Source organism: Convolutriloba macropyga, chromosome 11 (genome assembly GCF_964194025.1).
Source record: "Convolutriloba macropyga chromosome 11, txConMacr16.3, whole genome shotgun sequence".
Taxonomy (NCBI): Eukaryota; Metazoa; Xenacoelomorpha; order Acoela; family Convolutidae; genus Convolutriloba; species Convolutriloba macropyga.
The window spans coordinates 29,092,600-29,164,688 of record NC_134478.1 but is presented as its reverse complement, the minus strand read 5'-3'; the positions used below and the strand labels follow the sequence as shown (position 1 = coordinate 29,164,688).

At 33.7% G+C, this 72,089-nt stretch overlaps 1 long non-coding RNA gene across 1 annotated transcript; it reads left to right on the top strand.

Moving 5' to 3' along the window:
* Nucleotides 1-39,969: 39,969 nt before the first annotated feature.
* On the top strand, nucleotides 39,970-69,977 carry LOC142349432 (uncharacterized). The gene is made up of 3 exons (XR_012760827.1): nucleotides 39,970-40,392; nucleotides 66,079-66,678; nucleotides 69,829-69,977. It is a non-coding gene; the product is annotated as an uncharacterized LOC142349432 (long non-coding RNA).
* The last annotated feature ends 2,112 nt before the right edge of the window (nucleotides 69,978-72,089 follow it).

Genomic DNA, 72,089 nt, shown 5'->3' with positions numbered 1-72,089 from the left:
TCAAATGTCGTAGAAACTGCTCGCATCCAAACTTTTTGGACTGATTTCAAATTGAGACGCAATGTTCTATAAAGTAATTCAACGGCCACCTTGTCATTTGAAATATAGGTAATGGAAACTGTCCAATCTTCTATCTTATCCCAATTAACGTGATTTTTCTGGATGTGCTCGCTCTTTTTTTCATGAACAGGTCTTGTCAAATCTTGATACGACTCTGATTGTCTTGAACAATCGTTTTTGGGTGTTGCTTGCAAATGCCAGAAATCTCTGGAAAAAGTTTTTAAAGTAAACGACTTTTTGAGCAATGTATTCTGCTTCTGACGAAGATAGAGCAACACTGCCCTGCTTTTTGAAACCTGAGCTGAAGATTTTGGCAGGCCGTTTGAGGTCGAATTCGTAGCCTGGTGTTTAATTTTTGTCGTTTACATATCCCAACTATTCTGCGTCACACCCCCGCCCCTCCCACTGAATTCTTGCTTGCGCATTCATAGTACAGGGAAATTTCAATTCTTGATTTTTCGGTGCATTCATTTTGTCTCTACAAAATATTAGCTGTGAACATGATATCTAAGCTGGTATGTTTCGACAGACAAAAAATGATCCCACTAGGCTTCTGTATATTTTCTAATCCGTTTTCTAGTCTTCAGCCTATGCTGATTGAAGCTTTAACTTCAACTCCGCAGAATTTTTCACGCAATTGCAATCATTCAATTGAAACGGCTCAAACCTTGTCTCTACTAAATTTTCCTGGTCAACTGTGACTTTGGCGTCTTCTCCTCCTATTCGTAGACCCAGAAACAGTAAGATTTTCTTTATTACGTAGCAAGTAGCTTCGCATTCTCTCTTCGCTTTGGATATCATCGTCTGATTATCAATGCAACTATACTATGTTATTGTCAACCCAAACAAAAACACAAGTGTGATTCAAACAAACAATGATCTTTTCTTCTTCTGGTGAAAAGAGCTCTCAGTAGAATGTCCGGTAAAAATTTTCCAATTCTTCAGGTCTTCTCAGATCTTTTATCCACATGATCCTGTGCACCATCACCGGAGCCAACCGTCTCAGTACTTGAGAAGATATCTGTATCACTTTGTGCACGTGATCTTGAGTGCCATTGATTCCTCATAGCAAACAGTTCCTATTTACTTTTTTCGCTTTGGATATCACTGTCTGATTATCGATGCAACTATGTTATCATCAACCCAAATCAAAATACAAGTGTGAGTCAAACAAAGAATCATCGTTTCTGCTTCTGATAAAAAGCGCTCTCAATATAAAACACGCAATAGCTTTTTGCATCATAATATTGTTATGTACGTACTGTAGTGCACTTTTGATTTAATTTATTCATGCCATAAGACATCTGAGATATCGAAGACAAAAACGGCATCTGCTGAGTTGTTTTCTCATTAATTATTATTTTTTGATTCCTGGATTTCCTCAGGTGGAATAAAAGTTTTTTCAACTACGTAATAAAAAGTTTTATCAAGAAGTAATCAATAACATTATTCATTTTGCAAATGAATTTAGTTATTTCAACGAGAGAATTGACAAGAAGTGATGAATATCGTTAATTGAATTAGTTAGACGGGATACTTTCAAAACTGCCCGCATATATATATATATATATATATATATATATATATATATAAATATATATATAAATTTATATATATATTTATATATATATATATATATATATATATATATATATACCCATTATCCGTTAGAAGAATCAAAACAGGAAATTATTCTTAGCGCAAGTGTTTATTATGAGAGTCCTAGATGTGAAAAAATATACTAAAATTATCAGAAGTTCCTAAAACAGATCTGTTACAGGACAATTTGTATATAGAAGCGCCCAAAATGGGAGTACAAAAGTCTAACATTGGATTGATTACTAATATCAATATTTATCAATCTAGTGCATGAACAACGTATTGTATTTCTCGGCAAAACTTAGCAGGTTTCATTTCAAAAAACACGCCTGGTATTTTCTTTGTGCGCTTATTTTTATAGTTCTTTTGGCTTCAAATTTGAGACTCGGTTTCCAACACGACCACTCAGACAATATCAAATCGCGTAGAAACTGCTCGTATCCGAACTTTTTGGACTAATTCCAAATTGAGATGTGTAATGTTCAATTAAGATATTCAACTGCCATTTTTTCATTTGAATTGAATGATAAATAATGAAAACTGTCCCATCTTGTGTTTTAACCCAAATAAAATGAATTTTTTTCCGGGTGTGCTTGCTCTTTTGTGCATGAACTTTTTGACACTCGATACCACCCTTGATAAAATTCTGATTGTCATGAACAATTGAAATTGGGTGTTGCTTGCGAGTGCCAAAATTCTCTAGAAATTTTTTTTAAGTAAAGTGATTTTTGAACTGATGCAGCAATGTATTCTGCTTCTGACAAAGATAGATCAACAATGCCTTGCTTCTTAAAACTCAGCGGAGGGTTTCGTCAAGCCGCTTGAGCTTGTAGTAGTGGCCTTGTGTTCGTTAACATCTCGAAATTAGTCTGCGTCACATTTCCCACAATTAAATTCTTGCTTGGTACATGGAATTTTCATTTGTTGATTTTTGGGGTCTTTAATGTTGTCTATACAAAATAACGGCTGTGAAAATGATATCTAAGCTGGTCTGTTTCAACAGCAGACAAAAAATGATCCCACTAGGCTCCTGTATATTTTCTAATTCGTTTTCTAGTCTTCAGACTTTGCCGATTGAAGCTTTAACTTCAGATCCACAGCTTTTGTCACGGGATTGCAATCATTCAATTGAAACAGCTCAAGCCTTGTCTCTACTAAATTTTCCTGGTCAACTGTGACTTTGGCGTCCTCTCCTATTCGTAGATCCAGAAACAGTAAGATTTTCTTTTTAACGTAGAAAGCAGCTTCGCATACTTTCTTCGCTTTGGATATCACCGTCTGATTATCGATGCAACTATGTTATCATCAACCCAAAACAAAACACAAGTGTGATTCAAACAAACAATGATCTTTTCTGCTTCTGGTGAAAAGAGCTCTCAGTAGAATGTTCGGTAATAAATTTCCAATCCTTCCGGTTTTTTCAGATCTTTTATCCACATGATCCTGTGCACCATCACTGGAGCCAACCGTCTCAGTACGTGAGAAGTTATCTGTATCACTTTGTGCACGTGATCTTGAGTGCCATCGATTCCTCATAGCAAACAGTTCCTCTTTAATTGCTACCTGCTCATCATCTAATTTCTCTCCTCATTGTTGTTTGGTGATAAATGCTGACGCTATCTGAGTCATGCCCTTGTTTTTATCACTAGATGTGTCCTATCTCTATTTGCTGCCATAAGTGTGATTATTATAATCTGTTTGTCACTTTGCCAGGTGACAAACATTTCTTCGCCTTCATGTGGGTTCGACTCACTGTTATCATGAGTTGAGCCCACTTCATATTTTCTGAAGATCATATCTCGAACTTGCGTTCGCTGGGTGTAAGCATCAGGTATCCTCTGTCCCCACTTATGCAAACGCAAACAACATCTTTCATCTCCATGAGTTCAGGTTCGCTTACTTACTTATCTATTTATCCTTATGAAAACTGTGAAACAAAGCTAATCTGTTTTATCTGTTGAAATATTAGTGTCCGGAATGGGCATCATCTCTGTTGGGCATCTTTGTCCTTGTCCTCATACAGCCTAGTTTCTGGTCTTAATCTTCGTGTCATTGAGCAATCATGGTGCCGTGTACTGCGATATCACGCTGAACGAAGTTACTTGTAGAATACCTGCACCAGAACAATACGCCATGAGCTGTTCTATGGGATACTTCTTTGCATTGTTGTGTCTCAGCTTCTTGGTCATCCCCAGCGCGAACAATTTCCATACCTCCTTACCTACCCGAGTTCACATGTGAAATTTTGTGGATATTTCGTGCATCTTCAGACTGAGAGATGATTTGAATTTTATTTAGGCACATTCCTAACATTCTTACTTTCTTGACTACAAATTTGAAATTCCATCCGCTCGATGGTCCGCTAATCCTCACAAAAAGTGTTCCCAGCCCTTTGGAGGCTTCTTTGTTTTGGTTTCTGACCATCCATCGAATTGGTTTGAAGTCCAGGAACGCATCAAGATTTAAAACCATGCGGAGCCAGTCTTCACTAGCATGATTGTTGTCTAAAATGGTGAATCAGAGCCGCCATGTAGTCTTTGTCTGATGTCAATGTCAGACCCACTGCCATAGACTCACGTTTTGTTTTTCTCAGTGTTCAATGCTTGCCCTCTCTAGTTGTTGCTTCTCACAGAATTTGATGCGCTGTGCTCTCTCGTTCTTCCTGCTGCCCATTGAAAATTATATAGAACTTCTTCAAACCTAGCGGTATGCTTTATTAGTTCCCTTCCAGAAGTCAGGCTCCACTGCTAGTTCGACTGAACGCCTCTATCTCTTGTGTCTCTATTCTGTGTTTTCATGTACTCTCTGCAGACTCTTCATAAATTCCTTGGAATTCGTTGCTAATTCAAGGCTTTTAAATTTTGTTGGAAGACCATTGAGGATCAAGGCATTCAAGAGGGTCTCTGAGACTGTTTCTCCTGCTTCTTGTCAACATGGCTCCTCTCAATTATTTACTACTAATGATGTTTTTGTCGAAAGTGTTATGGACGCAGTGGAGTCGCCATGAACAAAAATCGGAAAACTATAACATTTTGGGATTGGTCAATTTTTGGACGAAGTTTTTTTTAAAACTTAATAGAAATTTTAAACGGATATCTTTTTTCCCAACTGACAATTAACAGGTTCTACATAAATGTTTTTGGGACACCCCTGTAGAGTGAGGAGTCGTTGTCATTAAGAGAGGAGTCCTGGTCAAATTAAGCTCAACCTCAGAAAATACGGTGAATGTAACTGATAGAGGCTGGATGCATAGTCTTCAAAATTACTTGCTTTTTTTGCTCTTTTTGAACTAGAAGTTACTTTGGTTGATGCTTGATAGTGATTCTTATAAGACGCATCTCGCAGGAGAGGAAAAAGTTATAAGATGAGATGTCATTTTAGATTTTGCATGAGAAGTATTTTATCAGAACTATCACCAAAGCCATCTGTGGTTTAGCTCTGCTCTCACTTCTTTTGGTTTGCTGCCAAAGTTCAATAGCTTTCTTAATTCGAGGACTGAAACATGTGGTATCAAAATCTTTGAGATATGGTCAAACTAATTTTTTCAAGCTATGATAATATCCCTGTTTTGCGTCAGATACGCTCTAAAGTAAATATAACAACAAAACGCCGCGCAATAAAATTTTTTGTTCGAAACTTTAAACAGGGTTTCCCTATTTGATTTTTATTTCCTAAATTAAATTTTTCTATTTTTTATTATCACTCACGATTGTGCGAACGCTTCCTTGTAGAAATTAAACAAGAAGTTAATCAGGTATACAGAATTAATTACCATAAATTCTAAGAAACTGTATTTAGAAATTGGATAAACTTTAAATTACAATAGCTTTTGTGTATGTCTGTATAAATAAATATTTCAAACCTTTTTATGTTTTATGTTCAGGTTCATGTTTTTTTGCACTTGATCTCCTTGCTTGTTGTCGTATTCCAGAAACATGAAATAAAAATCCTTCTGTGGAGTATGCTCTTGCAATTCCTTTCTTGATGCCCTAAAGGTGAATAGTACGATAGGTATCTCTGCCGTGTGATGACCAAATTTGTTTTTACAATTTTTGGTTTCTGTCCGCTTTTGCTCCCATGAGACTTTTTTTCCAAATTTAAAGAAGTTGATGCAGTAGAAGGGATTAAAACCTAAACGACTTGAGCAGAAACGACGTGATCAGGTAATTCACTTTCAAAGTGTTCATTAAAACTCATTTTTGAGATTTCAGATGAGAAACTGATTCTGACTAGAAAAATCAAACTGTCTGTTCTTCATAAAATGTTGTTCTGATATATGAAGAACCAAGATCAACGCCCGCTAAAGATTTCTGTTGTTGTAAACAACAAAGCATATGTGAACATGAACAAAAATTTATTTTGGTTGACAAAGCTGACTTTATTTTTTGTTTACAGAAACAGCGAGAAAAAGCCAGAGCAGGAAAACAAAAACTACGAATGAAAACCAATAGATTGAAAATCAGACCGAGACTTTAAACATAAACTGCGGAAGCCTCAAGTGGTTTTTTGTTTATCGAAACAAAATAGTTCAAATCCATTCGCATCTGTCCGTTCTACCGGCACGCCAGCCTCCTGAATTTCCAATTATCGGTTCAATGTTTTCTTTGTCTTTAGAACGTCTGGGTGGTTGTTTATCTTCTTTTGGTTTCAACTACCCGTTGAAATATTACTACAGCGTACTAACATACCTTTTATGTGTGCTTACTTTATAGAAGGCGTGATTTGTGTTTTTGTTCACTCCCTGTTAGGTTCTGTTCTCTCTTTGCTGTGCTAATTTTTGTTGATAATCTTTAGGTGACGCTAGCCCCAACCTCATAATTTCTCATCCCACTGCAAGTCAATGACATCATGTTGATAAAAGGTTAGATCTTTTCAAAAAAAAACTAACATTGAAATCCATTACTTTTCAATCAATATACTTGTTGCCGTTCATCATATTGACTTCCTATTTTCTGTTGAGATTATTGCAAAAACAGTTTGAAGCGGGATACTAGGAATAGCCATAGGCTTGCTTTTTTATGTAATTTTTTTTGCAACGAGTGGGTTAATTAATTTCTTTGAAACGACCCATTATGCGTTGTTGCTCAATCTTTGTAATTGTGGGTTTTAAACTTACAAGAAACAAAATTCGAAAAAAATAACGAACACTAAAACAAAAATATTTGAGTTTTAAGATAATAAATTAGATTTTTTGAGAATACGGCATTGTTGAACTAAAGATGTAGATCAGAATTTTAAGAGAAACAACATTTGATTGATCTCATATAGAAAAAACTCTTAATCTTTTGGATGGGAGTTTGATTTAAAAATATATTGAAGACTGCATAAAATAAAATGCATTCACAGTGCTGCTATTAGTCGTAGATACTGATCGACCAAACGAGAAGTTTTTGACAATGCAGAACTAACAATTGCTTCAATTGTAAGAAAGACAAATTACTTCATCAATTAATAGCGTTTTATTACGGTACTTGAAAAATGACCTTCGCTTTTGTCGGGAAAATTTTTATCAACATTCTTACAACATTATCTGCTCTACAAAAATTAATACAGATTTTTTGTGCACGATTTGTTATTTCTGAATAAATGAGTTAGTGCTTGTTTGTATTCCATTTCAGTAATAAGTATCACAAGAAGCAATCAACGTAATAGTGAACAGTCCTGTCACAGAAAATAATGTCTTCTTAGCTAGAGGTTTGTTTAATCCAAAGTTAGTACATGAATTAGAGTGCATGAAAAATATGTAGATGTTCTCAGCTTAACTTAGAATGGTTCATTTCAATAATTTTGTTACTTTGAATCCACTGCGCCTGATATCACTTTGAAAAGTTGAATATAACAAGTGTAAGTTTTGAGCTCATTTCCTAGCACTAATTGCGATTCGTTTTCGATCAGACTCATCAAAACTTTTCGCTGTTTAATAAAAAATTTCCTCATTTCTTTCTCGCCTTGAGATACCTACTTAAATAATAGTCTGATGCAACAACAATAAACCAAATGAAAATAGGGTAAAGAAATCTTGCACGAATTGCTTTTAATGCGGTTTATTACTTGTGATAGATACATAAGAAGATTTGCAAAAGCTCAAATATGCCATACGTAACCCTTCGTTCACAATTACCTAAGCTTTACGTTGCTGTATTTCCGAGTTCTGGTTGCTTAGCTGCGCTTTTTTTGTCATTTTTTATGACAAAAATTTTTATGAATGAATAGCAGTCATAAACAAAAATTGGAAAATTTTAAAGCTTTTGGTTTGCTCAATTTTTGAATCATTTTTTAAAATTTTAAACCGACTTCACCCGGATGTTTTTTTTCCGAGTTGACGAGTAATAGTTATTTCAAATTTGTTTTTGAGATACTTCTGTAGAATGCTGAAAAATGAGGAGCCGTAGTCAAATTGAGCTCAATTGGACGCACGGTATTTGAGAAGAAATAACTTTTAACCCATATGAAATAAAATTCCCATGGTTGATGCCTGATAGTCGTTTTAATAAGACCTATCTCGCAGGAAAACAAAAGGCTGAGAGATGAGAGGTCATATTGGATATTGCATGAGAAGGACTTTCTCAGACGTGCCACCCAAATCCACTTTGGTCTAACTCCGCTCTCACTTTTCCCTTTTTAGTCCACTCAGTTTCATTTGGTGCTGAGAAAGCAAAGTTAAATAGCAAATCCATTTTGCGGAATGAAACACGCGTGGTGGTATCAAAATCTTTGAGATATGATGAAACATTTTTAGTCTATTGTTTAAGATCCCCGATTTCCGTCAGATGCGCTCTAATGTATTAAAAATTATAACAACGAGCGACGCCCAATAAAATTTTTTGCTCAAAAATTTAAACAGATTTTACCTATTTAGGTTTTGTTTCTTTGAAAAAGTTGATCGGAACAATAGATTTTATGTTAATTTATTTAACTTGATTTATTTAACTGACTTTTATTTAACACTCACGATAGTAGTGGATAAAACAAGGAAATCAACCACCAGCAAAATTTGTCCCGTTCTCCAAACGCTAATCGCGCATGTCGAATAGAGCCAAATTTTACTACTTGTTGATTTCCTTGCTTTATCCACTACTATACATTCTCACTATATTCAATCAAAAATCAATCAGAAATCAATTAAAATCAAAAATAAAACAAAAAATCAAAAAAAATCAAAGCAAAATTTACATTTCACTCTTTAAGAGCGATTCACTCTTATTCGGGGTGATCCCCCAGTAGAAAGATCGCTCTTTTTCGCTCTTAAAGGGTGATTCCCTCTTTTTTTGATATTTTTTTTTATTTTTTATACTTTTATTTCAAATTATCTATACTCTTCAATAAAATTATATTTTCTTTTACTTTTTCTATATTTATTCCATTATTAATAAGAAATGATACAAAATTATAATATTTACACGAACATCTTTCCTCAGTTTGGCTAATAACTAAAGGACACACAGTCTTGCTTTGCCAACTATTATTAATTGTTTTCTCACTCAGATTTCTACAAAATCCTTTAGGTATATCTACATCTGGATGTTGTTTCTTTACATGAGCCAGTATCCCATCATATCTCACAACAGAAGCACAATATGGACAATTAACTTTAGCTGAAGTACAACTTGTACATATATACCTACTCTAACCAAAATCAGTTAGCGGTTTTACATAATTACTTTTATTACAACTTCTAATTAAGACTTCTGGGCTAAGGTTAAGGTTAGGGTTAGGGTTAGGGTTAGGGTTAGGGTAGGGTCTGAGTTAGAGTTAGAGTCATAGATAGAACTAGAACCAGAACCAGAACTAGAACTAGAGCTAGAAATAGAACTACAACTAGAACTAGATTCATTTTTTAAAGAACAACCCCATGGAGAAAAATTATTAGCACAAGTACCACTTAGTATTATATTACCACACATACATTTATCAATTTTATCTTTATGGCATGATTCAAACTGATATTTTAAAACAGCAATGTTTCCATATTTATAGTTACACTCTAAACATTTTAAAAGCATTTTTAATAGGGTAAACTTTAATATTTACCTAATCAATTCGCGGATAATATTTAGCCATGATTTCAATTAAATCTTTAGTATTATCTTTAGATGTGATACACTCTGCTAAATATATAATTCCTAATGTATTGAGTGTATTAGTTTTACATCTCTTATCTAAAATCAATTCAAGGTCTAATTCTTTTTTATCTCTAAAAAATTTTATAATCTCTTCTCTGAATTCTTCATTATTTCCATGTAGTCTGGTTAAAAACTTTCCTCCCTTTCTATTAAAAATCCCCATCTCTTCATTTATATATTCTTCTTGTATTGTATTTCGTAGATTAGCAAAGCTACTTCCTAGATCATTATCCAACTCTTCTCCATATCCAACGTTAACCAATGTATTTACACTACTCAACATTGTGCTTGCTCTCATTGCTACACTCCCAGCATTTCTTGATATCATATCGGGATAAATATAACTAAATATAATTAAACCTGAGCTTATAATTCCACCAGTAGTTGATAAACTTTTTATACCGTTTCCCATAATCATTTCTTTAGCTAAAACATCATTCTTTATTTTAATATTATTTAATTTAAGAAGTTTATTAAAATAGAACATATAGTTATCGTGATTAATAACATTATCATATATTATCATCATATATTATAGGACATTATCATCATAATCTGTTGCATTTATCATGAGTGGTTTCATATATGCTATAAGTTTATTTATGTCTTCTCTTTCTAATTCATCTTTTAAACTAAGAGCTTTTAAATCAAGGAAACCAACTCTTGAATCATATATCATTGTTCTATTACTATTAATAATAATAAAAGCATTTTCCTTTTTATTATATTTAATTATACCATAACGCATAACGAAGTTCATCTGACATTCCATCTGTACGATTATAATGGTTACTATTTAACTCACTAATTATTTTACTAAAGTCATGTTCACATTTATATATCTCATTAAAGTTTTTAAATAGATCAGGTCCATTATAAGTTGTTAAATAAATAGTATCACAACTCATTCTTGCTGTATTAATTATTTGAGCTGGTTTATGACACATTACAATCATTTGAATATTATAATGTCTACCTTCAGTAAAATAATAATCTATATCCTTATTTAACCTATCACCCATATCAACAAGTACTATTACACAATTTTGAAGTTTATGCATATTTTTTTTGTGATCATATTTATATCACATTTATTAAACCCAGTATAAAACTTATTAGACTCAGGATCTATCCAGACTCTGTCATCTTTACACACTATAACTATATTTTTTGCTTGGTCTTGGTTTTGGTTTTGGTTTTGGTCTTGGTTTTGGTTTTGGTCCCGGTTTTGGTTTTGGTTTTGGTTTTGATCTAATTATAACTTTAAATATTGTCTAATAATATATGTTTTGCCTGTACCAGTTTCACCATAAACAATAGTGTGTAATGGTGACGTTTCATATTCAAATCTAATTAGACTCCTATTCATAAATCCACCAAGGCTTTCCTCTAGTTTTGTATATTTTTTGGTATTGAATCATATATTAAAAAACAAAATCCAATTTTGATAAAAAAAAATTATAACTGCGCTACCTGTCTCCATTTTTATATATGAAATTATATATTAATTTAGACTTATAATTAGACTTATAATTAGACTTATAATTAAACTTAGACTCAGACCTATAATTAAACCTACAATTAAACATTACTAATTTTTATATAAAAATGCTTATCCTAACTTTGAGGAAGTCAATAACAAATTTAATGCTGAAAATAGTTCTATGAGCGATATCAGAATAAAAGATATAGGTAAAGATATAAGTCTAACACCAATTGAAATTGTAGTGAGAGATTATAAACTAGATAATACAAGTGAACCTAACTTCAACATTATTGTAAATCTGCATCCAACTGAAGGTACACATTGGGTTTTAGTTATATGAAGAGAAGGTGGTCCTGTGTATTACTTTGATAGTTTTGGTGTTGAAATCCCTCCATTATATAGAAGAATATGTTGATCTAGGCTCTAATGAAAGAATACAACAATATGATGAATCTTATTGTGTGGCTTATTAATTATATATGATCTATCTATTGATAGAGGATTTAGAAATAAAAGTGCTTAGAATATTCTAGTTAATCAAAATAAATATCCAGGAATATATAATGAGTGTTTTTGTTTAGGGTGTAATGTTAATGATAAATATAATGTTAATGTTAATGATAATGATATTGATAATGATAATGATAATGTTAATGATAATCAGGGAACCTGCTTCGCAGATGATAATGATAATAATAATGATAATGTTAATGATAATGATAATGATAATAAAAATGATAATGATAATGATAATGATAATGATAATGATAATGATAATGATAATGATAATGATAATGATAATGTTAATGATAATGATAATGTTAATGTTAATGATAATGTTAATGATAATGATAGTAATAATAATAATAATAATAATAATAATAATAATAATAATAATAATAATGATAATGATATTGATGATGATAATGATAGTGATAAAGATAATTTTATATATCAGGGAACCTGCTTGGCAGATCAATTTGATGAAAAACTTGGTGAAACATGGCAAGCCAAGCTCCATCAAAAGGGTAAACCTAATAACAATAGTCCTACTAACAGTATCTCTATAAACATAAAAGAAGATCTACAATCATGGCTAAATGATGATTATATAATTACTGAAGCCGCACTCCCAGATAACTTTAGATGTATAATATCTGGTCCTAGTGAATGTGGTAAGACATTCTTATTAAAACTAATCCTAGCTAGTATTTTGACTAGCTATACATCATTGGACCTACTTGTGATCAATACAATGGATTAGAAAGAATAAACGATAAAGCAATTATAGAATTTTTAAAGATATAAAAGATTTACCATCTCCTGATAAACTACCCAAAGATTTAAAGAAACTAATGATACTCGATGATGTTAGAGCCAAAGAACCAGTTATTAATGAATACTTTTGTAGAAGTAGACATAATAATTGCAATATGATATATCTTAATCAAAATCTGTTCTCTCTGGATAGGTAGAGTGTTAGAGAGAACTGTAATCTATTTATTTTATTTGAACAGAGAGGTAAAGTCCTAGCATCGATATATCAAGTTTTCTTTAAAAATGTTGAACTTAGTTATAATGATTTTGCTATTATATGTAATAGAGTATGGAAAGAGCCTTATAATTATATTGTCATTGATATAACTAAAAATAAAAATATTAATGGTAAACTAAGAATTAATTGGGTTTGGAGGGTTTTGGAAATTAATTATTATTATACAATTTGATGCCTCACTTGGTTTCCACGCCTCACTTGATTTCCATGCTTCACTTGGCTTCCATGCTTCACTTGGTTTCCATGTTTCACTTGGTTTTCATCTCCTAAATCTTTCTTTAGTACATAACCTACAATAGAAGTGTTTAAATCTAAACTGAGAGATATGTTTATTTAATTTACACTTTCTACATGTTAGATATTGATCAGGATTATTAAAATGTTCTAGTAAATGACCATGTTTATCTCTATTTGTTATAAACCTATTACATACAAAACATTCATATGGTTTACCCTGACACCAATTACAACTTTGAGCCTCGGACTTATTTTTTTATTCATCACATTTAATACTAAACATTTTTTATTATTTTTTAAGGGAAAATATTATTTCAAAATGTGCTATGATTATTAGGGAAAAAGGAACTGTTTATTCTAAGTCTAGGTCTAAGTCTAGGTCTAAGTCTAAGTTTAGCTGTTTACATAGATGGGGCTACGCCCAGCTGACTACGTCAGATCAACAAAGTTGCTAGTTACACTAGATCAGCGAAGTTGTTAACACAAACAGACCTTCGGTCTGCTAGCTATATTAGATGCAAAGTAAAACTTAATACACCGCCATTAAAGTCTATAGGTCTTCCATACTCATCTTTAATATGAAACTCTATATATTCTATTCTATCTTTAGTTACATTTTGATACAAGATATTAGTTGGTATAATATTTATCAAGTAACCCGGTGGTTCTGTTAGAGTAAAAATATATAGTATGTCTGTGTTATTCCCATTATCTTTAACACCAGATATCACAATACAATGAATGTTAATAGTACTAAAACCCATAAAATCAACAATTTTCTGAGATGTACATTTACCTTTCTTATAAACTATTTTTCTAATTCCTAGTAATGGGGCTATTGAATTTTCTATGTCAAAGTTAATTGCACCTTGTTTTATTTCCATTAAAGTTTTTATTGTATTCTTATCAGGTTCTATTATAACATTACCATTAGTTTCTTCTTTTATTAATTCTGCTACTTCGATTAATTCATATGCACCCGGTATAACAGCTAAAATACGGGTATCTGTCCATGTTTTACCTCGGGTATCATATAAGAATTGATTGTTCCTTCTATTCACATTAAACACCGAATTATAAACAGATAATCTAATCAAACTTAATTTTGACGACTTAAGTATAGGTTCACAAAAGTTAAACTTTTCTGTTGGCTTTGTCATTCTAAAGTTAAGTGTATGCTCTTCCTTAGTTTTAGTTAGAGTTTTATGTATCTTTTGTAGTTCATATAGAGTTAAGTTGTCTGTCATTTTTTATCTTATAAAAATGGATTTTAATTTGGATACAACTTATGTTTATAAAAATGATATACACAAAAGTAAGAATATAAAGTATAAACCAAATAAAGTAGCAACAATGAATACGGTTAATACTAACATTAATATCATACTCAATAGAGAAGAGAATCATTTAAATTTGCGTGATTCATATCTAGAGATAGAATTTGTTGTATCAGATGATGCTGGTGGTGTATTTGCTAATCATGCTAATATTAGATTAGTTAATTATGGTATGATGGCATTGTTTAGTTCAATTAAGCTTGAAACTAGTTGTGGTAGGACTATTGAATATATAGATCATTGTCATCCTAATCTATTGATGTATAAGTTATTAACTAGTACTGATGATGAATATGAGAGTAGTTTTGTTAGAAATCAAGGTAAGAGAGATAGTCAATTTAATTGTGACCATATTGCTGCAGAATGAGGTCATATGTATATGATGATTAAGATGAGAGATCTATTCGGTTTTGTAAATGATTTAGAAAAGATTATATATGGTTTAGGATTTAAACTAATATTAAATGAATAATAATGATAGAGCTCTATATAGAGTTATTGCTGGTGCTGGTGCAATTGGTCATGATGGTAATATAAAAATTAGAGATATATCATGGTGTGTGCCTGGTATTGATACTAGTAATGACAATAGAATTATTTTGCAAAGGGATTTAAGTAAAAAAGAATGATGTAGACTTTAGTTATTATGAAAGAAAAACAATTTATAAGAATGTACCCAATGCTACTAACTTCTTGTTTGATCTAGGTATGGAAAGTGGTATGGAAAGACCAGAATATTTAATAGTTGGTTTTGAAAATAATTATGTTAATGAACAAACTCATGATGCAAGTACATTTCATATAATGAATGTTACTGAATGTTATTGTAAGACTGGTAGCGAGTTTTATCCCGAGGATACAACGAATATTAATTACGGTACTAATAATTATAATGAGGCTCTTAAAGAGATTGTTAGCTTTAATAAAGATTATAATGGGGTACCGCATAATATAAAACCATATATAAATCATAGAACATTCAAAAGTAATTATAGAATATATGTATTTGATACTAGATATCAAAGTGATCAAATAGGTCCACAACCAATACAACTTAATTTTAAATTTAGTGCTGCAGTTAGGATGTTATATGTCATGCATTAGTTTTAACTAGAAAGGTTATTAGTGTGAATAGTGATGGAAATAAGATGGGTGATATTATATCATAATTATAATTATAACTATAGCCCTAGTCATCATAACTTTTTCTTACTTGTCTTAACAAGACCTGTAGCATAAATAATATCTAGTTTCTTTTTATTCTCTAGAGCTAAGCCTCCAGCTTCAAGTTTAATCTTAGCCTTGGGCCTAACACTGGGCTTAGGCTTAGGCTTAATAACACCAAAGGGATTATACTTTCTAACTTCCATTTTTTTATATATAGAAATGAGTCTTTTAAATAAGTTCAAAACTAATTCTTATTGTGTTTGTGGCAGACATTATAGTGGTACTAATAATACAAGTGGAGCTATTACTTCAAAAGGTACTAAAATGTTAATAGGATCCTGCACTAAATGTAGAAGGAATAAATCAATGACAGTATCTGATGCAACAATAGAGGCAGAGGGATTGAAAGATTTCCTTAAAAATGTTGGTAGAGTTACAGTTAACTTTGGAAAGAAAGTTGCTAATAATCCAGTAAGAGCATTAGAAACAGCAAGTAAAATAGGAAGTGCGGCTGCATCTAGAAACGCTAGAGCTGCTTTATCAGCCACACCTGATTTAATTAAATTTGCAACTATTGGAGGAGGTATAAATGTAGTACAAAAAGGAAGAGGTTTATACTTAGGTACTTAGAAGAGATATTTATTTGATTATGATTATGATTATATTATGATTATGATTATGTTTATGATTATGATTATATTATATTTATGATTATGATTATGATTATGTTTATATTTATATTATGTTTCTGATTATCGAAAAATATTAATACTAATATTATTATAACTAAACATACTATTAATACTAAACAATAATATCGTTAATCTAAAAAAATACTCAGCTTGTTTTTCTTGTTCTTCTTATATTCTTCATATACCTTGACTAATTTATTATATTCATCATTATCTATTTATTATCTTTCATTGATTTAGTATATAGTCTGTTAAACTTGTCTCTAAACTGTTTACTTCAAATATACATCTGTGAATACTTTATAATTTTATTTCTTATTTTAGTATTAATTGTTTTCGATAATGAACCACAAACAGTTGCTGTAGCAAAAGCTGTAGGTATAGAATAAGGTAATCCTATACCTGTTAATGCAACTGATGTTGTTGTTGCCGTTGGTGCTATTGATGATAATACTATTTCTGTTATCTCAGCTATGTTAATATAATTTTAAATCTACTGAACTTCTTATTATAGTTATTAGTTTCAGTTTCATAATAATTTCTAATATCTTTTATAATGTTAATATTGTTGTTAAATTTTTTATTGGCTTGAATCTTTTCATTTATGTATTGTTCATTAACGGTTGACAAGTTGAGATATAGTAATCTCTCACTCGGTGATGTTGGATTGGTCATGGACTCCGTCATAGCTTTGCTTATTTTCATTAGTAAAAAAACTTTCTTTTTCTTTCGTTATATCTTCTTGTTTAAAACCATAATGCTTCTCAAATCTTGCTTGCTCTTTATTATCAACTAACGTACTTCGTAAAAGTATAGCAATTATATATTGTACTATTGTCCTTTTATTCTTTATAAGTGCTTCATCAACGGCAGAATTAGTCTTTTTATTAATTTCTTCATATTCTTTCAGACCCGTAGTAAACATATCATCTAGTTGTATGGTAGTGATATTCTGATTAAACCTATTATTATCAAATTCTTGTTTTAATTGATTATATTTGGAGATAGTATCAGCAGCAACTTTATTACAAAGCTTAACAGTATTTGTGACTTCATTTGCTGATTTAATAAATTCTTTAATTAGTTCTTCATTAACTTGTGTTTCATTTAGTTGCAATGTTTTAGTTGTAACTTTATCAAAGTCACCCTTTCTTAGTTCAGTTATGTTTCTACCTAAAATATCGATTTTATTAGAAGAGGATAATAAGTTATTGTCACAATACTTTTTATTAACAACAGCTTTTTCATCTGTAGGAGGATGTACATTCTTAATTTTATAGTTATCCTTCATATCAATATTATCCTTATCTTCTAGGAATAACCCACGAGCCTTACTTAGTGTTATAATGTTTCCATTCCCCATATGATGTTTCGCTTGATTAAATCTATTTCTTGTCATTATTTATATTAAGAAATATATTTTGTGATTCTAAAACTTAATATTAGATTCAAAGTCAAACTCGGATTTTAATAGTTCCTGTTCATAGTATTTTCTCTTCTATTATCTCTCCATCAACATATTCTATTTTATAAGTTGGTGATTGTGTTTTTAGAACTTCATTAACTTTAAAAAATTCTCTATTCCAGTTAGAAATGTAACCTTTAGAGAAGATATTGCGTTTATCTACATTTCTAACATAATCACCAACTTTAAATTTTGGTGTTGCTTTGGTAGATTTAACTTGGTATTTAACTTTATCAGGATCATTAGAAGCATCAACTGGTGTCATATTAATTGTAGAAGGAATGTTATTGTTATATGTTATGACCGCATCATTTAGTATATTTACCAATTACCATCACCATTGATGAACATTGGTTTATTAACTATGTAATAATCTTCTATAAAATCTCTCTATGAATACAACCTTTAAATCATTATAAGTAGAATATAGTTTTGTTTCATATTCCTTAAGTAAAGATTTAAATGTTTTATTGTAAAACTCACTACCTCTATCTACCCATAACTTTTCTGGTTTTCTACTTTCTCCTAATACTATTTTAAAACCATTAGTTATAGATAAACCAGATTTATTCTTTAGAGGAATAGCCCATGCATATTTTGTGAATATATCTATAAGAGTTAAAATAAACTTATAATTATTATTGTATTTACTTAGAGATGACTTATCAATTAAATCAGCTGACCATGTTCCATCTTTATATAAAGGTATGATTCTTTCTCTTCTAAACATTGACATTTGAGGGCTAAATACTTCTTTGGCTAATAGTTGTTGTTGTTGTTGTTGTTGTTTTTCCACTTTTTTATGGATGTAGTCATGGTTTCACCTATCTACCATGGTTAAAAACAAAATTATCTAGTTGCTCTTGATTAATAATATTCATAGATAATAGTTGCTTAGATATATCTCGCATTTCATCATATAATCCATCATGACCAGCTTTTGTTTCTAGTTTTAATAATTCTAATCTTTCTATTAAACTATTTGGGTTGGCTTTGCTATTTAATCCGCTACCATATAAATCATTTTTTACCCCTACTATACGTTTTATTGCTCTATATCTAGCACTTTTCTTATCCCAATTTCTTAAATCATATTTAATATCAAATAAAAAATTTTTAATTTTGTTTTCATCTTCCTCGATTTCACCATATTTTATATTTGGGTTAGTAAGAAAGTTTATAAACACATCTGAAAATTCATATATATTATCCTTAACTATAAATGCATTTTGTTGGTAAATTAGTTTAACGCCGTTCATTTCAAATTCACCAATATCTAAATTTCCGAACTTTAACTTTAATTGAGGGTAAGATTGAGCTGACATTAATTTAATAATTTGAGCTGCGTCTTTATCTACTAAAAGTCCTGGTTTATGTCGAGCTTTCTCTACAGCTTTGTCGTTGGACTTCATTAATGCTTCATTAAACTGGGGGCGAGCTTGCTGGATCATCTTAGTTTGTTTATCTAACTCTTGATTTTGCCAATCTATTGCTCTTAATGTTTGTTCACTTAATGCTAGATTGTGTTCATTATGAGCTAGCCATGTTTCATTGTTTGCATTTAGTGTTTTAGTTAAAGGATCAAATAACTCTTCTATTTCACCATAATTTTCTTGTTGTTTTAATTTATCTTCTAGCCTATTTCTTCTGTTTTGTTTTTCTAGATTATTTAATTCTATAAGTGTTTCTAGTTTAGTCATTTTTTTATATAAAAATATTATACTAAGTATGAATTAGATCTATAATTATAATTAAAATAACTAATTATAATAACTCATTATATAATATAATAACTGCTTCTATTAACTTTCTATTGCTATCTATAGTTAATTCTTTAATATCATTAATCATGGATAGGACGAAGTCCTTGGTACCCCAACCTGCTGGGCTTGCCACAGATGAAGTCTGTTCGCAAATCAGTTTATCTACATCCTTATCCTTATCCTTATCCTTATCCTTATATAGTTTCTTAATCGGAGAAGCCGCTTGGCTTGCCACGGATAAAGTCCGTTCTCGGATCCTATTTAACAAATCCCTTTTAAATAAATATAGTTCCTTATCATGTGGATAACTTTTTATATTGTTTACATAAAACCTTTTATCATCAAATATAATTAAACTAATCTTACTTGTTTTTGTTGTTGTCATGCTATCCCCAACTTTTTGTATTCTGCTTTCATCTACTGTTCTCTGTGTATTATTCATTAATGAGTTATAATAATCTATGTGCCTAGCATTATTATGCTTCTTTATTCCTTTTTCTTTAGTGTTTTTAGGATAATTTTTGAAGCTATATGTTTTGGGGGACAATGCTATAAACTCCTCAATAATTCTACTCCCCAGCTCGTGCTTAAATTTGCCGGGGACTTTATTATTAGTTTGTTTTTATAGGTATGTCTAAATTACTTAAGTCCATATGCTCATCACTAACTTAACCTTCACTCTAATTTAATACGAAACTGTCCGTATTCATATAGTGAAGTGTTAGATATTGGAGGGATGGTTGTAGAATATTATAGAATACATCAAACATATGTACTTTCCTAAGTTTGAGTATTGTTACTCCTACATATACAGGTGAGCTATATTGTATTTTTTTTCTTTATATATTCTATTTGGCTGTAATCTCTATATCTAGTTGTAATCTTGAATGTTGGTTTACTTACACTTTTCGTTATCTTTTCTTCATCATGCAAGAGCTTGCTTTGAAAGAAGTGTAGAGATTCATGCACATTCTTCCATATAGGGAATTATTCATTAATTTCCTTACATTGTTTTCTGCTTCAGTTTTAGCTGTTGCTCTTTTATTTGTATTGTCTTGTATATAATTTCTGCAAATATAATCTTGTTTAAATTTAATAACTCTATGTATTTTTGTTACTTTTACTCCCATCTTAACATAGAACTTTAACGTCCTATAATGAACCATATATTCCGTTTTGTTGTTTTGGTCTAAGATTAATTTCTCTGATCTTGCCTTGCTTCCATCTCTTTCTCTGTAACCTAATTCATTATCATTTATCTTTCTCTTATTAGGCATTAGTGCTAACTGTTCTGTTCTCTCTTTACATTCATTAGTATAATCAATATCACAAACTATATAGTAACCATGATCACTATCATCTGGAGTGTTTATTATAGTATCGAGGAACCCGCTTCGAGGATCTAGAGTAGTAGTAATAAACTCAAAATCCTTATAAGGTAACTTTTGCATCATTGCATAACCTTATAGGTTGTTTGCGTCTATGTACCAGATATTATTACTTTAACATATCTATCACCCATTATTCCACATATACCACCTCTCTTTGATCCAACAAAATCATCTAGCATTTGTTTATCTTGCAATGTATCTAATGTAACACCGCTTGACATTAACCAACAACCAAAACTATAACCTGGTAGACTTACATAGTGTAGTGGGTTGAGTCCAAATTCTTGCATACTTAATTTGTCATGTACATTCATGCAGTAATTTAATATTTCCATATCATTCTGTAAATACTCAATAGTTAGATCTTTATCAGTTTTATGACTGTTTTCATTATTAAAGTTATCTACTTCTTCTTGTGTTGGTAAATTATTATGTAGTGAGGATTTGAATTCTTCTATTTTTAGATAACATATAAAAATGTCATAGGTAGCTTTGCTACCACTGGTAGTTCCACTACCATACGACTTCGTCGTGGTGCCCAACTCATCGAAAACAAAGTATTCATTTGTATATAATGTTTTAGTTTTACATCCGTATATCTTTGTCATTTGATCTGGAGGCATAGCTAAGAAGTTATAACTATCTAAGAATTTGAGACAACCAATGCTAAACATCTTAGACTTACCAGCAGCTAGTGGTATATTATCCACTTTTTTATCATTAATCTGTTTAAAGAGTTCACTGTATAGCAGGTTGAAGTCGTAGCCAGAGCCATTATTGAATATTACTGGAATGAAATTTTGTTGTTTGTATCTTAGATTATATATTTTACATGCTGGTCCTCTATATTTACCAATTTCATGACAATGATCTCTTACTTTATTAATACATGTTTTGCTGCAGATATGACAAGTGTTATTAGTTTCATGATATAATTTATCTTCCTCTGTGAATATCATATTTTCATTATGTTTGTTATTATTCTCTGTTTCTATTTCTAACAGATCTCTTGCAAATCTTTTGATGCAGCCTAGACCGAAGTAGTGCTTGAAGTTACCTTGCCAGGTGTAACCCACAGCTATTGCAATATGTTCGGCAATTACATATTTATGGGTCTCCGACCATCCGGGAACCGGTTTCACCGATGCTTCTCCATAACAATTAGTTGAGACTTCAACAATGCAACATTCTATTTCGGCAGTTATAATATTTTTTATTTTCTGACGCTTGTGTTCGTTTATAAAAGTATTATGTTTTTTCTTAGGACAAACAATCTCTGGTTTGAATGAGTTGTTGCATTCGTGATTATCATATTTAATTTTTGAGTTAAACCAATAGGTACACCTATCGCAATAATAATATTTAATGTTATTTTTAATTGGGCGAACTAACAGGGTTTCTATATTTTTTTAGGGCGCAGTGTTCTATTTGACCATTACTCCTAACTATTATTCTTACATCTTTTCTATCTTTATTAAAATAATCCACTTGTTTAAACAGTTCTACTTTACCTCCACCACAGGGGGTGTATAACCAAATATTAATATTGTATAATTTCTGTATTCTTAATATATAGCCGAAGTCATCTTCATGTTGTTGTCTTGGTTTAATTAGTTTATCTACATATTTACTTTTTCGAGTTGCATTACCTATGACTGGATGTAACCATGCGGTGATAGTTAGTTGCAAGCAGTTGTATTTATAACTTCGTATATTTAATGTCGATTTAGAGTTTTTGAGATCAGCTGGTAAATCTATATGGGTACCAATAGATGCTTTACTTGGTTCAATATTTAACTGAATACTTCTTATTCCAAGAAACTCGAAATCATAACCATAACCTTCATATATTTCCTTTTCATTATCTAGACAATACTTTAAGTCTCCACTTTAATATATTGCGTTATTAATAATATAGTCAGTATTGCAAAATAATTTAGTAGTTTTAACTTCTTCTTTGGTTCTCTTTTTATACTCACACTCGGCTGTGATCTTATATTTAAAACTCTTAACTTTTCTGAACTGGTAACAGTTTTTAATTTCTTCTAAAGAGTAATTAGTTGCTTCATCTATATCTTCAATGTAATTCCCACCTTTATCATTAATATAAAATTCTCTCATGTTCTGACTTGAGTTTATATCGAAGTCTTCTCTGTTTTCTAGATACATGCGATTATGACGATATGAGTGAGTAGTTAGATCTATTTTATTCCTAAAATCTTCATGGTATTCTTTTCATTCATATCCGTGAAAGGGCTCTGCCCTTGTTTCCCCAACGGCTGCGCCGATCTAATTTTAGATTAGATGTTGTTTTCGGTTTTGGCTTTAGTTTTAATAATATAATCATCTTCATCCGAATTATACACCCTCTCCGAGATTTCTTCTTCAGACTCAAACTTTTTCTCCAATAGTTCCTCATATTTGAGATCGTATGATTGATGTCTGTATAAACCATTCTTTGTTTCAAAGGATAAATTACAGAGATCGCAGAAGTTTAAGACACTAGTATTAGTTGATTGAGACATGATGTATTTTTTTAGGGAAATAATCAAAAAATAATTTTTCGAAAAATGAAAATGAAATTCAATAAGTGTACAAACAAACCTTGGAAAGAATGTTGTAATAATTGTAAAGAATTAGAATATTCTTGTTATGTATGTAAAAATATGGTTTAAGTGAAAGATTATATAGAACATTTGGGATATCATTATTCTGATCCTGATCAATATCTAGCATTTAGTATGTGTAATGTTTATAAACATATATCATTATGTAGATTTAGAAATAGATAATGTAGAGTATGTATTCATCTTCATAGATATCGATATGGTCAAACTAGAAATTAATTCAGAGAGCATGATTATAAGTATAATATTCAAATAAGCTGAATCTTCTTCTTTTAATTTATCTCTGATGTAGCTTTGGTTTTTTTGATTTTTTGATTGAATATAGAGCTAATATATAGTAGTGAATAAAATGGGGGTATAAGCAAGTATTAGGTATATAGAGTAGGGGGTGGAAGGTGCTCGAACAAGTGCATGAAAATTTTTTGAGGTGTTTTTACTATGTAAAAATAGCTCAAAAAATTGAAATGCGCTTGGAGAGCACCTTTTACCCACTACTTTGGCGGTCACACAAAAACCCCGGTAATCAAACAAGGTCATGTATGATTTGTTTAATTTCACGATAATTGTGAAAGGATCATACAAATTTTTAAAGAAAGCTCAACATACACTGATCAATATCTAACATGTAATGTGTGTTATGTTTATAAACATAAATCTTTATATAGATTTAGAAATAGGAAATGTAGACTATGTATTTATCTTCATAGATATGGATATGGTCATACTAGAAATCAATTCAGAGAGCATGTTTATATGTATAATACTCAAGAAGCTAATTCTTCTTCTTTTAATTTATCTGTCATGTAGTTTTTGGGTTTTGTTGTTATATCTGCGAACAGACTCCGTCTGTGGTTATCCAACGCGCTCTGCTCGTGGTAAACCAAGCAGGTTGGTATGCCACGGACGGAGTCCGTTCCCTGATAATTTAGATTTAGACCTTTTTTATTAATTAATACCAGATTTAGAATAAATAATAAGCTGGTTTTTTATTCAAGTTACACTGAAAAACACTAATCACTGTGTTTCCACCGATCTCAGTGGTTTTTGACTGTATATCCATCACAGTGTGTCCCATATACAGTCTCACAGTAGGTATCTGTGAAGCAGTTTCACTGATCAACCTTACTGTGTATTTGGTTTTTTTATGTCACTTAGTTTCATAGTAATTCACATCAAATTCGGGGGACGTTCACTGGAGTTAGTGAGGAAGGAACCCCAAACCTTCCGTTTGCTGAAGCAACTTAACTAGACGCGATGATTTAACCACTACACCAAGTGAGACAGAATGTTTTAGTTTTAAATTGATTAAATATTGATTAGGGGATATATGAAAATTTTTATTATTTTAATATTTATTTCAATTTTTGTTCAAGTTTTTCTTTTTTGTTCAAATTTTTTTGCAAGTTTGTTTAAGTGTTTGTTACACGGTCTCACTAATTTTATACTAGTATCTGGGGATGTCCACTGGAGTCAGTGGGGATCTGCGGAGCAGTTTCACTGATAGAACCCGAACTATCCGTCTGATAATGGACAATTACCAGCTTAACTCTGTACTAGTGGATTGCACTAAGTGAGACAAGAAATGATAGATTTTGAGTGAATATAAAGGTAATATGTAGTAGTGGATAAAACAAGGAAACCAACAAGCAGTAAAATTAGGCTCTATTCGACATGCGCGATTAGCGTTAGGAGAAAGGGTCAAATTTTACTGGTGGTTGATTTCCTTGTTTTATCCAATACTCACGATCGTACGAACGCTTTTGTGTGGAAAGTAAACGAGGAGTTTATCATAATGAGATATATAGAATTAATCATGACCAAAACTTCTGCAAAAATCGGGTAGTTTAAAAAACTTTAAACGCCACTCGATTTTGTGTATTTCTGAATAAATAATATCTTTGAATCATTATATATTTCATTTTCCTTTTAATGTATTGTCGTACTAATCATGTGTCATTAATTGCTGTCGTATTCCCCTAGAAATGGAACAAAACGCTTTCAGTGGTGTAAACTTTCACCAAACGTTTTTTGGGTGTTTTTAAGGTGAAAAGTAAGATAAGTAGCTCGGTCGTGTGAAACTCAAAATTATTGTTCAATTTTCGGTTTTTGTCGATTTGCGTTTTCATGAATCTTTTCAAATTGAAAGAGGATGATGCAATAGTAGGGATTAACATCTGAACACATTTGAGCAGAAAATTACCTAATGACGTAATCAGGTGGCACTTCACTTTCAAGGCATCCATTAAAATTCAATATTTGAGATTTCAGCTGAGAAAATGTTTCTGACAAGAAACTTCAGAGTGGTTTGTTCTTCTCAAATTAGTGTTCTTTATATTTCAAGAAACAAGATCAATACCAACTAAACAGTTCTGTTGTTTCAATGAACAAAGCACAGATAAACAACAACTAAAAACCGCTTTCTTCGATGAAACTCAATTCAATTTATGGTATAGAATTAGCAAGAGAGAAAAGAACAACAGATAGAAGTGAACGCTTCAGAAAAATGCCACTGAAAGTCGAAACTACAGCAGGAAATAAACAAAAACAATGAAAGTGAAGTGATAGATAGAAAAACAAACCGCGACTTAAAACGTGAACTGAGGAAGCTTCAAGTGTTCTTTTGTTTGTCAATAAAAACCATTCAGATCCATTCTTAACTGTCCATTTTACCCCCCCCCCGCCCCCTCAATCTCCATTTATCCGTTCTTTGTTTTCTTCTTCTTTAGATCGTCCGGCTGGTTGTCTATCTTCTATTAGTTTCTACGACCTGTAAGCATATTATTACCCCCGTACTAATACACCTTTTGTGTGTCTTTACTGAAAAGAGGGCGGGACTTAATGTTTCTGTTCACTTTCTGTTCAGTCCTTTTCCCTCTTTGTTGCGCTAGTTTTTGTTGATAATCTTCACGTGACGCTAGACTCAACCTCTTAAAATCCCATCTCATCTCAAGTCAAAAATCTATGACGTCATCCAGATAAAAGGTGAGATCTTTTGAAAAAAAACTAAGATTGAAATACAATTCTTTTCTATCAATTAACTTGTAATCATTTTTTATGTGGTTCAATATTTTTTGTTGAGATTTTGTTTTTTTGGTTATTTCGAGACTGGTGCAAAAACACTTTGAAGCGATATACTAAAAACGGCCATATGTAGCTGCTTTTATAAAGATAAATTTTACCTTTATAAATTTTTTACAAAGAGGGTTTTATTAAGTTTCTTGAAACGACCTGTAATTCGTTGTGGCAAAAAAATGACAAAAAATAATACTCAAACTGAAATGTTTGAGTTTTAAAAATCCAACCTTGACTTTTAACATTACGGCATTGCTGAACTAAACATGTAGACAGACGTGAATGTTAACTGAAACAACGATTGAATGATTTACGGACTATGCAACTAATTATTATTTTGAGAAGAATCTGATTTAAAAGAACCATGATGACTGAATAAAATATAATGCACAGTGCTGCTATTAATTTATGGATAACTCATGAACCAAAATTGAACTTTTTGATTGTACAGCACCAACAATTGCTTCTAATAATTATGAAAAACCATTTACTTCACCATGCAATAACGTTTTATTACGGTGCGTATTATACTCCACAAAAAATTATAGATATTTCGTGGTCGATTTGTCTCTACTGAATTACTTTGTATTCCGTTTCAGTCATGAGTCTCACAAGAAGCAACTGACGTAAAAACGAATCAGAACCGAATTGTAAACAGCATCTTTCACTTCTAAGCTTTGCTACCTATTGATTGCAACAAGACAGATTTTGTCAGGTTTGGCCAGCTTTATTTTGCGCATAACTTCTCTCAACCTTCTACGGGTTCCCAAGGTCGAGCAGCATAATTTCAAAATACAATTAAGTGAGAGCACCTCAACATTTAGTGCTCTGTATTCACTTTTGTCTCAGTATAAAACATTTGTTGTAGCATATTTTTTTGAAAACAGGGATGTTTTTATAAAGTAAATAATAGCAGGAATGAGGATGCAGTAGCGCAAAAACGCCGATGAAACGAATAGAGTTTTGACACGTTAGAGATTCAAGCTGTTTCAGCTCAAAAAAATCTGAAAATATCTCTAGTTTAAGATCAAAAGGATTGTTAGATTAAAATCAGTAAAAATTAGGAGAATGATGATGTGCATGTGAATTTTTAGCAGAAAATCAAAACTTAGAAAAGGATGCATATTGTTTGAAAACCAAACTTAAAATTTACAGGTCAACTTTGGGAATGGGTTAAGATATCAAAATTCAGGTCAATTTTGGGGGTAGTGAGGGTTGCATTAGATATTTAGATGCAAAATTAATTCATTTGGAATAGTTCGCGACGTTACATTGATCATTCGACCTTTCAACGATAAAATATCAATATCAGACGCAGCTTAAACTTGATTGTAGTTCATCTTCTGAACTGTTAGTAGCTGCATTTGTCGTTTACTACTGGTTTGATTTCTCTGTTTATTAGCATACGTTGTTTGTAAGCTCTCTAATATCTTCTAAATTTTTTTCAAGATCCTACTGCCCCCATTGAGATTGTTAATGCTCAGGAAGCATCTTAATTTGCTCAAAATGTTTTCTCAATATTTTTACGCTTTCCCTTGAGAAATTGTTGTTGTAAGAAGGTCAGATGTCTTGATTGCAATAAGACAGTTTTTGTCAGACTTGATCAGCCTTTTTTTGCGCCCATTTGTTTCCTTGACTGAATTTCTCAACTGTTGTACAGATCACCGAGGTTGTACTCATCTTGTACAGATTCCCGAGGTCAAGCAGCAGAATTTCCAAACGCAATTCAATGAAAGCGCCTTAACGCTAAGAGTTCAGTATTCACCTTTGTCTCAGAATGAAAAAAATTATCGTAGAATCTAGTTTTTAGGAAAAAGGGCCGAAGGCAATTTTTAGCGCTATTGAGCACACAGTAACGTGACAACGGCCATGGAGCGAATCTGCTTTTGAAACGCTAGAGATTATAGCTGTATCAGCTCCAAAAAAATTTAAAATTTATGACTTTTAGATTAGGATTTAGATTAGTATAAGATATTGATGATATATGGATGCGAATACTTAGCACAAAAATATTTTAGAAAAAACTGAATAATTATAGTCTGAAAAACAAACAAACAATTTACAGGTGATCTTCGGCTAAAGCTTAAGATATAGTTTAGATAAAAAAAGATACTTTAGATAAATTTAAGATATATTTTGAGACAAAAAAATACCTTCCAATGCCACCACTTTGGAGTGGTATTGGAACGTGCTATTCAAACTTCAGATCCAAAATTTAGGTCATTTGGATGAGTTAACAACATAACATTATTTATTCAAAATTTAAACATTAAAATATCAATATATAAAACAGTTCAAATTTGATTGAAAGTTATATTTTAAAATTATTGATGTTTCGGACTCATAAGCTTCAATTCTCTGTGAGTTCAACTTCACATCTTTCTAACTTCCAAAAAATGTTCTAAGTTATTTCTGGAGAATAATGACCAATTTACATTGCTACCGCTTATCAAGAACATATTGATTTGCACAAAATGTTTGCTCAATAATAATAATAATAATAATAATATTGAATTCAACCAAACATGGTTACAACCAGCTTGGTAGTCCCCAGATTAGGGGAGAAATCAAGTTTCAATAATTAAATTTTCTCGAAAACTTTCCATCCTGAAGGGTAACTTTTATATTTGAATCTTTTCAATGCCTCCCCTTCCAAAAAGTTCTTCACTTCTCTTCGAAACTGACATGGATTTTTGTGTGGTGAATAGTTAGCAAAACTGTTATATTGAGACAAAGAATTATTGAATCGGGCTACTCTATTAAAGTAATTATCTTCAGAACGTTTCCGAAATGTTTTTCTCGCTTCAGTAAAAAAACTTTTCACTTGATCTGGCCTTTGGACAACCAAAAGTTATTGACCAGTGGTCTGACGCATTCATCGAAGTTAAGCCCATTAAAATCTTGTTAAGCAGAATTAGGTCGTTAAGAACTAGAAAATAACTGACTGGCAATAGGCGATTTCGAATTAGGCTCTCAACGTATTCTTTGTCACCCAGAACAGAACGGCAAGTTATCCATTTTAAACATGATCTCTGCAGTCTTTCCAAGCGTTGAAGATACTGTGGTCCTGGGTTCCAGACATTTGACGCATAAAAGACCGCAGAGAATATATATGTTTTCAACAACGTGCTTTTGACAGTTTCTTTTGTGGTGCGGGGTATAACTCTTCTTAAATGATTCAGTTTTTGAAAAACTTTCTTTACCGCCATTTCGAGGTGACAATTCCAAGTCATGCTGGCCGTAAAAATTAATCCAAGATCTTCAATTTGTGTTTCATTTTTGATGGCAATTCCTTTTGCAAATAACTCTGTAGACGAATGCTGAATTTGTCAAAATTGAAATTTAGTTTGTATGAACCAGACCATTCGATAGCTCTATTTATATCAAACTGAAGTTCTTCACGTTCTGAAATCTGTCTTATTGTTTTCGTATCATCGGCATAAAGGAATGTTTTATTATTAAGTTGATCAGGTAGGTCATTTATGTACACGGAGAACAAAAACACAGCAAATATTGATCCCTGGGGACCCCCGCTTGAGATTTTTGAGAAAGTCGAGTAACTGTCTGCAATTTTTACTCTCTGCTGTCGATCAACCAGATAAGGAGCAAAAAATTTCAAAAACTTTTCATCCAACCCAAAACGAGCGAGCTTTTGGAGCACAATATTAAAATTAGTCGTATCAAAAGCTTTAGCAATTTCCAAGTAAACTGTTATCGGGGATGAATTTTCGTCTAAAGCTTGATAAAAGTTATCACAATATAGTAACAATTGGGTTGGGTAACTGTTGAATGTTTTTGCCGAAAACCATGTTGAGCAGTGCAAAGCTTCCTTTCGAATGTCTTCTTAATTTGTTTGTAAACTATTCTTTCAAAAACTATAGAAATTGCACAGAGCATTGCAATTGGTATGTAGTTTTTAATTTCCATTTTGCTATCATTTTTGTGATGAGGACGCACGTGTGTGTTTTTCCAGACTTTGGGAAATTGGCAAGCGTTAATAATGCAGCTAAATATATACAAGATACTATTTATAACGTACGGCGCAGAAGCTTTAAGGAGTGATGGTGTTATTTGATCATAAGAGTTGGCACCACATTTAGTTTGTGATATTTCATCTAGCACACTTTTTGCGTTGAAAGTGATATCGTCTAGAAAGATCTCTGGTTGAGCTGTTTCAGGCACAACAATGTCAGAATTATCTTCGATAAATACTGAAGAAAAATGCTCGTTGAAACTTTCCGCTTTTTGCAGAGAACCCATTATATCTTGGCCTCTGTATTTCATTTTCTCGGGGAAAGTTTGTTCTTGGTTTAGTCTTCGCAAAAATTTGTATGCATCGTTGTTTGTTGAAATACAAAAACCCTCAAAAAAATTTTGTTTGTCCTTAGGCAAGAATAAATTTAACTCCATCTCTAAATTTCTAATTTCCTCTGCTCTTTTGTTTGTTTTCCTTAGCGTCTTCAGCTTGTTTTCTATGTGTACACTATGGGAAGACATATAAGATGGTGCGTCAAGCCGGCGTTTTGTTATACGAGGTATTGACTTTTCACAAGCATTGTAGAAACTCTGATAAAAGCAAGGTAGCAAGTCATTGGGACATCTGTTTGACATAGTGGGGATTTCAAAATGAGAGATGAATAAGTGCCAATCAGCCTTGTTGATGTTGAGGTTTTGGAAGAGAGGCTTTTGTTTTTTTCTTGTGAGTCTGACAGAAATTTCTGCTATGAACAATTTGTGATCTGAGAAAGAATTAGCCTCAACCACTAGATTACACTGCTCCAGATTATTGCATAAAAAGATGTCGGGACAGCAGCTGGAGTTGAGAATTGAGCAAAGGTTCAGAGCATCTATTTCTTTTATGAAAGCGTTTTCATATTCATTACTACTAGAAAGTGTTTTCCAGTCAGCATGTGAAAAATTAATATCACCATTCATAATTATCAGTTTTTTCTGATTACTGGAGTCGAAAAGCGACTCCAATTTAAATAATGCTATACTTATTGAACTTCGTAAATCTGTATCAGACACCCGGTATTTGTTGTTTTGTGGAGGGTTATACAAGGTGATGATTATTAATACAATGTTGTTCAGGAAATAAACAGAACATGACAAAAAATCAAAGTTTGTTTCAATTTCTGCTGCTTTATTGAAACAAAGATTTGTTTTGTGAACAATAAGAGTACCACCGTGAGTTCCAACTTTTCTATCTTTTCTGGACTGCACGAAATATTGCCGATTTAGGAAAATTTCTGAATTTCTTACTTCATCTGTAAGCCATGTTTCAGTTAAGCAAAGTATGTCAATATCATGTTCCCTTAGTAAAATATTGAGATTCATTCTGCGATCAATTGTTAAAATTGACCGACAGTTCAATAAACCTATCTTCAGTACTTTTTTTTCCTCTAGTCATGATCGTGAAGTTGTTTGATGTTCTATCTTCTGACATGTTTCTTCTACTGAGAGAGATATGTCTACGAGCTGGTTTTCGACGAACAACGCTCCTGATCTAATTTTGATTTCTGATCTGTTAATGTTCAGTTTTTGAGCAAGTTTAAAACGATAGTCAAGTAGCTTCTTTTCTTTCTCCCAATCATCTTTGAATAAGAAAGCTTTCACAAAAATGTTTTGAGCCTTCAATTTTTGATTCGACATCAAGAGCAGTCGATAGTTCCAAGGATTAGTCAACTTAACTACAATTGGACGTGTTCTTTGTGCTGCTTCATCAAACTTCCCCAGCCGGAAAACATCTTCAACCATGATTTTGTCAATTCCACAAGACTGTGCAATCTCTTCTACTTTTTTTGTCGTAGCTGATCAGCTCTACAAAAGAAGTTGTTCCCGTACCATCTTTGGGTTTCTCAGCTACTCCAAAAAGAATCAATTTGTTTAGTTTTTCACTTTTTTGAATTTGATTTTTGTCACTTGGTGTTTTTGAAGAGTGCTGTTTATCTGTTTCGGAAATTTTTGAATTCATATTTGTGTGAGCATTTCTTATGCAATCGCGAATTTCAGTTTTGATTGATTCTATTTCCGATTTCAAGTTGCCTTTGATATCCTCCATTTTTTGAGATAGCTCGTCTTTAATGTTTGACTGTTCTGACTGTTCTTGGGGAATCACGACTTGATTTCGACAATGTACACATGCCCAAAAACATCCATTAATGTTCCCCAGTATCCTAAAATTTTCCTCTGACAGGTCTGTGCAGTTAACATGGAACCATTTGAGACACTTGAAGCACTTTATGCTAAATGCACTACAGTTGTTAAAACATATACCGCATGGAAAATCTTCAGAAGACGCTTGTTTTATTTTAGAGCCTTTTTTGTGAGGCATGTTTTTTAAACTGCCCAGTGGCACCTCACGGAACCTGGGGACAGCTTAAAACTACTTCTTTAGGTATGCCTCAATGCTACAAAACCTTTTGGGGGAACAGTTCTTCTTTATAAAATCAATAAAACAACCAAATAAATGGAACGATCTAACCGGATATATTGAGTCCTTTGTCTAGCTTCAGAGTGTTTTTCCACCCCAAAATAACATTCAGGACGCAAAAAAATAAAGCTTTCTCGTTCTGAAATTTATGATAATTCTTTGATATATCAGATCTTTTCTCAACGCTTTTCTTTAAGGCAAAACTAACGCACGTGCAAACACTTCAAGCTTGTTTAGGTCAATATACTTCGGTTTTCACTTGTTATAATGTTTCTGTAAGAATTTCAGCTGCAATCGCATCTGATGGCGTGTACATCATCTCAACTGAGTTTCTTTAACTTTCTTTTGGTATGTAGTACTTTGTGCACACATTTATCAATCATTTGTAAAAATCTTGGTAAACCTTATGAAACTCTGTCATTCCTCTTCGAGGGTGTCTCGTTTTCACAGTACAATTTTAGCTCTTAGAGAAGGCCTCGATAGAGGAATGCTTCTTTGACAGGTGCTGCTGGAGCGTGCTACTCGGCCTGAACTGAGGAAATTAACACTGTTTGCTGCTTTTTCACATACCAACTGACTGATAATTCAGTGTTTCCAGTTCTGAATAGTGGCCTGTTGTTGAGCCTTTATCTATGAGGTCACCACTTCATTCCGAAAGATTGTAAGAGATTTAGTTTGCTGTATGTATCAAGTGTTTTCTATTATCGAACTACTCAACAGTCGTATGATCCGTGAGGCGTGATAAAGGATTTTTGATGCACATGACGTCTTATCTAGTTTCCTTGGAAACGTAAAGAGAAGAATCTAAAACAATTTTAAATTATTGTGCATCTACTAATACTGAGGCGTGCGCTGATACTTCCAGTTTCAATTTGTTCTCGCATCTTGTGGTACGTACTGGGTTTACAGTCTTGCATTTTAAGGTTTTCATGTATACTTTAAGGGGAACAACATTTTACAGTTTCAGTTCCTAGAAGCCGTTCAAGATTTCCTCTGGCGTCCGCCATATTTCTCTCAACTTTTTCACTTTTTTGTTCATCGAGAAATTGCAAAAGACTCTCCATGCCTATCATTTGAATCTCGCATGGTGTTTTATATTAGTTTTTTGACAAGCTCTGTAATTCTAAACGCTTCTCTCTTATTGGTTTAACAGAGAGCTTAGTATTAAATTTTACATCAAGGTTTTGATTTTGGTTCCAAGCTTGGACCTCAGTTTCGCTTTTTCTGCCTCCTGATCCGCTTCAGCATCAGTAAAAACCCTTCGTGATTACCCTTTGGATTTCTTGAATACCTTATTTGTCAATTTCTTCCACTACTGAGCTTAACTTACTTGAGTCACTTGCTTCGAAATCAAAGAGTAATTAATTGTCTTCTCTTTCTTATTTTTGATTTTGAAATCCCGATGTACTGCATTCCCTAAAACTCAACATATATACAAAGAAAGATCTATCCCTCTTTTATATTATGCGTCAAATAGGCTACAGCGTCATCTGAGTGTCCAACATATTGAGGCTTTTGTATCTAACCACAACCTCTTATCCGCATCACATTTATTTGAATAGGCTACACAACACGCTTTTAGGTGGCCACTTCTCAGTTTTCTACCAATAAGAATTTGCTCGAGTCTGATGTTGTGATTTGACTAGTTTTTGAGCATGTATCTACTGCTCTCAACTAAAAGCTTTTTTGGCAATTCGAAGAGACATCTTGCAGATGGTACTACTGTTCTATTAAAACCTTCTGCAATACATTTTTCGCTGGGGTGTTTCAAAAGGAAAAATGAGGTGGTGTTGAGGAAAAATTGTTTTGGTATGCTGTACCGTTATCAGACCTAAGTCGTTTGTAACTGCCAGTGGACAACATATTCTTTGAAAAGTTGCAAAGCTTGACCTTTTACTTTGTAATATTTGTTAATGAAGGTCCATTGATCTGGTTTCACGATAATACGATAGACTCAGTGATCCAATAAAATCGAAAACAAATTCTGTTTAGATTCGGAGTAGCTTTGTTTTTCTGACACAGGTTTTGCACAGGGTTTTTTTAATTAGGGCGCCGAGTGTGCAAAAACAGAATAGTTAAGTTTTGCCTGTGCAGTGCGTGCTACAAGATTTCAGTTCAAATTTCTGAATCTTTGTGCCAAAGGTTCGATTGACCAGAGCCCCCACTCAAATTTGAAAGTTGGAGTTTACTTTTTCTTCTGCTAGCTGAATAATAATTGCCAAATGGAACGTTGAAAATGAATGCAGATCACCAATTTGTTTGTACTCTTTGAAAACGACCACAGAACAACAGAAAACGAAATCAAGTTAAATGGGTCATGAGGCTCCAGTTGATTTTCATTACGTACGCTCTCAAAGAGAGCATCTATAATTACATGCGATCCTCACATTAATTTTCTAGATTGCTCCAGGGAGCACTGTGAGACTGTTCAGAATGCCCCTTTCTTGAGATTGAGATTTTGCTTTGCTTGTTAATAAAGTCTTCAAGTGGCTCATTTTCTCTGAATCTTAAAACATGCGTTTATCCGCTGTTGCGATAAACACGCGAGACGACTCCGGTCACTCGAGTGGAATTTCATCGAAGCTGTTAAATTTTATTTTTGGAGCTGAATCCTGCTGGTTGGCTTATAAGTGTATCTGGAGCCATTTTCGGGAGAGACATCTCGATTCTCACAACTAGAAGGACGATCACGTACGTTTGTCAATTACGTCTCTGTTGATTCATTGCTCCGCTGCCGTAAATGATGGGTTTTGGTCTCAGTGGAACTCCAGTCTTCTCAATTTTCTGCGCCCAGTCTGAGACACCTTTTTTGGCCACTTGCCACGAAAACTGACCAACAGAGAACGTATGTCATCGTTCTCTGGTGCCGTTTCTTTAATTGGCGCTCTGACTCAGTTCTTTTGCGACAGCTGTTTTTGCATTTCGTTCACTTCCCTCTTCAACTTTAACTGTAACTTTTCTCAATTGAATCTGGCTCATTCAAGTTGGAAATTTCTTTTGAAGTCTAAGTCAAATTTATTCAACTTTTCATCTCGACTTTGTTTCCCTGAAGAAGTCCCAGAGGCCTTCTCGGTCCCTTAATTGTTCACTAATGCGTTGTTTTTGTCTGTTTGGGAGAAAGATTTTCCAGCTGGGTGAGTGTTGTCAACCTCGCTGTTGCTAGCTTCCAGATTTGCGTCGACTGAGTTGCTAATCAGTTTTGATTGCGCAGTCTTGATTAGAAACTCAAACCAATCTTTGTCCATAGTTTCTCTGTTATCTGCTACTGATTGTTTGAAGTTTTTTGGATACGGTTTGCGTTTGTAACAACACTGTAGCTGCTTGCGCAGTTCCTCCTCTAAGAGGTGAATAGTTCGCTCGTAAATTATTATAATTTTTCTTGGCCAGTCAGAATTTTCACTTATTTTGTCGCCGAGTCTCTGCTTAGTTCTGACTTCGTCTATTATAGTTTTTATTTTCTTGTCAAGCTATTATATTAACAACCGATCGTGATTTCTTTGACACCTGTTGCTTGTGTCAGGTCCTGCCGTTCAGCCTTTTTACAGAATTTTATTTGTCCAATTGACACTTCGTTGTTTTGCTGCTGATTTGCTCTACTGATCTTTAGATGTGCTTCTGACACTCCGATAAACACTCCGGACAGCAGTTTATTTTCCACTGTTGGGATTGTTTGACCAAATTTAACGGATGATCTTCCAATCCCTGGTGTCGACGAAAGATTTACACCCCCAATTCATTTCAGCGTTTATCAATCTGTCTGGACATTGAACTGTTGCAGTCAGCTTTGGTAGATGTATATCCTCTATGTTCCTAGGGTTGTTCTTATCCGCTAGTTTGTAATGAGGAGAGCGTTATACCACCCCAATTCCTTTCAGCCGTTCAAAATCTGTCTGGGTATTACGTTTTTGCAATTCACTTTTGTAAATGTAGTTCCGACATAATCTTACCGTTGTTCTTAACCGCTATGTTTTAGCGAGGAGAGCTTTACACCACCCAGTTAATTTCAGCGGTTTAGAATCTGTCTTGATATTATGTTTTTGCAGTTCGCTTTTGTAAACGTTTATTCACTATGTTTTTACCGTGACGTTACTAGTTTAATTTGTACTTATTTGCTAGTCTTAGTTTTTTTAGTGTCGAATTGGTCTGGGTTGCTACAGATCGCCCACTAAGGGATTTCCACATGCATAACAATTCAATTCGTAAGGGAAGCAACTCGAAGACAAAGAAATAAGTCTAAGACCTGTTTACGCAGGAATATTTAATTCTAAACTTATGTTGGGTTTTGTGGTTCGTACTTGAGGGTTGAAATGCCAGAAAGCGGTGTTCGTGTTAGTAGAATTGCAGCTCGAATACTTCGTAGATACAGAACACAGTCCCAAATATTTTACAGCTGAAGAAAAATTTTAAGCAAAAGACACAGCAACAATTTACTGCTCAAGAATCGTTAAAACGCAAGACACAGTACAACTTTATTTACGGCTCAAAACAGTTTAATTTTGCAATAATTTTCTTAGTTATTGGAAGAAAGCCGTTTTCTGCTGCTGCTTTAGATGAGTGCTGTTGGGTTGCTATTGTTATTTCCTTTTTTTCTCGTATCACGTGCCTCTTACTGTATTTGTAACTAGAAGTAAAACTGTGTCTGCTACTACGACTAAACAGTTAACATTACAACCGAAAGTGGACAATAATGAAAAACTAATACAATAGAGGTTTACCACTCTCAGTTTTGTGCTGATATATTTCCCCCACCTACGCATGCTCCGCTCCAACAATGATGGATTGCTTTGTCCTTGCGAATTTGCAACTTGGCCAACTGTCTTGAAAGACTTATAAATTTGGTTATCTTATCTCTTGTGAATCGCTTCTACAGAAGTTGCCGTCTTCTATTCATGGCCGCCGCACTCGCAGCTAACACGCCAGGCCCAGTGAGCATGAGGCGTCCCGCTAAACTATTAAAGAGCCTCGCAGGCCATGACTAGGCCTTAGCGGTCCGTGGGACTTGATATGAAACTACAACCAAACAATCTATAACGACCAAAATCTTTGAATTTTAAAATCTTTGATTTTCAAATTTTAAATGGGATGTCATTTCCTTGGGGGTTTATGTCTCCTCTCTAAAACCAGGTGGGGGTTATTTCCAAAACGCAACGAGTTATGATGTTGAAGCAAGTTAGCAGCCCGTAAACATGTAATTGTGTTATGAGATAAAAACAATTTTCCCAAAATTATGAAAATTTTTAAAATAAGTTTTTCATTGTTTTACAAAGAGAGTAACACTAATTCGAACGCTAAGTATCTCAAAGCATAACTAAAGATGGCATATTAGCTTAGGGAAGAAACCTGCTCGCTGAAGACTTTTCAAATAAAGTTTGAAATTGGACTCAAATGTATTTGAGTCCAATTCCAAATTTTATTTCACAAGACTTCAGCTGCGAATGTTGGCCAGGTGGTAATTCCTCAAACGTCTTCCCATTGCAGCCTTTGTCTTACATCATTTTGCCCCCCCCCCCTCCCCCGACCAAATTACCCCCTCACTCTTAAATCAATCAAGATAAATTACCTCCCCGCCTCACTTTTATAATAAAATGAGAGGACTTTAGGGAGGACAACAGATAACGAACCAGTGTTTTGTCACAATGCTCCTAATTTAGCCTAATTTACGTAGCTGTTTGTTAAACAACCCATCTGTAACAAATTTTTGTAAGATTTTGGATATGATTGTCTATTGTTGAGAAACTCTGACCGTGACAAGTGCTTATTTTGAATTCTTATTCTTATTAACACTTTCTTGGCCTTTTCTGAGCCGCAACTAAATTTATATTAAAAATTGCCGTTTGTTGCTTTTTAATGCTTTTGTATTGTTGCCCATTGAATGGCTTTCCTTATAATAAAAATAACTAGCAAAAGAAACTGTATGTATATCTATGCCGTGAAAAAACATTGATTTTTTTTCAATTTAGTATGTTAACAAATACAAATTTTCATTCCTTTAGTTCTTGATTATACTCCAATACTTATGCGCTTGTCACAATTTTTACTCAATAGTGATTTATGAAGCATCTAAATGCTTTTGAAGCATAAATGTTAAAATTCTGGCTGTCACAATTTTGGACACTATTTACAAAACAGGAATTGCAGTCGATTTCGATATTGGTTATCCTGCAATGTCATCAAATCATCTAGCAATTTTCCATAACATCTGAATAGGATCACAATCTGAAAGTAACCTGTTTTTTTCTGTTTTGTTATGTATTGGAAATCAATAAAACTGATTTATGACATTTTTTGCTCTAATTCATTTTTTTCAACGAATTTTTTCATTTTTTCAACGCTATTTTAACGAAACGAATTTAATTTTCATTTTATTAAATAAAATGAACATGAATCATTGTGCAGAATTGGTAAATGAAAGTTTACTTCATGAAAGAAAAATTAAGATTGTGGATACATGACCATGTCGAATGGTTACAGCATATCCAAAATTTACGGAGGAAAATTTACGGAGCATAATTTTTGTGGACAGTTTTCAAAATATCAATGAAAAGATGTTTGATCTTTTTTATTTGTATAAGATGAGTAAATATTTTATCTCCCAACAATGTTGAGGGTCTCTTCACAAAGTCGAGGTCTAAACCTCGGGAATAGAAAAAATGGCCATCTTACATGTAAATTTGCCACAAAAACCATTTCTGTTCACTGAACTGGAGAAATAAAAATGGGGATATTATGCAGGTAGTATGGTCATTCATTGGTCATTAAACTGCACTTTTCAATAAAATCGAAACACGAAAAATAGAAGCAAAATTGAGGGGATAATTTTGTGTACTTTTGCATTAATGCATAATTGATGAGCCCACTTAAAATGTTTTTGAGCTCTCCGTTGAAATTTCCGACTGTGTTTGCGTCACAGTTTCAATAATTAATGGCCAGCTTTGTTGCTCATGTTTAAGCTAGAGCTCCTCTGTGGTCCAGTTCCAAATATCTCATCTAATTGATACATAAATACTCCTCGTGTTTACTTGGTCTCTACTTGCTTGTATTGTACTTAGTGTCTTTGAAAATAAGAATTCACAGAAAAGTTGATGAGAATAAATTCATCTTCAAAAGTAAGTAACAACAGCTCAGACTTTCTCTTCCATTTTTGTTTGTTTACATTTTCAAGCAATATTTTGTTTGTTTCCTCATCAGCAAATAACAATCAACTTACTTCCGTACACTTTATCATGGATATAGAGAGTTAGTTCCTTTATCTGGAAATTTTGATTCTTGAGAGCATTTATTTGTTTTTATTTTCATCCAGGCTTATTAGACTGTTCGAGCAACCTGATAGCATATCTGAAATTTCAATACCAAATTTACGGAGCTGATTTTGTTATCAACCAGTAGTAAGGAAGATTTGTCATTCATCAGCCACCCACCCCCCCCCCCCCCCCCCCAACTCGTCCCTCTTCCCCTCCCCAGGCCGAGGTAATACAGTATAAGTCGATCACTAACATCGATTTTTTAGATCATCCCAGATTGGAGGGAACGTAATAGGCACAATTTCTGAAAAGATGTGGTTATATAATACTCGCAACCTGACGAGGTCATTTTTAGGACATAATTTCTGAACTTGAAAAAGTTTTCGCTCAAAGTATAGTTTTTGCATATACGAAAAGTATGATTTCATCTTCTAGCATTACAGAATCGAAAATTGATAAGAAAATTCTGCCCCTGAGCACATAGGGAAGATGGACCTTTGTGGCAGTCATTAAAAGCGGGTGCTTTATGGAGTGTAAGAAAACAATAGATTGTGAATAATAAAATTTGTGCATTTTATCTCTAAATAGGTCTGACTCCCTCATGTCAATTAAGGTGTTAACTAACTCAATCCTTTGATTGTCTTTTTCTTGTTATGATATGCTGGATGTTTGTCCTTTTACAGTCTGTCTAGTGGTTTTGTTTCGGATTCAATAACTTCTCCACTTATATACGCTTGAGTTTCTTGTAGTTAGTTCTCTTTTAACCTACAAATATAATCACTACAGCACTGCATAATTTTGATTATCATCCTCGTTTGACGTCGTAATTTCTTGATACACATTGAGAAAACATCACCTCATCAATTTTTTCAAACGCACAGCTCTTATGACATCCAGTAAGATCTATCATATATAAGACAAAGAGGCTCGGCAATGTGCGTTTGCACATAATGTTCCGACCACGCTCATCCACGTTTTGATTTAATTGTATACCAAGTGAGGAAGAGATAAAAAAACTTTCCGAAAATTCAAATATTGTTCAACAGACAAATAAGTAAAAAAATAATACTGGATTAGAGGGCCAATGAGACTCTCCATTTATGAGAGAAATGATCAAAACAAAAATAAAAATCAATAATAGTAAACATTAATTACGACCAAAATTCTATGTCCTTATTGAGAAACACACACCCTAAATAAAAAAATGGAATCAGATAAAACCTAAACGAAACAAACTAAACTGAACTTCAATAGGTAAGAGAGAAGACCTGCCAATATTGAGACTCGTTAACAAGTCGACAAACAGCAAAAGGAGCAGAGTTTAAAAATAATTTTCTCTTTTTGAAAACGACAAATTTCAAATTAGTTAGAACCAACACGTATCAACTCGGCTCACAAAGTTAGTTTAAACCTCGTAGGAAGCAATTGAAACCTCTCATTATCCATAATAAGTCAGAAAACAACGGTGAAACTGAGAAGAAAAATCGAACAAATTTAAAAAGAAAAGGGTGTTGCAACAGTTCAAAACTTAGAAATGAGCAAATAATCAAAAAGCACACTTCTTTTTTTATTAAAATGCCTAGAAGCAAAACCAAGTAACCATTAGTTGAAAAATAAAACCTTTACAAACATTACATCCAGATTCAATAGAAAGTGGATTTGGCCTGACGTTACAAATACCAAGCTACAAATTTGACAGCAATAAGATAAAAGTGAGAACGCTCGCAAATCCGCCGATTCTTTCAAAATAATTATTTTCAAAAATTCCAACAACAATAGGTTGTCAATTAAACACAAAAACAGATCAAACTGGGATTACCAGCTGAGTTTTCCAGACACGAAAACCAGCTGTGTTTTCTATTATTGAGACCGAATCATAGGACGACGAAAACATCAAATACGTAATACGAACAGCACTCAAAATTTTACAAAAAATTTGCCGAAAACAGAGTCTTGAATCATATAAATTCTAAAACAATGAAAGCCATTTTTTTATTTTGATGGCTTCCTGAAAATAGGGAATTCTTTTGAATATACATCTCTAATTTCTAAAGATGTGGGTCAATACATAGCAAACAGCTAGAAAATTGTTCGGACTAACAGAAAGTTGATAAGTTATTTCAATGCTTGTTGACGGCAATGAAAACAAAAATTCTGAAGTACAAAAATTTGCTTTAAAAAAGGAAAATAATTAAAGGTCACTAAAACCAATAGTGCTAATAATTGACATCAGTAAATAGATTCATTTGAACATCTATAGAAAGAGTTCAGGCTTTTGGTTGTCACGAATATACTGTACGACAACAAAACAACAACACTTAGAGGCAAAAATATGAGAACGAACACTTTGGCTGCCGTCAAGACTGTAAACTGTTCACTGAAGTCCTTAAAAAATTCTTCCGCACATTCTTTCAAAACCAATTTGTATTATTCTTGTTTGAAAAGGAAACAAATTACAATCTCAAATACGAGCAAAATGCAGAAATTGCAAAACCTTTCGTAGTAAGAGTTGCCCACAAATCGTTAGTTATAAATGAATCATTATAAACAGCTTTTTAAGAAGTTTTGACGTTTACACATTGAGACTAAGCTACATGTCGAGAAAAAACAAGATTGAAGATTTGCAAATTTTTAAAACTTCACTGACATTTTCAAAAGACAAAATTATTCAAAGTCCTAAGCTAAGAGACATAAAATAACAACTGAAAGCATTGAAAAGGTCCAACTATAGCTCCTATGGAACCCATTCAAAATTTTGGATAACAAGGCAAAGTCGTGTGGCTTGCAAAAAAGATTGACACATGACGGCAATAAGAAATCAAATAGAATTTACATTAACACAACGTCAAAGCCATAAAATATATAAGGTTTTCTCTGAAGAAATAATATATGTTTGCTTGGCCTCATTTTGATGTAAATAGGGGATTTTTCATAAATTGGTCCTGGATTTGAAATCCTTCGTGTCGGTAATCAACAAAAAAGAAGGAAAATGCAAAAATTTTTTGAAAGAGACCACGCCCCGATAAAATCCGAATGATTATTGATTGTAAGAATCCAAGATGTGTTCAAACCTAGCCATTTTTTGCTGCGCGTCCAGCAAAAAATTAAATTATTGGATACGTTTGCAAAATATATTAATTAGAAACAGAAACATTTCATTGAACCAACAACAAATTATTTATTTTGTATGAATTTTGAGTTATATTTTCAAAAAATCTGCAAAATTTTAACTCCAGAAAACTCCTATAGGAAATGAAAGTACAAGCAGCAGTTCTTGGAGTTTTCACAGATTGTGACTGCGGATGCCAGGTCTCTACTTCCGGCATTTTTAAACAAAGTGGTATAAAAAGCCTAATTGGAGCCATTTTTGATTTAAAATGTCTGAAGTTCGAAAAATGTCGCAAAAATATTAACCAAAAACTCAGTTTAAACCAAGCGACTTCTGTTATTAAAAGTAAAACCAATAACATTATTAATTTTAACTAATTTTCTCAACCTTGACAAAAAGTTGGTATAAAAGTACGGAAATGTGAATAAAACCCCGGAATGCCGACTACTATTCACAAAACTTTAAACCTCGATGACTTCCTTCATAAACCAAAATGGAAAAATCTTTCTTATTCCCTACTCGATGCTGAACGGACGGGCGTTCTAATGATACCAGTCTCAACTCTCTACGATGAATATATCGATCGGCCAAAATTGACTGAACAAAAAAAACCCGTTTGAGTATATAGTCCCTGTTGGTGGGAAGTAAAAACAACCAGAGGGGTCAGTATAGGAGAAAGAGAGTGAAAGTATAAGCATCAGTATACAAAATTTTTACTCATATTAATTAATATTTCAATGTTTTTCTGGGAAGAGTCTAACTCTAGGAAGAGAAAGTTATAGTTTTTCAATTAAGAAAACAAAATTGAACGAATAACCACTTATATCATTTTAGAAACAAGGAACAAGACAAGGTTTATGATAACTGCTATGCGATCAAAAGTTCTGCTATAAAGATTGAAACATCAGTGTTTTATCTTTAACATTATAGAAGATACAAGCCGTTTAGAACTGTAGTTTAAGATAAGCTTAGATTTGGACACTTTTAGTTCAAAAATTTTAAATTTCTTTTTGTATTTAAAATGTTTTTGTGCAAACGTTAAAAGGTCATTAACTATTAATTATTGGTTAAAAAATTGTGCTGATCAAAATAGATTCTTAAAAAAGACCAAAATATTTTATAACAGATAAAAAAAATAACTGCCTATCTTTTACATGCCTGACATTTTTGTTCCGTCATTCCATTTTTGTATGAAAAACTGAATGCCAGGGACGAAAATAATGATAATCTGATGTTCAGATTGGGTTGATTCTTGAAAAGATATATTTTGGAGACTTGATTTAATTATCTTGGGAAAACACAATTGACCATTATGATTAAAACGGCGCTGAACTAAATACAAAAACAGCAACAGCAACGATGATAAGAAATCCTATTTACTGCGGATGATATTTAAACAGATTTAATAAAAATTCAACTCACCAAGCCAAGATCGAAATATTGATCTGTTGATATCCCTAACAATGACAAACTGACTTTGCGTTGATAGTTATCTGCATTCAAAATTTTTCAAAAATTAAGAAATTTGAGACTTTTTTTGGGTACTCTTTTGAAACCTTGAGAAGTCACTTTAGTGTTCACGCTATTTTATAGATTTGACAAAACTATGGAAGTTTTGCTTGATTCTCAGATGCGAAGGAAACAATATAGTGCGTCTGAATATGAAGTGCGAGAAAATTGGAGTCTTTTTAGATCTGACTTGCCTAGCTTATCCATTAATAGATTGTTCGGTTATAAATATTTGAAGGGGTATTCGAGGGTCAAAATAGACTGAAATAATGTGACTTGAATTCGTTTTGCAGTCTTGATAAATTTTCAATAATTGCCTTCTTTCCAACCAACCGGTAAAAAAGATTTTTTTTCGGCCATTTTTTTGAATATTTTCAGCAAAGCTACTCACAGAGTCGTCATTATTCGATTTTAAAATATATATTTCAGTGATGAAGCACATACACAATCAAGTCAACAAATGGGTTCAACTAAAGATCTATTGCTAAGACTTGTGGCAGTTCTCTTGAGTTTTTTATTTTCTCTTTTTATAAATCTTTAGTTAATTTAACCAAATTATCAATTTCAGATAGTTAAGGATCATCTAATCATGTGACAACGCCTAATTATGAATCATTTTTGTGCATCAATCACAACGGACAATATTTTGTCAAATATAAAATTTTTAGATCTCTAGTGCCCCCAGTCTTTTATAGCCAAAATTTAGGCACTCCTCGAAAGAATTATTGTTTTATTTCCTTCAGAAAAAGTGATTTATTCTGATAATTAAGTGCCTAGGATAATAGACCGATGGCCGTGTCTGTAAAAATTCTTAATACGAGATGGTGTGGTAATGTGCGTTCACATATAATGTTCCCACCCAGCTCACCCACATTTGTGGCTTAGTTGTTTGCCAAATAAGGAAGAGATAGAATACAAGATATTTCAAAATTCAAATATTGTTCAAAAATAATTGGTGTATGATTGTTAAAATTGCCTCCAACCCATATCACTTAGTGAAGCAAATAAAATCACATCGGAGGGCCGATGAGATCCACCATTATGAGGACCACGAGATAAAAAAAGAAGAAAATTAAATAACAACAACAAACTTTGTCTACACCAAAAACTCAAATACATTTTTTTGAAAAAAACTGAAAAAAATGTCAAAATAGCGTCAAAAAACCTAAAGTAAACGAAACGTTTTGTTTTTCAATAGAAAAAAACATGGAACCAATCCTTACAAAGAATTAGTAACAAGTAGACAAAACACAAACCAAAAACAAAAAAGTTAAATAGTGGGTGTTTTTTTAAGTTTTTGAAAACAGATAAGTTCAAACAAGATAAAACCTCATCCCAACTCTTTAAATAGGTTCAAGTTTATTACTACCTCCACTGGAAGGCATTCAAAGGTGTCATTATCTAGAATGTGTTGTACCTCTCTAAAAATAAATAACAAATAAAGACGAAAGAAAATTTCATTCGAAATTTTTTTAAGAAACGGCATAGAAAAAATATTTATTCCACAAAAAACAAGAAATAATCAATTGTGTATTCTTTGAACACGATTCATGTGATATGTGACCTCTGCTAAAAGAAATTTGTACCTTTTTGAAACAAATTTTTTTATCGTCATAAAAACATAAGCTATCCAACGAAATCATTATATATTTATTTTATTTCTCCAAAAAAGCCTTCGAGATCTGTCCGTATTTAGAATATTTCATACATACATCCACAATGAAAGCAACAAATAAAGATTAACTAAATTTCTGCATAAAAATGTGTTGAAACAATTAACATATTAAGGATGCACTAAAGACGTTAGATAAATTTAATCGTTTTTTTAACACGAATAATACGATTCGTGACCCTTAATAATTAAGACGAGGTAACAAGTAGTCAAAAAGAACAGCAAATTACAAACAAAATTAGTGCTTATTATATGAACATTTGATTTTAAATTGATGAAAAAACTGTCACAATCAACTGAAGTTAGTACATAAGTTCCGTTTGTATTCAGTGGAAGCTTTGAAGCACTGCAAATTTATGAAAAATAACGATAAAAGAGACGAAAATCTTTTAATTTCTGCTAGGTCAGTTCCTTAGCAGAAATTAAAAGATTTTTGTCTCTTTTGTCGTTATTTTTCATAAATTTGCAGTTAAAACCATACTCTATTCACTGCAAAAATCTACATCTTTGATTTTGATTTCATGGAGTCAACATTTTACTGAGCAATAGTGTGACAATACTAGAAAATGAACAGGAAAGATGGGATATTTTCAGAACTCCAAACTATTTAATGAAAATTTTTATTATGAAAGCCGAAAAGCAATTACTTGAAACGTAAAACGGCAACAAAAATTTAATATTTGTTCATTAGAAGGACGATGCTAACTGGCGTGCTAATCTTAAGCTACAGGTTGAAAAAGAACGAGAGAGAAACTGTGAAAAGAACGATAATGCATTGTTTATTTTAAAAAGATATTTTTAAAAGTCAACTCAACCAAAAGCTGTGGACTAAAAACTTGATAGGTTTGCTTGAAAATCCTGAGGAAGCCAATTGAACCTTTAATTAGTAAGGTTTGAGGTGAATTGTTTTGTTATGTAATTAATAACTTAAAAAAACGGAATCGCGAAAATGTTTTTAAAAAAGACGGCAACTGATTACAATCCAAATACTTTTGTATTTTAAAAAACAACGATTAGACCATAACTGGCCTGGCTATTGTTTTTCTTCAATCAGGAATAAATTATTTTTCCCAATAATATGGATATGTACAATTTGACAGTAAGAAGTCAATATATCAAAACAAATTATGAATTTTGTCATTTATCGAGTTAAATTACGGATTCAAAAAACGGCAAAATGTTAATTCAGCAACATTCACAAAAGACGCCCCTGTGAAGCTAGTGAAGATTGTTTCAGCAATTTTAGTTTTGTTTTTCGGGCCAATTTAAACGAAGTGGACTAAAGGATTTTCATTTTTCACGGGAAAATGGCTGAATTTTGATAAATTTGAGCCCAAATTGGATCAAACTGCTTAATTACACTCTTCTGTTTATAAAAGTAAATCAAAACACTAGTAATTTTAACATTTTTTTCTGCAAAATGAGCAAAAAAAATTGCGTAAGAAACGGAAATTGTAAACAAAAACAACCCGATTCAGTCAAATGTTCAAATATTTTAAACTCGATGACTCCGTGGGAAAAAAGAAATACATAAAAAACTTAATTATGTATTTTACGCTGGACGGGCTTTCTAATGATACCACTCACAACTCTCTACGATGATCATAGCGATTGGCCAAAAGTAACTGAAAAAAATCCATTTGAATATATAGTTCCTCTGCCACTAAGATGGGTTGAAACGAAAATCAAAAGAGAGGCCCTTTACAAAGCCCTTAATCACAAAAAATGCAATAAGTACCAATTAGGTCCCAATTTTACTGAAATCCACTTTCAAGCTGGTATTTCAGAATTTACCCTCTTTTGACAATAATAAACTACACTCTTATATGAGGAACTTGATCAAAGAAAACTAGGATATGTTTCGGCAATCAAATCATGCCCATTTTACATATCATAGAGGAGGAAAAATAATGTCTCGCGTTAGTTGAAAGCAAAATACGTTTTATGAAAATTTTGTTAAAACTGCTGTACATTATTATTTTTTAGAACTCAAATCTATCTGGCACAATATTTTTTTTAATAAATAGCTTAAAAATTGTAGTAAAAATAGGATAACAGTCAAGTTGTGTTAATTTCAGTTTTCAATTCCACAACTGGTAATCTCTTTTTTCGAAACATTTGACCCTCAAGTACTCTCAAAGGTCTGCTAAGTTTGATTCTGAAATCTTTACTCGTTGCATAAAACACGAAAGGGTTCGTCACAAACATAAGACTAAATAAAATTTCCAAAAAAATATCCGCAAAGAAGGGTAAGAACTCTTCATTGTCTGAACTGGTAAATGGAAAAAATCTCAAATCGGGTGTTTCAATTTGTTGATAAGTTCCTACCGCGTTTGTTAGAAAGTAGGTTGTGAATATTGGCAGCGTTATTACAGTTGAAACCGTAAGTGACTTCAGATAAGATTTTTCGGCTTCTATATCTTCGGTTAAGATACCTCGTGAAGCAACATTATAAGCTTCTTCGAATGCTATAGTGGTGCGTAATTTTATATAAATTTTCACATATAAGACGAATGTTAATATAATCGAAGGGCCGTTAAATAAAATGTACCAAATTAAATAAATCGTTTTATAATGAGGCATAAATTTAACAACTTCATGTTCAAATAGACAAAATTCCGTCAATTTCACTATTCCTATAAATATTGTTAAAATGAGAATAAAAAGTGAATAAATATGAATTTTTGAATTTGAAAAGCGATACTCGTATTCTCTTGGCTTGCAAATGGCAAAGTACCTGTTAAGAGCTAGCAATAAAACAACCATAAATAAAGAGTACTGCCAAAAGCAGAAAATGAAATTTTCATAAACACAAGCAAAATATCCACTGTATAGAGGTACTAAATTCATAATACTGTCTATCGATAATCCGAAACAGTATAAAAAGTCAAACACCGATAACCACATAATTAAAGTTTGAATCGGAACTTTTCGCTCATCTTGACGAAACTTGTAGGAGAAAAAAACGTAAAAGTGTATTAAACAGCCGAATGTTCCTAGTAGCAGGCTAATGACTTGCAGAGAGAACATGAGATCGCATTGATATCGGCTTAGTGTGCTGTTAGGCGAATCGCTACAGCCAATCGCATTTTGAAAACCAGATAAGTACATTTTTGAAACAGATGAACAAAAACGGCTCAAACAATCGACTAGCTGTTAAAACGAAACTCTATATTATGATTATTTTATAAAGTTCTATGTTGATAAAAATCCTTACATTCTACGGACAATTTTTTTTTTATTGCTGATGCTGACGAAAAACAGTAGCAAAAAATGCAGAAAATTATCATAAAAAGCAAACAATTAATTCAAGCTAGGGTTAGAATCGGTTGAGCTTTAAGTTGTTGTTTTTGTAATTATGGTACTTGACGCTTTCGTTTACCAATAACATCAACTTTGAATCGATGATAACATTTTGTAAATATTGTCAAATTGTTTCGATATGATCGCTGCGTCACTGATCGTGTCATTGCAACTTGAACTTCGCACGAAAATGATGAATTAAGATACAATTTCGTCGACATTTCTCTATAAATGAGTTTACCTTTACTCCACGGCTGGTCATAATTGATAACTATTGACAAAACCAAATAAGGTAATTCACGCAATACAGGGTATGATGGTGCAAGGATTCACCACCCCTGCCATATAGAAAATTGACAATTTGGCCCGTTTTGAGTTTGGGGCACCCTTTTTGTGGAATTTGCGTCCATACCCCACATCGCAACTCTGAATTTTTTCGAATTATTCTTTGAAAAATATACTTTCCCTCTTCTGCCTTTTTGGCAATTCACAGCCCTCTTTTGAAGAAAGTTGAAGTGTTTGCTTGCTGATTTATTCAACAGGCTTCAACCATAATGAACTAACAGAATTTGTAACGGCTGCTCTCCCAGTCGATTGTGACGACGAAGGAAAATTTTACACCGCCCAGTTTGTTTTAGTGGTTCAAAATCTGCGGGAGAATTTGTTTTTGCGGTTCGCTTTCGTAACTGTAATGTGCTATATTCTTACCGTTGCATTACATTTTCAGTTTCTGACTATTGGCTTATCTTAATTTTTTTCAATATCAAACTGGACTGAGTTTGCTCCATATCACACAATACGGGATCTCTATATGTACACCAGCTCAATCCGATATTTGAAACAAATCGAAGACAAAGATATATCTCTAAGACCGTTTTAAGCAAAAATATTTCAACTTAAACTACTGTTCGTTTTGTTTTTGTACTCACGAGTTGAAATACTCACAGTTGAATTGCAGTTGAGGTACGTGACTATGATTGTGCTTGTAGCTATAACTAAAACTGGTACTATTATTATGACTAATGAACAACTAATACAAACGAGTTTTCCCTATCTCAGTTTTAATGCTGATGCATTTTCCTACCCGTGCTGTGAAAACTCAACTTCAACAGAATTGAATACTTAACTATAAAGAACCATTCAATTTAACTTAAAAGTCAATTTATTTAGACTCACTGTTACTAAATTCTGGCTGCGCAAATAAATTGAAAGAGTTTTTGAAGTGAAATCAGTTACAAACTTTATGAATTTTAAGGGTTCGAGTTAAGTTGTATGATTAAAAATTGGTTCAAATTACATGCTCCAAAAGAAATCATCTAATTCTTTACATTTTGAGGGTGGAATAGGGTATTGGGTTAACTACTTCCTAATTTTGAAGGTTTTTGCATCACGGAATAAAACAAAAATGAGTTTGTAGTATACTTCAGGGGGTCCTAATATCTTTTTTTTGGAATTGGGGACACAAGAGTGAGTCGAGTCATTAGTCAAACCTTTTTCGCATATGTCGCGCCTTTTCTAATTTCTTTGATTTGTTTTGTTGAGTTCTAGAGGTAAAATGTGCCAAATGATCCACTTTATTTGGCGACATACCGGTATACTTTGAATTATGCAGCTTTTTCAGACTGTTTTTACCCTCCAGTATCCTGTTATTATCAACATCATTCAGATGATACAACGCTTTGATCATAAATGAACTCTTTATCCACTCGGTATCTCCATTCACTATTCATGTAAATACTTCAATAATATATCACAACAACAACCTGTTAACTATTGATGTTGAGTATTTCAGTTTTGGATTGTTTTTGCTGAGAAGTACTAATTTCAAACAGTTTTGTGCCAAACCACATGTCATTTTCTACATTGGGTCCAGATTTGTAGTACATTTACGTCCCATCTTTATAGTCTTTTCTTTTCTGGGTGGTTTTGGCGATGAATTAGTAGACACAGTGAATTAAAGAAGCCAGATAAAGCGAATTTTTGTTAAAGTGATTTATTTTTAAAAATCACTAAATCTGTGCTGTAATGGCTCCAGATCTAATGATTTTTGCATGTATTTTTTTTTCTTATATGATCTTTCTTCATATAATTGTAAATATCTGAATTCATACCAGGTCATTAATGAGTTAACTAGTTTTTTGAACAAAGAATTCCTTACTTTCCCGCAGTTTTAAATCTTATCCCCACTGAACTCCCCACTTCGATGATACAAAGGGTCTTGTTTTGACTGAAGCGCGTGACATGTTTCAGCTTTTTATTTATTTTGTTGATCCTTTTGTCAGGGGTCGGCCGTACTAATCTTCCTCCTCAAATCAATTAAAGTGAACAAATCGTTGCGATCGACGATCACGATTTGCTTTTCTTTTTAAGTTGTTTTTATAGATTTCTTATTGGTTAACTGCCAGGTAGTAGTTCGCCTTTCATAGGATGTTTGCCAAATGTGAAATTTAATGTAATGCAACTTTTTTTTAGTTTATCGAATTTCAAATAGTTTTCTTCACAATTATTTGACAATATACCCAATGTCAAAAGCTGAATATGCTATAATACCTAATGCCATTATATCCCTTTTGATCTTTTTAATCAATAATCCGTTACATATTAGCTGCCGGTTTTAAAATCATTTTTTTAAACTTAGTTAAGCTCACGATGAAGTCTCATCTGATAGTAACATGTCAAGTCCCACGAGTTTAAGTCAGTTGTTTGTTTGCTACTTCCAGCGTGTAAAGTGATCGTTTGTTTGTGCTTGTTCATTATAATCATTTTTGCAACTGGTTGTTTTTGATGAACTTTGATTTTCGGAAACTTTATATTGCAAAAAAAATTATAATGCTCTCAGTTTGATTTTGTTAAAGTTATATCAAAATGAGGCTTCTGGAGTTTTCAGTTTTTATTTTTTCAAAAAATTGTAATGAAATTTGCTGAGCAGCAATAAAACTAACATTCGTAAACAAATTCACCTTCGAACAACGTATTGATTTATGAAATATTTAAAACATAGGTTAGATCATTCTATACTACGCGTAGTCTCACACGAGCTGTCTTGTTTTTAATAACCGTTTTTTGTTCTCAATGCAGTCCCATGTGACAGTTTCATGTCAAGTCCCACGATTTGTTGAGGCCTGGCCTTGGCCCGCGAGGCAAGGTCAAATGAACTAGTCTCACCTTTAAAATATGGTAAATATACTTTTTACATTCTAAATTATCTCACTTAGATATTAGTATGTCTTTCCTAAATAGTCGCTTGGGTAATCTTAATACTGGGTGAATTAAAGGATTTTATTTGAGTAGTTTGTCAACTTTTTTTTCCTGACATACTTTTTCCTATTTGTTCAACAACGTAGATTTGTTCAGTGAAACTCAGTTGAAGAATAATGTGCTTTTTAGAAAGGAAAATAACTTTTGCGCATTATCTCATCCGCATTTCGGCAAATTTACGAATCGATAATGAACTCGTTGAAAACTGACAAACGAATTGCACAATAGTTGGTAAAAAGTGAAACAGGGTTTAAATTATTTTTTGTCTAGCTCCACATAATCTTTGTATCGGCTATGTGATTACGTCCACTCAAGGATCCTATATATTTCGGAATGTATTTGAAGCTGCATCGTTCAACAATATAAAACTAATAGCCTCAATTTGCAGAATAACTGCATTTCATAATGTAGAAGTATGAGATAGAGTTTGTGCAATGGGTCAACAGCGGGTTAAATCGCTGTTTTCTTGATTTTACAGAGTGACAGTTTATTTTATTTTTTCCACTGTTTTCCACATCGTGAGACCTTTTTCTATATTTATTAAAATACAATATGCGGAATTAAAAAGGTTATCAGACCAAACGATAGACTATTTTTGGTTGGAACGCTAACTGGATAGAGGTATGCCGTCTATTTTACTAAAAATTCGTACATGATTTTGTGCTGCTACTAACAACCATTTCAAAATTTTAATGCTTCAACAGATTCCCTGCAGAGGCCAAAGCAATCAGGGATTAGTCTGTAGACAGAAATTTCCTTTTTCGAAAATGTTAATTGTTTGCATATATTTTTTCGCACGCCTGAATATTACGCCTTTTTGTTCATCCGACCTTGTTCTCAGTTTTATGTGTGAAAACCCTAAAAACGTGCGTCTTATCTTATCTTGAGAATGAATAATTTCGATGAAAATTTCTCCAAGGGGCGGTCTAGTCGTGGTGCTATTGAAACTTGTATAACAAATAAAATGCAATATTACGCTCCATAAACGCCGTCATCACACGCTACTATTTTCCATATTCCGATTAATTTCTTCGATAGAACTCAGTTTTGCTCACCATTAGAGCAATATTGTTCCAAGTTATTATAGGGATAAAACAAAGTTTTAATAATTAATAACCGATTGGTTAATAATTAATTCCTCCTCTGGCCTGTGTACACAGACTTCCCAGTTTAGACAAACAGGTGAGTATTATTGTGTTGGTTTATCAGAGATGAGGAACAACTAGCCGAAACCAAATTTTTCGAAACAGAGAAAAGCCTCAATGACAAGATTCTTATGGTTTTTGTTTGTAGTCATAAGGGACCATTACCATTTATGCGTGGACACGTAATAGGAAGCACGTAAATATACTGCACTGGTGAGCGGAATCCGTTTCCTAATCTTGATATAAGGGTGAGAGCGTTTTAAAACCAAATTGCCTTACGCTTTGATTTTTTTTCCTGCTTTTCCCGCCTGCTTATTAGCACAAGGGAAACGAGAATGTTGAGCCCAATCAGAATGCGAACCAGAATACGAATGAGAATACGAGAATGTAGAACAAAATGCCCTGAGATTTAAAATGCGATTTAAAGCCGAATATTACTCAAGCTCTGATTGGCTGATCTTAATTAAACTCATTACTTAGAAGGCAATTTTTTGTGAATTCCTTATTCTCTAGATCAATTTTGATGCTTAAAATTAACTTAAAATTTAAGCGCTCTATAGCTGAAAATTAATTTCTGTCAACACTTAATGTGAAAAAATTTGAAAACGTAATCCAAGTATTTTTGCTTTACGTAAAAAATAAAATCTGAACTAAAAAAAAGATTTTGGAAAAATTGACACTTGTACTTTTAATTAAACTTTTACTTGTAAATTGTTTAGCAATAATACGCTACGCATTGAAACACTTCTCCATTGTCTCTAAGTGTTCATAATGACAGCAAAATGTCAGAATTGTCTCTTTCAGCAACATTCAAAAACGTAAAAACAAGAAAGACGGGGCATCAGGAAAGAACAAAAAAAATTTTCAACATCTCTGACTTCAGAATAAAATTTTCACATACTCCCTCAATTTTCTTCTCTCCTCAAAAGATTTCGTCGAGGAAACTTCTGTTTTATAATTTTTTTCGAGTTGTCTAAAAGCCCTGAAGAAATTTCGTTCTGTATGATTTTATTTTTACAACACTTGAAATTGTCTGATCAAAGGTCACATGAATAAAATTAACTTGGATCATACTCATTGCCAGCGAGATAAAATTAGATCATTGAATAATTATTCAACCGAACTTGAGTCGAATCAATTTGCCCAGATTTAATCAATCAGTTACTGTTTAAATGTGAAAAAAAATTGATAAACTGAAGTCAGTTGTTCGTTTGCTATTTCCAGCGTGTAAAGTGATCGTTTGTTTGTGTTTGCTTATTATAACAAATGTTGCAACTGGTTGTTTTTGATGAACTTTGTTTTTCGGAAACTTTATATAGCAAAAAATATATAATGCTCTCAGTTTCATTCTGTAAAAGTTATATCAAAATGAGTGTTCTGGAGTTTTCAGTTTTCATTTTTTCAAAAAACTGTAATGAAGTTTGCTGCGGTAAAAAATTTCAATTTAAGCTTCGCAAAAATTAACATTCAAAAACAATTTCCACGTCGATAATCAATAATCCGTTACAATTTAGCTGTCGTTTTTGCAATCACTTTTTAAACTTAGTTAAGCTTACAATGAAGTCTCATCTGATAGTAACATGTCAAGTCCCACGAGTTTAAGTCAGCTGTTTGTTTGCTACTTCCAACGTGTAAAGTGATCGTTTGTTTGTGTTTATTCATCATAATCATTTTCGCAACTTTATATTGCAAAAAAATTTATAATGGTCTCAGGTTGATTTTGTTAAAGTTATATCAAAATGAGGCTTCTGGAGTTTTCAGTTTTCATTTTTTCAAAAAATTGTAATGAAATTTGCTGCGCAGCAATAAAACTAACATTCATAAACAAATTCACCTTCGAACAACGTATTAATTTATGAAATATTTAAAACATAGGTTAGATCATTTTATACTACGCGCAGTCTCACACGAGCTGTCTTGGTTTTAATAACCGTTTTTTCTCCATGCAGTCCCATGCGACTGTTTCATGTCAAGTCCCACGAGTTTTTGAGGGCAAGATCAAATGAACTAGTCTCACCTTTGCAATATGGTAAATATACTTTTTGATCCGACCCCACTTAAGGGGGGTGGAAATATAAACTCAAATGGGTTTTTTTGTTCAGTCAATTTTGGCCGATCGATATATTCATCGTAGAGAAATGTGAGTGGTATCATTAAAAAGCTCGTCCGGCGTAGAATTCAAAATTAAAATTTTTTTTCGAATTTCGTGTTTTTCGAAGAGTTATCTAGGTTTAAAATGTGTTTTTCAAATTTATAACTTTTTTGAGGGCATCCCAGACTTATTAAGTATCATTTTGAAACTATTTACTTCTAAAACATCACGACAATTAATTTTTCAGAGAAATTGTGAGACACAAAATCTACAGTTTTTATTCTATTTTCCGCCAATTCCAACAAATTATCGACCCATTTCCAAAACATATTGAAAAATATACTACCACTCTACCTATTTTTTAAATCAACTTTCAGTGTTTTGGGTCAACTGCTCTGATAGTAAACAAAAAATAATATCATTTTAAGACTCTCTGCTAGACTAGAAAGTTTGAAAGTCCAGACTAGAAAGTTTGAAAGAATCTTGAAAACAAAATGTAACGGTATTCTGACTAAATTTCTATAATTTCAACAACAGGATTTGAACAATCTTCACTATAAAAAAGAATTTTCTATATTTTCGATATTTCTTCTTTTTCATCAATACGTTGTTCATTTTTTCATGAAAAACCTATTATTGTTTTTGCGAAAAAATTAAAAACTTAAAATTTTTCTCCAACTTTTTGCCAATTTGACTAATGTTAAGTTGTAGCTTTCTTTTTATTGCTGCTCTCTTCATCTGATGCTAATGACGACTGAAACTATTTGAGCAAAGCACATTGGCTTATTTTTAATAATTGTCAATAATGTTTGGAGATTTGGGATCAAAAGTCTGTGAACATACCTCACCTCAAACTTTAGAGATCAAGAACTACTGTTTATTAAAAGATATCAATTAAGCAATCTTTCAAACACAGAAGATATAGAACAAATGATATGAATCTCTTTCTTTTGAAGCAGTACTTGTCCCCTGATAATTTAGTATTTTGCGAGTGAAAAAAGCTTATGTTATGTCTTATTTCAATTTAAACTTTTATGCTCACCTGCTGACTTTTCGAAGTGATGAATCAATTTGTATAATGTCATTTGATAACGCCATGGTTCGGCTGGTCCGCATTGGGAAGGGTGATAGGTCGTTATCTGTCTTGAGTCTTAGCTTTAAGTTTCAATTAGTTTGGTTGCTCATGTTTTGTTTCAGGTTACACAATTCAAGCAAGAGTATCATTTCCGGTTTTACAACATTTCATCATCATGACTTTTCTCGTTACAACTTTTGGAAACAAATCAACTTACAAAAGGCGGTAAAACACAATAAACGTAAGAAGTTAATCTCTAGCATTAACATCCTCCGGGCCCACAAAACCTAATCCTAACCTGGTTGTGGGTTTGGGGTAGACATGCATAAGTTTTACTGCTGATCTGTTTAATTTGCCTAAAGCGGTCTTAACCTCGCATGACCTAGATATGTTGTCGGAGCCGGTGAAAGTCCGTGTCACTCGTCCCAGCGGCCAGATTCCTCTTGGTGTAAACTCTTCAAGAAGCCAGACAACATCATCCACTTCCAAAGCTGCTTCACAAGACGTCCACTTCTGTCGTTTGTTCAGCGAAGGAACATACTCGGTTAGCAGCCTCTTCCAAATCTGCTGAAGTCTCTGCTTCACCTGTGTCCACGCCAAACTCTTCAAGGTAAGTGTCTCGTTGAAAACGGCTCCAGGAACATTGCAGAAGGGCCTTCCAAGCAAGGAGTGGTTTGGTGTAAGTGGGTTGTCGTCTTCGTGGTTGCTTCTCACGTGAGTGAGTGGACGCGAGTTGACAAGACACTCGGCTTCACTGACGATCGTGGCAAAGACATCTGGGGTGAGTTTTCCGGAGCCGAGGTTCAAGAGAAGAGCTCGTTTAACACACTGAACGATTCTCTCCCACACCCCACCAAAGTGAGGAGCAGAAGGAGGGTTGAGTTTCCATTCGACAGACTGGTTCAGTAGCTGATCTTTGATGTAGTCGTGGTCCAACATCAGTGGTCTTCTTCTGATCTGCTTTCTTGCTCCCAGGAATTTGGATCCGTTGTCTGACAGGAACAAGCGCTGTTGGCCGCGTCGAGCGATGAAGCGTCGGATTGCTGTCAAACACTTGTCTGTGCTGAGTTCTTCTGCAACTTCCAGGTGAATTGCTCTTGTAACCAAGCAAGTGAATAAGCAGATGTAGGTCTTCACTTCTGAATCTCGATGAACGACGGCAAACGGTCCAAGGTAGTCCACGCCGACGTTGGTGAAGATGACTGGTGACTGAGTTTCCTGGAAACGAATGTCTGGCAGGTCTGCCATCGCTGGCTGTAGTCCCTGTGCTCGGAAGCGGCGACAGTCGAAACATTTGAAGGCCAAACTTCTCAGGAAAGCTCTGATTCCGAGAATGTGGCATCTCTGTTGTATGTAGTTGCGGGTGTATTCAGCTCCAAAGTGCATACAAACTTCGTGGCATTTCTGTATGTAGAGCTGAGTGCTGTGCTCTTTAGAGTCCAGGATGATGGGGTGCTTGGCGTCGAAAGGTAGCGAGCTTCGTTTTGTTCTGCCACCAACGCGAAGAAGTCCACTTTCAAAGAAAGGGGACAAACAGAGCAGACGATCTTTCTTTGACAAAGGCCTGTGTTGTTTCATGTCTTTGATGGCGTCTTTGAAGGACTTCTCTTGCGATTTTCTGAAGAGATAAATTCGGGCTTCGTTAATGTCGTCGATTTCTAGTTTGCCTCTTTGTTTCGATCTGAGATTCTTTATGAACCTAATGACAACAGCCATAGAGCGCATTAACTTCGTCCACTTTGAGAATCTGCTGACGTCGATAATACATTCATCGTTGGATGGTTCCATTGTGACGTTTGTCTCCTCCTTGTTACCCAAGGAGTTCTTCCAATGGCTTTCGTGATCACTTAAGAAAGCTGGAGGCGTTAACCACAACACATTGATATCACAGGCTGGTATTCCTCGGGAGACATGGTCTGCAGGGTTGACTTTTCCGCTGATATGCTGCCACTTGGAGACGACTGTGTTGTTGCGGATCTTTTGTACTCTGTTTGCAATAAAAGTTTTCATTTTGTCTTTGCTTTTGATCCAGGCAAGGACACCTTCACTGTCGCTCCAAAAGTGTCTTGAGATAACTTGTATTGTTAGCTGCTTGGAAACAAATTGCATTAGTCTGCATCCTAGCACGGCTGCTTGCAACTCAAGTTTCGGGATACTGATTTGCTTTAATGGCGCAACTTTAGCTCTAGCTATGACAAACCCAGTTGAAACGGTGTTAGCTGATTGAGACCTGATGTATATGACTGCTCCATAAGCCAGCTGTGAGGCATCACAGAAGCAATGTAACTGGTTTATCGGAGATGGTTCGTTCGGAGAAACAAAACATCGTTGCATTGATATTTCTGGCACATTTAGATATTGCTCTATCCAAGTTTTTATTGATTTCTGTTTCTCATCTGACAGGAGATCATCCCATGCAACTCCTTTTTTCCAAGTATCCTGCAAGATAATTTTTAGTGTAATCAATAATGGGGCAATGATTCCTAATGGATCGAACAAGCAGGCAATTAAGGAAAGGAGCCTTCTGAGCGTGTAGTCTGTTTGGTCTTCCTGAACTTTGGCAAGCTTCTGGTGGAAGAAAGTATCATTAACTGTATTCCACATTACGCCTAAGACAGATTGTTTGTCTTTCTCACTGTCAAAATGTTCTTTGGGTAATTTGCTTAGACATTGAACAGAGTTTGAGACAAACTTAGTTAGACTGAAACCTCCTTTAGAGAGTGTTTGTCGCAAGTCTTCAGCTTTCTGCAGTTTCAGTTTTCTGTTCATTGACGAACGCATGTACAAAGTCATCCATGTAGAAACTGTTGAATATTAGATTTTTTGTAGCGGTGTTTCCGAAGTCTTTTGCTGTTTCTTGGAGGACAAATATTGCTGTAGTTGGTGAACATCTGGCTCCAAAGATGAGTCGCGTATACTGGAACTGCTGTACGGAGTTCTTTGACGGCCAGAGAAAACGGAGACAAGACTAATGTTCTGTTCGTATGCAAATTTGCTTGAACATGGCCTCTATGTCTGCTATTACTGCAACAGAATCCTGGCGAAAGCGAAGTAGTAAGCCGACCAGGTTGTTGAGAAGGTCGGGGCCTGACAGAAGGTTTTTCTTTAGCGACTGCTTCTTAAAAAAAGATGCGGCGTTTGCAACACGCCTGACTTTCCCAGGTTTGTTGGGATTGGTGACGGGGTGATGGGGAAGGTACCAAATCTTCTCTGGTGCTGGATTTGAGAAAGTTACTGGTTTGACATAACCCTTCTCTAAATCTGTTTCCAAAGTCTTCTCATACAACTGTTTCAACTCAATGTCTTTGTTGAGTCGGCGCTGAAGGCTGTCAAGTTGTGCTTTGGCAACCGGATAGTTGTTTTCTAATTTACTGTCCTGTTTCCAAAGTAAACCAATTTCATATCTGTCTCCGATATGATGGATTGTATCTTGTAATATTTGAACTGCTCTTTTACTGTCTGGTGAAGTATCTGCAGTTTCTTCAAACTCGGTTCCTGTATTCTCTATTTTCCGGAAACTGGTCACACAATCACTGAGATGTCTTTCAGTATCAACAGTTAAATTTGTGAGCGCGTGGTCGAAGGCTTTATAACCATGGGATAGGAAGTTTGTTTCCTGTTGGATTGGATTACTTTTTCGTTTAATTGGGCCAGTAATTGTCCAACCGAGAAGATTGCGTAGAGCTAAGGGGCTTCCTAAGGGTCCTTGAAGGAACTCGCGTTCCAAAATGTATTGGGTAGCGTCAACACCTAAAAGTATCTGTATCTTGTTGTCACTAAGTTTAGGAAAATGTATGTGTTGAAGGTGAGGGTAGGACGAACACGCTTCGTTCAAATCGTTCACAGGCGCATCGTTGAAAGTCCAAGTACTCACGGCATGAACGTAGTTCAAACGGAAGAGTGGTTGATCGCTTTTGAACTTTCCAATGTCCAACCGAACAAGATTTGCGTGCATGACGGATTCGTCAAATGCGTGCGATACATTCATATCGAATTTTGAAGTCTTCGGAGCCTATACCTTGTCGGCAGTGGTGTTGAGGACGTATGAAATGGTACTACCATTGTCCAGAATGGCATAACAATTATGTCTTTTATTATCATTTCCGAATAGGGTGACAGGTATTACCTGTAGTTGATTCCTCGTTTTTGACGGGAAACCAGGATTGTAAACCTGAGTTGGGATGTCACTGTTTTTGTCTTGTTGATCCAGTGTTTCACACATTGGCAGATCAATTGCTGTCACGTTTGTCGATTCGGGTGCTTTTTGTCTGTCTGTGTGGAGAAGGCTATGGTGTTTGCCATTGCAATGTCAGCAGAGAACTTTTGACGTGCAATTTTTGGCGGCGTGACTGGAACTTAGGCAATTGAAGCACAAAGAGTTCTTCTTTGCTTCGCAATTGCGTCTGCTGACATCGAGACTGAAAAACTGTGGACACTTGCCAATGTAGTGATCTTGTTGGTCAAGCGGGCATTTTGTTCTGCTCCTATTTGCTGTTTCATTTCTCATAGGCTGCTTTGAACCAGAGAAAAAGGAGCTTCCGTTTGTGTTGTTGCTACTGTTAGCCGTCCATTGCTGAGGCTTTGCACTACCGATGTTCTTATTTGCTGTCTTATTATGTTCAAAACTTTTTTTGCTGGGGAATGAACTTTTACTTCCTGGAAAATTCTGTGTCCAATTTGAACGATTTTGGTTCTTATTCCGATTGTTGAAGGAACTTGAACCCTGTGATTGGTTCTGTTGACCTGAATGGTTGTTAGTGTTTGATGAAAATGTGTCTTGTAATTGTTCTAAGGCTCTGGATTGCCGATCCATCCAATCGGAAAGCTCTGTGAGACCTGGATTTGTCCAGTCGTTATCAACAACATGTTCGGTCCACTTCAACTTGATTGGGTTTGGTAGCTTATCTCGAGCTATCCTGAGCAAGTACGTGGCATTTAGGTCGGCACTGAAGCCATTTGAGGCAAATGTCTGAACAACCCTTCTTAACAACGAAGCGAAAGCTATCAAAGCTGCGTGGTCATTCATAGCCGGTCTTTGGAAAATTTCTAGTTCTTTTGTTAGGGCACCGACAACGTTTTGCGGATTTCCAAAGCGTCTGTTGAGCTCTTGAAGGGCAGAGGGGTAAAAATTTGGGTTGCAAAGAAAGCCGGAGATGCAATCCTTCGCCGGTCCAATTACTAAACTTTGCAGATAGCTCATTCTTTCAGTGTCAGTGATATCTTCGTTGTTGTGGATGGTCGAAGAAAACATGCTGCTCCACTCATTCCACTTGAGCGGGTCTCCGTCGAACTTCTGAATTCGGATGTCCGGCAGCTTTACTGAGCGGTGGATGTTCCGTTGACGATAATAGTGGGGGTTCTGATTTCCAAAGCCTTGGCTGCTCGGGTAAACAGGTCCACGGGGGGCTACGTTTGAGGGCTCAAAACTACCGTTTGCTGAGTTTGACCAATTTTTTGGGCAATATGCCTGAAATGGGCCGGAATGGCTTGGCGTTGGGAAGCGATTGGCGAAAGAAACTGGAACAGGTGTTCTATGGTCAGGTACACTTTCAAAGAAGCCAGTGTTATTAATGGGCCTGGCAGGAGCGAAAGCATTTGTAACCGGAGGAAGTGTTCCACAGAAGACTGGCAGTTGATTATTTGAAGCTTTAGACAATTGTGGGAACGCACAAGTTGCGTCAATAGAGCTCTGTGAAACAATTGTTGGGTCCACAAACGGTTCTATTGGTTGAAGGGGCTGATGTTGATTGCTTGCTACGTTGTCAGGGTCTGTTTGTTCCAGTGCTGATGGCTGGAGACTATTCTGTACACAATTACTGATGAATCCATTAGAGTTTTCTTGCAAATTTCCCATGGCGGACTGCACTTGTCTTTGTATAGTAATCGGGTTGGATGTTAATTGCTGGTCTGTCAAATTATTGACTTGTTGTTGCTGTCGGGTGTCTCGCATACTTTGAACAACTCCCGGAGACTCAGGTGCAGAGAGAACTGGTATTCGATTACTGCGTGATCAACGCCAAAATGATAACGCCATGGTTGCGCTGGTCCGCATTGGGAAGGGTGATAGGTCGTTATCTGTCTTGAGTCTTAGCTTTAAGTTTCAATTAGTTTGGTTGCTCATGTTTTGTTTTAGGTTACACAATTCAAGCAAGAGTATCATTTCCGGTTTTACAACATTTCATCATCATGACTTTTCTCGTTACAACTTTGGGAAACAAATCAATTTTCAAAAGGCGGTAAAACACAATAAACGTAAGAAGTTAATCTCTAGCATTAACATCGTTTTTTCACTCGTTAAGAAAACTATCAACGCTCTCTGAAATGAAATGGGTTCTCATATTGTTGTTAGATTTAATTTTTTTTTCGTTTTGATAAATAGAACTTTTCAGAAATTTAGATTTGATCAGCAAAAATGAAACAACCCGTTTAGCAAATCCGGAGCAGACAATTTTTTGTGATCGTCAGCCGAAGTAACGAGGTATTTAAAACTTCACTATAACCCATTTTCTTTTGCTTTATCCTCCTGTGGATCAGTTTTATACTAATTAGTTAAGACCTTTTAATGTTTTAAGGACGCTGCCCGGCTTAATGTTCCTGTTTTTGCTGTCACGAGTTATTTTTGGAGGCGCTCTAACAGACCAATTCAGTGATTTTAAGTTCATAGCTGCTTTCCTGACTGCAATAATTTCGGCGAGTGATAATATTGACTAACATTACATAGAATAATGAGTTTTCCTCATTTACAACATCCGATCGTTTTTCTTCCTTATTATTGTTTTCCTAATTTTTCACAATGAAAACATTTTTTTTCTCTCAATGAAGTTTTGTTTGACTTAGTTGAGGTCTGTAACATATTATGATTAAGAGCTTAAAGTAGTGAGTCGGCATGCAAAAATTTTATTTCAAAAACTTTTTTGTCAATTACCATTAAAATTTCGACTTTGTGCCATTTGACTATTTCGGCAGATTTTTGATAAAAGTCACAAGAGATACACTTGATAAAACTAAGGGAACAACAAAAAAAAATAAAAATGTAAATCAATACGCAAACCAGAAGGTCATTTTTTCATTTATGACCTTGTACGATAGCCATGTAGCGTCACATTTGTGGCTGTTGAGCATTCTTTAAAAATTTGTATGATCCTTTCACAATTATCGGGAAAATAAACAAATCATACATGACCTTGTATGATTACCGGGGTTTTTGTTTGACCGCCAACCCGGGGAGGTCTGATCAGACTGTTACTATATCCAGACCATAGTGTAGCTTCCAGACGTTGTCACTGCGTTGCGCCTTGCCCCCTCCCACAAACCAACAGTTGTGTGGTTAGGTGTGGCATGGATCGCGTTCTCCTTGCGGCATGTTCGATTTCTCCTTTACAGCAGATCAGAACTGGGACAGTGTAGCCTCGGAGGAACTGCCAGATCTTATTCATTGTCACATTATACTCTTGAACGAATAGATCCACAATATCATCTACACAGCAACTGTTGTCAGAGCATCTTTATATTGATCTACTTCTGATCCAGCCCAGATAACTCACCTTACTCTGGACCCAGTCCGCTCCGCTTCCAGATCCAATTTTAGTTTATAAAAATCACTTTTCCACAACTTACTCATCACTACACAGAAGATAGTAAACCAGACTTAGGCGCTGAAAATTTTTTGAAAATCGATAAAATTTGAATTGACAAGAAGTAGGCCTCTATTACAATTTGCTTTTGTTCTCACCACTTTGGCCAGGTAAGAACAAAAACTCGTGATTGGAGGAATTAACATAGCCCGAGGGTTTTTTTCTGGATACATACTGTTGTTTTGTTGTTTTTCAGTTAATGATTTTTCAAATTATGCACTTTTAAGTTGCTCGCGCACTCGAGTGATATTCACTCAAAATTATAAGCAGCAAAAACTTTTTAAAAAAGTATGAAGTTTGTTAAATCAATCAATGCTGTGAGACCTAAGTCTGGGTGTGGAATAACTGGGGCATTATTTTTGTGAGCGAAATCGACTAAGAAAAAGAGTGTTACACTATTTCCTTTACTTCAGTCATACGTTCAGCCACGTTCTCTCTCAATCCCTGCATTCATAATCTGTACACTTTTTTATTGTCTTTGACTGCCATCGAAAAATTAATTTTTTCGTTTTCATATGTTCACCCTAAAATTTGTCTTTGATTTAAATGTATTTAAGTTGATTAAAGCGCATAATCTAGCTTCAAGGCTTGATTTGTTTAAACCTTTCGAAATACATTTTAATGCTTTTCAGGTGCAGCCAAATGTCTGGTTTCCGTTTGAACTCCTTCACCATTTTGAGAATTATGAACACTCAATTTTGAAAATAAATCAAGTTCAAATATTTATTCATTTTTTTACCAGATGATACAAGATTATTCATATCCTTTTCTTACCGTCAAAAAATGTAAACATCGATCTGATATTTCTTGACATTCCAATTCTATATTATAGTCAATTTTTAGCGACAGTAGATTGTGCTTCCATGTAATTTAATTTCTTAAGTTTATCAATCATTGTAAAATGCCGTAAACATTTACACAGCCCAGTTTTAAATTTATTATTTGATTCTAACCCGGAATTCGGTGCAATCAATTAAACAAAATCTGGCCATGAAAATTAGTATTTATGAACAATTTATGTTTTCTCGTTTAGATGATGAGCAATTCCAGAGCAGCCGACTTCTACTCGAGATTGATTGGTGGGTTTCTGTTTTAATTACTTTGCCCTTACCAAATGTCACCTTTTCATTTCATCACTTCAAATTTCTGAATGATTTCCGTTGGGAATTATTTTACTGTCCACATTTCAATTCCAACTTAGACATGTGTCAATTTATATAATCGTACCTGAACTCACACCATAATATTTGTTCAGCTTTTTCTGTCCAAATTTGACAAAATACCCAATGCCCTTTCTGTCCAAAATGCCCTTTATACCTTATACTCAAATTTTGTTATCAAATTTCTTTCGCTTGCTTTCAAAAAAGTATTAAATTTCCGTAAAAATTTTCAATTTAATATTAACAGTTGGTCTGCGCAGTGCTTACAGGTATCCTAATTTTCTTTTGTAATGTGATTATTTCAGGAATTATTATCAAATGTTAAATTTGGCAAAAAATACCCAAAATTGTTATAATTTATTATTTATATGTTTATTTATAACGACATTTATGACGGCGAGTGGTTATGTAGATCCATGGAAAGACAGATCAATTATTGATAAACTATCCATTCTGGACGATCTGAGAAACAGGTACAACATTCATTTTTCGTTTTTTTTTTCTTGTTTTTCCGTTTTTTCCGTATATGACATCCAGTCGTAAAATAGTGACTTGGTTAACAATTTTTGTGAAATGGTTAGACTATGATGAACAAAAATCAGAGATCATGAGAAGCAAAAAAAACTTCAATAAAAAATAAAAAAGTGGATTAAACATATGATCAACGGCAGTTAACCAGTATTGAGACCTAGAAACTCATTAGCAACGTTTCAATAGTCAGGCTTCAATTAATTGACTGTTTAAATAATTGTGGTTTCTCCCTAATTGCAGCTGATTAGCATTAGGCCACAGCACCTGTTCGCGGCTGGCCTTTTTCTCTATTTCACCCACACTTCAGACTGTTTATTCACGAGCATTATTGCTCTTTTTGGTGATTATGGTTGCTATTTTTTTGCGAAATTTTCACGTTGTACCATCATTTAAGATTGGTCAAGCTATTGTCAACTTGAAGCTATGGTTAATTGACGGCTCAACCTCACGCATAGAGATTCACGGAGGTGGGGGGGGGGGGGGGGTTGAACATGGAATCGTTGGCAAGTGACTCACACTCCTTGCCTATCTACAATCACGCCAATTCAAATTTCAAATATTTTAATCGCTTGATTTGTGATGAACGCCCTAACCGAGGCTTCAATTGATGAAAACTTTAAATTTGAAGAGGGGAAGTAACAATACTTGTGTAACGGCTGCTCTCCTTGTGTTTCAAAAAGAAAGTTTTACACCGCCCAGTTCGTTCTGAGTGGTTACAAAATCTGTCCGGACACTTCGTTTATGCAGTTTCCGGTTAAGATAATTAGATCAAATTAAACGAGAACAAAACTGACTCATAATAATTTTTTTGAATGTTCTTATAGCCGTTTTAGCTATAACCACTTTTAGTGGAAGTTTTTTGCAGACCTGGGCTGGCCCTTCTTGGGAACCATATCGAGGAACCATTTATGTTCTTTTATTTGGTCTTGCTATTGTTGCGACGATTTTCATACATGATTTTTAAATGGTTTCCAAGAATCCGGTAAGTACTTTTTCGTCTTAGTTCAGCACTCATATATTACTCATATAAAATAGTTTCATCTTTGCACGCTATAAACCTCTTTTAGCAGCTTGGTGCCATATATGGCGCTTTTGCATGATTCTTGGATAGTTCTTACATTTTCCATACACGGTTCTTTGTTCATATAGACCGTATATTGTTTTTATGATGGTTTCTATCAATTCATTAAGTTTTTTGATTTCTTTCAGCGCCAAAGTATCATTCATCCAGTAATTTAATTTTTCCGCACATTTAAACAATTTATGGCAACCTGGCCTTAAGTTCGATACTTATGGCCATGCATATGGTGTCAAAAATCAGAAAATTGAACTGATTTTTTGTTTTCACAGATTTCGTTTTCTTAATGTAGTAACAGATTGTCACAGATTGCTAGACAAATGTTCCAAATATGGTTTGAGAGGCAAAATCGAAGAGTTACTCAAATCTTATCTTAAAGATCGCAAACAATTCGTTCGATATAAAAAGGGAAATCTTCCTCAATTTAAAAAATTGAGTGCGGAGTGCCTCAAGGATCGGTATTATGACCACTTCTGTTTCTAATATATATAAACGATATCGTAGACATACCAAAGCACAATAATATTCTGTTATACGCAGATGGCACAAACATATTTGGCAAGTATGAGCAAACCATTGATCTGAATTTGATTTCCAGCTGGCTAGAGAGTAGCAAACTGACACCAAATATTAAAAAAAACACAACTACTTCTGCTAGGACCCAACAACTTATCAGACAAAAAACTTATTTGGAATGGGGAAGAAGTAGAGGAGAGCAAATGTGTCAAATATTTAGGTGTTAAAATTGACAACAAACTCACTTTTGAAGAGCACATAGACTATGTTCAAATGAAATGTTACCAACACATTTCGATTTTATATCAAACAAAGAAATATCTGCAAAGAAATTTATTTCTGAAAATTTATAAACAATACGTTCAACCACAGTATCAATACGGATTTCTAATATATGGCACGGCAAACAAAAGTGTTCTTAAAAGACTACAACATCAACAAAATTGCCTAATCAGAATAGTTTTTGGGTTCTAAAAACATAAAGAATTTCGTAGTTGTAGATCAAAAAACAAAATCCCATCAATATTTGAGCTACACGTGTACGAACTTCTGAAACTTTTATCTAAAGTAATCAGAAGAGAACATCCTAGTGATTCTATTAACTCGTTTTTAACTGACAAGGAAATAGACAGATCATTCCACAATGAGCGGAGAATCAAAACAATACCTCTCATAGAAAAATTAACACGCAAGAAACGAAAACTAATCTCAGTTCGATTGAGAATACTCTACAATAGCCTATCCACTCTTGATTTTGATATAACAAATAGTTTGAGAATCTGCAAAGAAAAGAGTTTAAAAAAACTGCTACACTTCTTTCTGGACAATTACATAATCGATTCCGATTTTTTTTTGGAAAAATGTATTGGTAGTATGCTCCATAACAAAGAAAAAAACTTTTTTTAAGTAAAACCAATTAGACTGTTGGTGCGTAAAATTAGCTTATCAACCCCCCTTTTTTCCAGTTCCTCTTGAATGGTCTTAATATAAGTAACTAAATGAATTTTGAACACATAATCTAATTTTGAATAGCTCTGTAACGTTGCTGAAACAGGAAAATTGCCTCCTAGCATTCGTTCAGTACGACGCTTTAACTCTAATTTGGTTTAATTATTCGAAGCTTGAATATTTGGTACTGAAAACAAATTTATTATAATTTATCTTTTCTGTAGTCTACAGTCTTTTTTCTTTTTTCAAATTTTTTCTTATATAGTGTCACCATGAATATGAATGGTCTTGGACATGGTTGCCAAGATATCACGATTTTTAATTCTTTTGAGTATCTTGATGAGTTTTTAATCATCCAGTTTGCAATGAGGGTTCGTTCTATGAGTCTTTGGACCGATGTTGGTTTTTTCATGGGCCGGTATATGATTGCTAAGTTAGAGACTCCATATATGGCTTTCATATGATTGCCAAGAAAGGTTTATGATGGTCAAACCTGGCAATGCTCATCTCAAAGCCTGCCTTAGAACGTGGTTCCTGTTTCTGTAATTAGGGCTCTGTATCTGGCAGTGGCAGCGGGTGATTTGTCAGCTAACAAAGTTGATCTGAACTCACAAGCACCCGACATAGTCAGGGATTCCGCCATCAGGGTGGGTGCTATTCTCGAAAAACACTTCAGGGTACGTCTTTTATGTTTCCAATGTTCTCCTATCCCCCCCCACCGCCCATGGACTAGTCATTGAACCCTGTAAATATTCATTCAACTTGAACATATGTGTAAATATATTAATCTTATAAGTTCCTGGAAGAAAATTTTACATTGTATCTTGATCTTTCAGGGTTCTGAATTGAGATATGTGAAACTTGCAAGTTATAGGATCAATGGTTCTATGAGATCCTAAAAGGATGTGTTTGAAATCTGCGATTGCAGATCATATCCAGAGAATTACAAAGAAAATGTATATTGAAACTCAGCTTGTAAGACGTTAGATATTTTTAAATATTAAATCAGAAACTAGCGAGCCTTATGATATCTGATAGCTTGAATCGCAAAGGTGTGTAAATATTTATTATAAAATTTTGTGCTTGTAAACTCAGTAGAAACTGTAGTCCGGGATTTTCAGTTCAATCAATTTAAAAGTTCAATTGTAGCAACGTATTATCAGACAAAACTTAAACTCTAAAACGTACAAACCAGCAAGTGAAAACTTAGACGGCAAAGTTTTTTCAAAGAATGCTCTTTTGCCGGTCTTCTGTCAGATGTTATCGAAGTCAAAATTGGTTCGTATTCGGTCAGCTGATGTTTACAAAATCTAAGAATATTAAGCCCCGAAAACCACCTTAAATTGTACATATCGTGGCTATATTTACATAAAATTAAACTAACTTTTTCTGATTTTTCTACATATATTAGAACGCATTATTAGAACTATTTATTAGAAGGCATATTAGAAAGATTTCTGTACGTATTTATTTAATATTTTTTCAACGGAGAATTCAATTGATATATGGCTTGGTAAGATAATCTTGGTCGAATTTTAGCTCATTGACATGCCATTAGTTAACAGTTTAAAGTCGTAATCCAAATTTGGAATCACAGCAACTCTCGGATTATTGGCCCCTCGTCACTCTGATGATGATGATCTATTACATGCAGCAAAACCCACATAATCGGGTTTTCAGGTGGAATATTATGGCGCCATGTAATCGTAGGTAACAGAGCTCCTATAATTTTTGAAATAACTGGTGGTCTCCCCGGTCATTTGTTCACAATGGTCTCAAATCCAAAAATCAACACTGTCATTTTATAGCTCATGACAACTAGTTTTTATTGTTATTAAAATTAAAAACAAGGAAGTAAATTCAAAAAAGGAACAGATAAAAAATTCAGCCAGAAACTTGAAAAAAAATTCCGTTAAAACGGTGATGGCGGCATTGGTGATGAAAAAAGTTCCCAAAAATACAGGGTATTCAGTATATATATATATATATATATATATATATATATATATATATATATATATATATATATATAAAACATTGATTGGGGATCATTCAGGGAGCTTTATATTTTCTATTATTATTTTAATAGATTGGAAGTTAACAAGCACAAACACTATGCAAAATTGAGCATATGCCTCAAAGTTGTATTTCAAAAACCATATATTAAAACATACTATAAACAATGATTAAGTAACTAACTTCTGGCTTCCACAGTGAAACAAAAATTTATACAGCTTGCTCTGTCATGCAAGATCTTGATAACTCGTGCAGAATTGATCAATTTTTCTATGATCGCGGTAATAACTTGACAAGATCTCATCAAGACATATCAATAATATTTCTTGGTGCAAATTGCTGAGATATTGATAAATCTTGGCAAAAAAAAAGTTTTTGAAGCAAATTTGGTAAGAGAAAAAATATTAAAAATCAAATTTACGGTTGAAAAACGGCAGAGTTTGAGTCAACAACACTTTTTTGTAAAGAAAATTATATAAAGCGTTATGAAAAATGCCCAAAAACTTACAAACAAAAATATCGAAATCTTGAAATTGGACACTTGTCAGCTCTTGGTACTTTTCATGGGGCCGAACAAATGGCCTTCTAAGTGGTGTTCCTGTATAATGTGTGTATTATGTTTATACCGAGCTTGCATCCAATTAAAGTTTTCATTATAGTGGAAAAAGTAGGCTCAATTGTTGGTTATTATACTAAAGACAGTTGAATTATTTTTACAATTCTTTATAATTCATGATTAATTTTGTTTTTTTTTTGCTTAATTTTTTGAACTCTTGCTATATCTCATTAAAAGTG